The sequence below is a fragment of the Monomorium pharaonis genome, unplaced genomic scaffold (genome assembly GCF_013373865.1).
Source record: "Monomorium pharaonis isolate MP-MQ-018 unplaced genomic scaffold, ASM1337386v2 scaffold_128, whole genome shotgun sequence".
Lineage (NCBI taxonomy): Eukaryota > Metazoa > Arthropoda > Insecta > Hymenoptera > Formicidae > Monomorium > Monomorium pharaonis.
The window spans coordinates 1-50,854 of record NW_023415393.1 but is presented as its reverse complement, the minus strand read 5'-3'; the positions used below and the strand labels follow the sequence as shown (position 1 = coordinate 50,854).

The following is a 50,854-nucleotide window of genomic DNA, read 5'->3' as shown; positions in this document are numbered from 1 at the left end:
ATATATGATTATATAATTAACATTATATACAATCAGATTGTATGTAACCATATACAGATATATAATATTTATATAAATAACCATATATAGATATTTCTAATGAGTAAATCATAAAAATAGTGGCAGTCCTCTTCCACATCAGACAGGAACAAGAAGCTAATTTTTGCTTGCCTTAACCACGCTACGAGTGATCTTTATGTAGCCGATCGACTGCACTTGCTCCTGAGAGAGTACGCCGCCTATCGACGGCGCCGCGCTCTAACTAGCGGGCAAGTCTGCATATCTAATTGTATATGGCGCCATATATAATGCTATATATAATTATATATAGGATGCTCACATAGCATTATATCTGGCGTCACATACAATTATATAAAATTAGATATGGTGCTATATCTGATTATATATGGACCCAGATTAGCCACATTAATATATATGGCTATATATGACTATATAGTTTGTATATAATTCTATATATAATTATATACAAAATGCACTACTAACACAGCATTATATATGGCGCCACATACAATTATATACAATTAGATATGGTATTCAGTTAAACGTACCTGCAATTAAAATATACATTTACATACGATATATTAATTTTTTAATTAATACAAATAAAAAAAAGAATTATAATTATATTTAATGTATTGGCAAAAAAGATAATTCAGATAATTAAAAATACTGATAAATATGTGTTACTGTCGTGGGGTTCAACGTCTCTTCTCTATCCTTCTAACAGCGATGGGAGTAACAATATAGTACTGGCACCCGTAATAGTTCTAGAGTTTCCGGATAGATTTCCAGCAATAGTTCTGTCATTAATATATTTAAACAGTTTTTTTAATTTGGCTGTTGGCATTGCACTACAAGAGTAAGTAACCACTTTTTGGCGAGTTTCACTAACTTTATGGCATTTTCTAACAGTAACCACCGCAATAGTTTCAAAGCTTTTTAATATGTTTTCGTCGACAGTTCCGGTCTTTAAGCATTTTTAAACAATTTTTTTATTAGACGGCTGGCACCGCACTACAAGAGTAAACTACCATTTTATAGCGAGTTCCAGACGAGTACATAGCATTTTCAATAATTCTGTAATAGTTTCCGAAGCTATTGCAAGTTTCGTCGACATATCAGGTTTTTAAAGCATTTTTAAGCAATTTTTTTATTAGACGGCTGGCACCGCACTACAAGAGTAAACTACAATTTTATAGCGAGTTTCAGACAACCACACAGCATTCTCCAATATATTTCTGCAATAGTTTCAAAGCTTTTGTAGGTTTTATCGACAGTTCGTTTGACAAACAATGGTATTTATAAGTAACCTCTTTTAAACCTCTAAGGATAAGTATTTATACATGTCATGAATTACTGGTTAACAATAGAGCGACATTGTAAGTTGATTTACAAATAAAATATTATATTAAAAATTAAATATATTGACAAATAATATGTAATTATGTTGGTAATTTAACTTAAACAAATCATATGACTTTTTAATATTATATAAAAAAGTTTCTCAAAATTAACTTTTACTTGAACTAGAAACAAATTAATCTTAACGTAATTTAATAGAATTAGTATTTATTTACGTAACTTTTAACATAATAAAATTCATTTTATAATCAATTAAATTTCATTAACTTAGTTAAAAATTAGATTAACTAACCCAACTCTAAAATTTAAAAAATGTCAATTACATTACTAACACATATTCATATCTGATAGTGCGAGACAGGATCAAATAAAAAATTGTTTAAAAATGTTTAAAGACCGGAACTGTCGACAAAATCTACAAAAAGCTTTAGAACTATTGCAGAACTATTGAAAAATGCTATGTACTCGTCTGGAATTTGCTATAAAATAGTAGTTTACTCTTGTAGTGCGGTGCCAACCGTCTAATAAAAAAAATGTTTAAAACATGCTTAAAGACCGGAATTGTCGACGAAACCTGCAAAAAGCTTTGGAACTATTGCTGAACTATTGAAAAATGCTATGTAATCGTCTGGAACTCGCTATAAAATGGTAGTTTACTTTTTTAGTGCGGTGCCAGCCGTATAATTAAAAAATTGTTTAAATATATTTAATGTAGAATACAGAACTATTGTTAAAATCTATCAAAACTCTAGAACTATTACGGGTGCAAGTATAACTGCTGTTAAAACGTTCAATTTTTATTAATGAGGTTACATAGCATTTTTCAATAGTTCTGCAATAGTTTCAAAGCTTTTTGCAGGTTTCGTCGACAGTTTCCGGTCTTTAAGCATTTTTAAGCAATTTCTTTATTAGACGGCTGGCACCGCACTACAAGAGTAAACTACCATTTTATAGCGAGTTCCAGACGAGTACATAACATATTTAATAGTTTCTGCAATAGTTCCAAAGCTTTTTGCAGGTTTCGTCGACAGTTCCGGTCTTTAAGTATTTTTAAACAATTTTTTAGTAGACCGCTGGCACCGTACTACAAGAGTAAACTACCATTTTATAGCGAATTCCAGAAGAGTACATAGCATATTTTAATAGTTCTGCAATAGTGTTAAAGTTTTTTGTAGGTTTCGTCGACAGTTTCAGTCTTTAAGCATTTAAAAAAATTTTTTTATTAGACGGCTGGCAAACCGCACTACAAGAGTAACCTACAATTTTATAGCGAGTTTCAGACGAGTACTTAGCATTTCTCAATAAGTTCTGCAATAGTTCCAAAGCTTTTGGCAGGTTTCGTCGACAGTTTCCGGTCTTTAAGTATTTTAAAAACAATTTTTTAGTAGACCTCTGGCACCGCACTACAAGAGTAAACTACCATTTATAGCGAGTTCCAGACAAGTACATAGCATTTTTCAATAGTTCTTCAATAGTTTCAAAGCTTTTTGCAGGTTTCGTCGACAGTTCCGGTCTTTAAAGCATTTTTAAGCAATTTCTTTATTAGACGGCTGGCAACCGCACTACAAGAGTAAACTACCATTTTATAGCAAGTTCCAGACGAGTACATAACATATTTTAATAGTTCTGCAATAGTTCCAAAGCTTTTTGCAGGTTTTCGTCGACAGTTCCGGTCTTTAAGTATTTTTAAACAATTTTTTAGTAGACCGCTGGCACCGTACTACAAGAGTAAACTACCATTGTTATAGCGAATTCCAGAAGAGTACATAGCATATTTTAATAGTTCTGCAATAGTGTTAAAGTTTTTGTAGGTTTCGTCGACAGTTTCATTCTTTAAAGCATTTTTAAAAAAATTTTTTTATTAGACGGCTGGCACCGCACTACAGAAGTAACCTACAATTTTATAGCGAGTTTCAGACGAGTACTTAGCATTTCTCAATAGTTCTGCAATAGTTCCAAAGCTTTTGGCAGGTTTCGTCGACAGTTCCGGTCTTTAAAGTATTTTTAAAACAATTTTTTAGTAGACCTCTGGCACCGCACTAACAAGAGTAAACTACCATTTTATAGCGAGTTTCCAGACGAGTACATAGCATATTTTAATAGTTCTGCAATAGTTCCAAAGCTTTTTGCAGGTTTCGTCGACAGTTCCGGTCTTTAAGTATTTAAAAAAAATTTTTTTATTAGACGGCTGGCACCGCACTACAAAAGTAAACTACAATTTTATAGCGAGTTTCAGACGAGTACATAGCATTTCTCAATAGTTCTGCAATAGTTCCAAAGCTTTTTGCAGGTTTCGTCGACAGTTCCGGTCTTTAAGTATTTTTAGGTAATTTGTTTATTAGAACGGCTGGCAACCGCACTACAGGAGTAAACTACCATTTTATAGTGAGTTCCAGACGAGTACATAACATTTTTCAATAGTTTCTGCAATAGTGACAAAGCTTTTTGTAGGTTTCGTCGACATTTTCGATCTTTAAGTATTTTTAAACAATTTTTTTTATTAGACTGCTGGCACTCCACTACAAGAGTAAACTACCATTTTATAGCAAGTTCCAGACGAGTACATAGCATTTTTTAATAGTTTTGCAATAGTTCCAAATCTTTATGCAGGTTTTGTCGACAGTTCCGGTTTTTAGCATTTTTAAACAATTTTTTTATTAGACGGCTAACACCGCACTACAAGAGTAAATTACCATTTTATAGCGAGATCCAGACGAATACATAACATATTTTAATAGTTCTGCAATAGTGACAAAGCTTTCTGTAGGTTTCGTCGACAGTTCCGGTCTTTGAGCATTTTTAAGAATTTTTTAATTAGACGGCTGGCACCGCACTACAAGAGTAAACTACCATTTTATAGCGAGTTCCATACGAATACATAAAATATTTAAAAAAATAAAATTTAAAAAAATGAGGTGCTAACTTCCAGTGGCACCTCATTAATGAAAATTGAACATTTTAACAGCAGTTCTACTTGCACCCGTAATAGTTCTAAAGTTCCTGATAGATTTTAGCAATAGTTCTGTACATTAAATATATTTAAACAGTTTTTTAATTTGGCTGTTGGCATTGCACCACAAGAGTAAAGTACCACTGTTTGGCGAGTTTCAGTCAACTTTATGACATTTTCTAAAAGTTCTGCAATAATGTCAAAGCTTTTGTAGATTTCGTCGACAGTTCCGGTCTTTAAGCATTTTTAAGCAATTTTTTTATTAGACGGCTGGCACCGCACTACAAGAGTAAACTACCATTTTATAGCGAGTGCCAGACGAGTACATAGCATATTTTAATAGTTCTGCAATAGTTTCAAAGCTTTTTGCAGGTTTTGTCGACAGTTCCGGTTTTTAAGCATTTTTAAACAATTTTTTATTAGACGGCTAACACCGCACTACAAGAGTAAATTACCATTTTATAGCGAGATCCAGACGAATACATAACATATTTTAATAGTTCTGCAATAGTGACAAAGCTTTCTGTAGGTTTCGTCGACAGTTCCGGTCTTTGAGCATTTTTAAGAATTTTTTAATTAGACGGCTGGCACCGCACTACAAGAGTAAACTACCATTTTATAGCGAATTTCAGAAGAGTACATAGCATGTTTTAATAGTTCTGCAATAGGTCCAAAGCTTTTTGCAGATTTCGTCGACAGTTCCGGTTTTTAAGCATTTTTAAACAATTTTTTTATTAGACGGCTAACACCGCACTACAAGAGTAAATTACCATTTTATAGCGAGATCCAGACGAATACATAACATATTTTAATAGTTCTGCAATAGTGACAAAGCTTTCTGTAGGTTTCGTCGACAGTTCCGGTCTTTGAGCAATTTTAAGAATTTTTTAATTAGACGGCTGGCACCGCACTACAAGAATAAATTACAATTTTATAGCGAGTTCCAGACAAGTACATATTTTAATAGTTCTGCAATAGTGACAAAGTTTTTTGTAGGTTTCGTCGACAGTTTCGGTCTTTAAGCATTTTTAAAGAATTTTTTTATTAGACGGCTGGCACCGCACTACAAGAGTAAACTACAATTTTATAGCGAGTTCCAGACAAGTACATAGCATTTTTCAATAGTTCTGCAATAGTTTCAAAGTTTTTTGTAGGTTTCGTCGACAGTTTCAGTCTTTAAGCATTTTAAAAAAATTTTTTTATTAGACGGCTGGCAACCGCACTACAAGAGTAACCTACAATTTTATAGCGAGTTTCAGACGAGTACTTAGCATTTCTCAATAGTTCTGCAATAGTTCCAAAGCTTTTGGCAGGTTTCGTCGACAGTTCCGGTCTTTAAGTATTTTTAAACAATTTTTTAGTAGACCTCTGGCAACCGCACTACAAGAGTAAACTACCATTTTATAGCGAGTTCCAGACAAGTACATAGCATTTTTCAATAGTTCTGCAATAGTTTCAAAGCTTTTTGCAGGTTTCGTCGACAGTTCCGGTCTTTAAGCATTTTAAGCAATTTCTTTATTAGACGGCTGGCACCCGCACTACAAGAGTAAACTACCATTTTATAGCAAGTTCCAGACGAGTACATAACATATTTTAATAGTTCTGCAATAGTTCCAAAGCTTTTTGCAGGTTTCGTCGACAGTTCCGGTCTTTAGTATTTTTAAACAATTTTTTAGTAGACCGCTGGCACCGTACTACAAGAGTAAACTACCATTTTATAGCGAATTCCAGAAGAGTACATAGCATATTTTAATAGTTCTGCAATAGTGTTAAAGTTTTTTGTAGGTTTCGTCGACAGTTTCAGTCTTTAAGCATTTTTAAAAAATTTTTTTATTAGACGGCTGGCACCGCACTACAAGAGTAACCTACAATTTTATAGCGAGTTTCAGACGAGTACTTAGCATTTCTCAATAGTTCTGCAATAGTTCCAAAGCTTTTGGCAGGTTTCGTCGACAGTTCCGGTCTTAAGTATTTTTAAAACAATTTTTTAGTAGACCTCTGGCACCGCACTACAAGAGTAAACTACCATTTTATAGCGAGTTCCAGACGAGTACATAGCATATTTTAATAGTTCTGCAATAGTTCCAAAGCTTTTTGCAGGTTTCGTCGACAGTTCCGGTCTTTAAGCATTTTTAAGCAATTTCTTTATTAGACGGCTGGCACCGCACTACAGGAGTAAACTACCATTTTATAGTGAGTTCCAGACGAGTACATAACATTTTTCAATAGTTCTGCAATAGTGACAAAGCTTTTGTAGGTTTCGTCGACATTTTCGATCTTTAAGTATTTTTAAACAATTTTTTTATTAGACTGCTGGCACTCCACTACAAGAGTAAACTACCATTTTATAGCAAGTTCCAGACGAGTACATAGCATTTTTTAATAGTTTTGCAATAGTTCCAAATCTTTATGCAGGTTTTGTCGACAGTTCCGGTTTTTAGCATTTTTAGGCGATTTGTTTATTAGACGGCTGGCACCGCACTACAAGAGTAAACTACAATTTTATAGCGAGTTCCAGACAACCACACAGCATTCTCCAATATATTTCTGCAATAGTTTCAAAGCTTTTTGTAGGTTTTATCGACAGTTCGTTTGACAAACAATGGTATTTATAAGTAACCTCTTTCTAAACCTCTAAGGATAAGTATTTATACATGTCATGAATTACTGGTTAACAATAGAGCGACATTGTAAGTTGATTTACAAATAAAATATTATATTAAAATTAAATATATTTGACAAATAATATTGTAATTATGTTGGTAATTTAACTTAAACAAATCATATGACTTTTTAATTTAATATAAAAAAGTTTCTCAAAATTAACTTTTACTTTAACTAGAAACAAATTAATCTTAACGTAAATTTAATAGAATTAGTATTTATTTACGTAACTTTTAACATAATAGAATTCATTTCATAATCAATTAAATTTCATTAACTTAGTTAAAAATTAGATTAACTAACCCAACTCTAAAATTTAAAAAATGTCAATTACATTACTAACACATACCTATCAGATACCATAAAATTGGCTGAAGTTTAAATACCATAGCGTAGTATTCATATCTGATAGTGCAAGACAGGATCAAATAAAAAATTGTTTAAAAATGTTTAAAGACCGGAACTGTCGACAAAATCTACAAAAAGCTTTAGAACTATTGCAGAACTATTGAAAAATGCTATGTACTCGTCTGGAATTTGCTATAAAATAGTAGTTTACTCTTGTAGTGCGGTGCCAACCGTCTAATAAAAAAATTGTTTAAACATGCTTAAAGACCGGAATTGTCGACGAAACCTGCAAAAAGCTTTGGAACTATTGCTGAACTATTGAAAAGTGCTATGTAATCGTCTGGAACTCGCTATAAAATGGTAGTTTACTTTTTTAGTGCGGTGCCAGCCGTATAATTAAAAAATTGTTTAAATATATTTAATGTAGAATACAGAACTATTGTTAAAATCTATCAAAAACTCTAGAACTATTACGGGTGCAAGTATAACTGCTGTTAAAACGTTCAATTTTTATTAATGAGGTGCCAGGGGAAAATAGCACCTCATATTTTCAAATATCAATTTTTTTTAAATAAATCAACGGAACTATTTCTGAAACTTATCAGGAATTCTATGAAAAAACTTTATGTATATACATAACTTAGTTAGAAAAATAACCCATCAAATTGATATCAAATTAAGGGAGAATTGATATAAATTGCATTGATCAAATCAAATTGATGTCGATTTGATGGTTATTTCTCACTGGAAGGGTTAGAAAGATAAACAGAAATAAAATAAAAGTAGGGAGTTAGTCCATGATAGCGAGATTTAAGTGCGGAAACGAGGCATTAGGGAATAGATATTGGAAAAAGGAAAAAGTGTAGGCTATACAATTTAAAAGTAGAGACTTTAGAACCAATATTAGAAGAATTTACAGAATTGCGAAGACAAAATTTCTCTGTTAGGAAATGTTATCAGAGGTAAATATAGGTACAAAATGGATGAAAAATGTATTAAAGACGAGAAATGACAAAGAAAAGCGTAAATAGTCATTAAGAGTCCTATGTTATTATGTAATTAAGCTATGTAACCTTTTTTCAAAGGCCGAAATGTTTAAGAAATAAACGAGTTGTATATATGTTATATGCAATAGTAATTTTATGCAGGGTGTAATAACAAATAAAAAAATAACAGTTGGCGCGCGCGAAGCGCGTGCATGTTCTAGTCCTTTTCTAAAAAAGATATGTTATTTATTTATCGAATGTATCGAAGTCATCTCGAAAGTCTCGAAGAATTGTTGCCTTTAATCCGCGATGCTGATTGGTTCTTTCGCTGATCATTGAGCCGCATGCTTCGTAGTGTTTGACAGTTGTGTTTTCAAATCAAAATTGGTTATATCAAAAGTGTGTAAGTAATAAGGTAAGTAATAAAGAGATATATTAAGTAATAATATAATCTCTCTCTCTCGGAAATAACAATAATATCTTTAAAATTTTATAATCTTTTAGAAAAAAAGAAGGAAAGGAAATAGATTGGTAGGAGAAAGAGAGAGTTTCGACTTTTGTAGAAAGAAGAAGCAGAAAAGAAAACAGAAGGTGAAACAGCGACTTCTATAGAAAGAAGGAGCGGAAAAAGAGAGAGAGAGAAAGAGAGTGTAAGAAAGAAGAAAAAGAAAAGTGTTAGAGCATTAACAGTAAATATTATTGTATTGAGTATTTTATGTAGTTAGCAGCTCGCAATTACATATATTATTGGCTAATTTTTTTTCTGTGTGTGTATATTTGTGTATGCGCGCGCGCGTGTGTGTGTGTAAAATTATGTAAATTTATAAATAATTACATAATATTATATAAAAATATATTTTATTAAAAATTATTATTTACTTAATTCTTTTAACTTTTTTAAATAAATACATACATATGTGTGTGTGTGTATTTATAAAAAAAAAGTTTAAAAAAAATAAGTAAATAATTTTTATTAAAATATGTTTTTATATAATATTAAGATATATTAAGTAATAATGTAATATATATAGGAAATAACAATAATATCTTTAAAATTTTATAATCTTTTAGAAAAAAAGAAGGAAAGGAAATAGATTGGTAGGAGAAAGAGAGTTTCGACTTTTGTTGAAAAAAGAAGCAGAAAAGAAAACAGAAGGAGAACAGCGACTTCTATAGAAAGAAGGAGCAGAAAGAGAGAGAGAGAGAGAAAGAGAGTGTAAGAAAGAAGAAAAAGAAGAGTGTTAGAGCATTAACAGTAAATATTATTGTAAGTTAGCAGCTCGCAATTACATATATTATTGACTATATTTTTTTCTGTGTGTGTATATTTGTGCGTGCGCGCGCGTGTGTGTGTGTGTGTAAAATTATGTAAATTTATAAATAATTACATAATATTATATAAAAATATATTTTATTAAAAATTATTATTTACTTAATTCTTTTAACTTTTTTTAAATAAATACATACATATATGTGTGTGTGTGTATTTATAAAAAAAAGTTTAAAAAAAATATGTAAATAATTTTTATTAAAATATGTTTTTATATAATATTATGTAATTATTTATAAACTTACACTTACACGTTTTTTATTCAAAATTGCAAAAGATAGAGGATAGATATAGACAACATAAAAATATGATTAATAATTTGTGTTGAGAGAGAAAGAGAGAAAGAGAGAGAGGGAGAAAAGGAGAGTGAGAGAGCGTGAGATAAAAAAAAAATAAAAAATAAAATTTAAAATAATTAAGTAAATAATAATTTTTTATAAAAATGTTTTTATATAATATTATGTAATTATTTATAAAATTATACTTACACGTTTTTTATTCAAAATTGCAGAAGATAAAGGATAGAGGATTAAAGAAAGAGAAAAAGATAAAGAAAGGAGAGAAAAAAGAAAAGAGAGAAAAGATTCAAAAAGCATAATTCTTTTAAATTAATAAACATTAAGACATTTCATAAAAAAGCGGAGAGAAAAAATAAGAAAGACGAGATAGGTATTTAATAATTGTTTAAAAAGCTGTAAAGCTTGTTTTGTCAAAATTTTGAATTTTTAATGACTTAATTGCGTTTTTATTTTTAACATATATAAATGTTTTATTTAAGGTTAAAGAAAATAAACATTATATTAAAAAAAGAAAAAAGAAATAGAGGAAGCAGAGAGTAAGAAAAGAAAAAAAGAAATATTAAAGAGGTATATACAGAAAATAGAAATAAAAATTTACATAATATTAATGAATGTCAGAGGTAGAAAATCAATATCTCATTTGGTTGTAATTAACATTGACTCCAAACTGGTAGATATATTGATTTTCTTATAGCTGTTTCAAAATCAATTAATATAGCTGATACGGACGTAAAACCATATATACACTGCAAAAAAATGTAATGTATCCAATGAGATATGTAGTTGAGGACTGCCTACTCAATGCAATACTATATGTTATATTAGCACTTAACAAATCAAACTTTCACCTAGGGATTCTCAAAGTAGAGTCTTTGCCCTTTAATTTAAAAAAAGTACATGTAATTTAGATGATTTTTCGCAAAGTTGCATCACTTTGAAGATTGCCTAAAAATCGGTCAAAACTTTTGTCTCGTTTTCTTTTGCGCCAGTGTTTATATAGATATTTATAAAAAATAAAAAGTTTAAAAAAATTGCAAGAATTAAGTGATAGGTAGAAGAAGAAGAGAAAGAGAGAGAGAGAGAAGGAAAGAGAGAGAGAGAGAGAGAGAGAGAGAGAGAGAGAGAGAGAAGGAAAGAGAGAGAGAGAGAGAGAGAAAAGTAAATTTGAAGATCTTATTAAGAGAGAAAAAGAGAGAGAGAGTGCGAGATTTCGGGAAGGTAACATTTGCGTTTTAAATATTTTGAAAAAAAGGAATCTTAAACTCTTAATTCTCATTTCTTATTAATTATCATTCTCAATAATTATCAATTTTTATTAAATATTATTATTCTCATTAAATATCATTTGCGTTTTAATTATTTTGACATTTTGTGTATTTTAATAGAAGAAAAAGAATGAGATTAAAGAGAAAGAATTGAGATCGAGAGAGTTTAAAAAAAAAATCCAGAAAGTGAAAGTGTTGAAATTTGATTGAAAATTATCAGGTAACATTACGTATAATATTATAAATTTTAATTTATTTAAAAATTTAAATTTAATGTTGTATTATTAAGGCATAAGATTTAAAAAATTTAATTTTAAAGTTGTTGGATGCTTGTTGTCAGAAGTTGTTGAAATGGTCAGAGAGCGATAGTGAGTTTTATCGAAAGAGATTAGAAAAGGAAAGAGATTAGATGAAAGGAAATTATAATTGAGAGAGATTAAACAAGAAAGCCAGAAAGTGAAAGTTTTGAAATTTTATTGAAAATTAACAGGTAACGTTACATATAATATATTATAATTTTTAATTTATTTAAAGGGGATTAAGTATGGAGGTAAAGTGTGTAAGAGTGATATTAAGAAACATGCAAATATAATATAATTAATAATTTGTGTTTAGAGAGAGAGAGAGAGAGAGAAAGAGAGAGAGAGAGAGAGAGAGAGAGAGAGAGAGAGAGAGAGAGAGAGAGAGAGAGAGAGAGAGAGAGAGGTGGGGAGGAGGGGGGAGAATGAGAGAGCGTGAGAGATATAGAAGAGGATTAAATAAGAAAGTAAAGTGTGTAAGAGTAATATTGAACAATATGAAAATAATATAATTAATATAATTAATAATTTAGAGAGGGGGAAAGGGAGAATGAGGGAGCGTGAGATAGAGAAGGGCATTAAATATGATAAAGTATGTGAGAGTAATATTACAGAAGAAGAATAAGTGCAATGTTCAATATAAAAATGCTAAGTGGCGCGCGCGAAGCGCGCGCAATGTTGTGTTCTAGTGTTATATAAACTTAAGATAGATATAATAAGAAAAAAAACATTATATTTATTCATCTTAAGTTTATACAACAAGTTATATTATAAAATAATTACTATTTTTTTGCGGGCATAAAATTATAGTAAGCCTTATATTTTTGTTCTATTTTAATAATTTGAATAAATGTTTTATTTTTTGTTTAAATATTATAAAGATTATGAGACATTAAAAGTGTAATATTAGTTATTTTATGCCTAATTTTACCAAAATTATTAGTGAATTCTAATATGTAAAAAAAATAGAAAAGAGATATGCAATATAAAGTACAAAGATTTATTGTTACAAAACACAACACAGTATTATAGTCCCGGGAAAAACTAGCCATGTGTGATCCTACATGATTATACATGAACGGTCCATATCTGATTAGGCATCATCATGTACGAAAAATGTCTGTATAATCATACATAATGACGTATAAATATGTAACGACCTGTTCTTCCCCTACGGTCGTGCGGGTGGACGGGGTTAGGGGAAATAGGTCAGAGACACATTCGAATACTTTCGTTAGTCTGTTTTAACTGTATTTATTGAGATAATGATGGTTTATTATATTAACAAAGGTAAAATGTCCGCGTCGTGTTCTTGTCGCAGATTGCCGAAAACGTGTTTACTTGTTGTTAAAGAGATCGTTGTTTTCGCGCTCGGAGAAAAGAATCCCGTGCCTCGCTTGGCGTGACGTGTACGGGGTCTGCGGCGCGTCTCGCGATTGTCGGCAGTCTCGTGTACGTGCGTCTGATGGTGGGGGAACGCGCGCGTCTGTTATTCGGGGAGGAATATCGGTTCCTTGGCGGCGGCTAGCCGGAAATGTCCGGCCGGGGCAGGATGCTCCCTTACCTCGGTAGCCTTGTGCTAGGAATCGACGGGAGGGTAGGATTTCGGCGGGCCGGTAATGTCCGGCGGAGGCGGGATAGCCCTAACCCCTTGCTTAAGCCGTGTGGGAAAAGGAATTTGGAGTTTTCCAGATTTCTGTGAGAACGCCGGTAATATCCGGCCGGGGCCACTGTACGTAGACCTCTGGTTTCTCTAAGATCTGGTCGACGGAGGCGAGCTCGGCTCGCCGGAGGAGATCTGCCTGTTCCTCCGTTTCGGCCGTCTTTTTATACCCCGGTGGAGGCCTCCCCCTGTCTTGTCGTGGGGGTGTCGTATCGGGGGGAATCGTCTCGTCATTTGCGGGTGCGAATTCGAACGTTTCTAACGGCCGGGTATCGTTTTTAATCCGGAGGTCGTCGGCCTTCCTTGCTTCGCGCGGTTCGTCATCGGCACAAGGCGCCTGCGCGAGCTGTCAGCCGATGCGCGGCCTGTGTGCTGTCGTTCGTCGGAGTGAACGGCCGCGGTAGTGGGGAGTCTTAGGCGGGCGCGGGGCGCCCTGGTCGTCTCTCGGACGACGATTTCGGCGGTTGCACGGCCGAATGCGATGGCTTATAGAGCCAGCGTTACAAATACATACAATTTTATGTTATCACATGAACTCATATGCAATCATTCATGTAAAGATGTATTCATGTAGGACCACATATATTTACATACAATCATGTATGGACGCGTATATTTAAATATAATTAAACATGATAATGCACGCACTCTAAGAACAGTCTACCTATTTGCCGCAAGTGGATTCCACTTCCCGCAAATAAAAAATTTACTTTATATGTGGACAAACCACTTGGGGCAAGTGGACAGTTTATTGAAGCAAACAGATGCAAACTTTGATTCAAAAGGAATATTCTTGATACAAATGGAAATTTCTTTGCGGGAAGTGGATGCCCGCGAAGTGGACAATCCTTTTGCGGCAATGATATTATTTCTTAGAATGCGGTAATATATGATTGCATATAAATTTGTTGTACATTACATAGACTTAAAGATTGAGGCGCAGTTATACACTTACAATTATAAATCCATTTATTTTTTATACACATGCAATATAAACTTTTCGTATCAATTTTTTGTACGATTGTTTTTAATATAAAAAAAAAGATTTTGCTTTTTAATGCGTTTTAGTATTAAAATAAAAAGAAATAATAAAAATGGATTTTGGCAATTCCAAAATACATATCTTGCAGTTTAAATCGTAAACAACGTTTCTAAACTTTAGTTTGGGCTTTTGCATTACGGAACTCTCGTTTGGTTTCGCCAAGTTTTTGGCTCATCGCAAATTGTATTTCTTTGCGACTTTGAATCGTCCAGCCTTTTTTTTCAGCGACAGCGATTGAATAATCTGTGGAAAAAGTTGTCAAAGAAAATATTGTTGTAAGTACTTGTGAAATTTTTTTTATATAAAATGATTTGTCTTTTAATAACAATGAGATGCATAAAATTACGTTAATAAATGTTTACCTATAATAGTATCACGTGCATAAACATCTAAACAATTCACATTTTTCATTTTTCCTCGTGACGACTTGACAGTAAACGTACATTTTACGAGGGTTTCCGGACGAAATACCCCTGTCAGGAGGCGTCTAGCCATGTTGCCTTGTGCGACGCACTAATTGCGCATTCGTGTACCCGTTTGGTACAGTACACCTCGTCTTGCAGTAAGATCATCTGTAAAAAATAACAATAATTGATATGCATATATACAAATAGAGTAAGTCCCAGATGCGCGCAGTGTAAAACGGACACCACCAATCAAATTCTATAAATTTTTCTAAATTTTAACTAAGGCAGTAATTTAATTGGTGGTGTCCGTTTTACACTGTGCGCATCTGGAACGCTCCCTACAAACACATATTTCATTACATATAGCGGTCTAAAATCAATTTTTATTATAATAACAGTTATAATAATAACTTCAAAGTAGGAGCATTATTAATAGTAAGATTAGAAGTATATTTTGTCATGTGGCCATTTTTTCCCGAAGAGTTGATTTTCACTGTCCTGGACATTAGTTTCATCTTTTGATGATGTGTTATTCTCTGAAGTATTGCCATCCGTTGTTTTATCATCCTGATTTAAGAATTGTTTGAGCTTTGTCGATTTTGATACATCTCTTATTTCGTTTGAAGTTACTTCTGAAATTGAAGAAAGCATCACATTCAGGTCCTCTTTCGATGGGCTTTTGGAAACTGCGGTTGTCAATTCTAAGATTGACTTCAAAGCTAATACATCAGCTTTCCTTTTTTTCAGTTGGGCCTACAATAATGCATTTAAAATAAATTATTACACAATAATGTAATGTATAAATTATAACTATATAATAGTATATATATATATATATGTTAATTGTAGCTTTCGGGGACATTTACTAACACACTGTTTTTTTTGTATACAAACATTCTATACCACTCCCTGAGGTATACATTATGCATTTTTTTCATTTGTATATATTTGTATTAAATGTATATCGAAATGTTACTTTCAGGGACTATGTACATTTGTACATTTGCGAATGTATATTGTTTATTTTAGGGACATCTGCAAATATGTTCCAAGACACAACGCAGTGTCCAAAAATATATTTTAAAGACGTGCATTGTCCAAAAAACATCTTTAAAATATATTTTTTATGTCTTTAATTTTTTGCGGAATAGTAGTTATACTCAATATATATATCGATTACCTATCTTGAAGTCGTTTTTTTAATTTTTCGAACACCAAATAGTGCATTTTATTATTTTTTCTTGTAATTTTATTTCAGTAAGAGTTAGCAGTATTTAGTAGGGTGTAATTTTCCTTTATTATTAGTTAATTTTGTTATATAAATAAATATAAGTGTAAAAGAGTGTTTTTTGCAAAAAAATATTTTTTACATATGTATATATATTTTTTTTACATATGTATTTCATAATAAAGGAAGAATCATGAAGCTGCGAAAGTCAGTTGGGGTTTTTGGGGTCACTGATTACGAATTCGCTATCAGATTTTGACGATATCTGTTCGTAACAATCATTTTACATTAAAAGAGATGAGAATGTATTGATTATTTCAAAATTCTGCACAAGACATATAGGCTGCGTTCCGATATTCGGGGTACCATCACATAGGCCGGTATTCGTAGTCGAATCTTATTTCAAGATCGTCTCAAGCAATGTCTTAAGATGCTAATACGACTCTGTGTCGACCAATCACATCGTCGTAGAGCACGCTACAGCCATCTTTAACATGCCCTACAACGATGTGATTGATCAACAAAAGTTACGCATTACGCAAGTTACGCCTCATGTAACGGCGCCCTCAGTGTCAGTACTGAAAATCTATAGTTTATGTCAAATACACTGTAGATTTTCAGTATTGACAGTAAGGCTGGTATTTATAATCGGATCTTATATTTAAGATCATCTTAAGTGCTGTTTTAAGATGCTATCAGCCAATCACAGAGCCGTATTAGCATCTTAAGACATTGCTTGAGACGATCTTGAAATAAAGCCTTCGGCACACGATACAATTTTTCATGCTAGATCGCATACAAGGAGTCTTAATACGTGTCCTGATTGGCCTAGATGATTATGCCACCAATCGTAAGCCAATGAGGATACGTAGTAAGACGCCTCGTATGCGATCTAGCATGAAAAATCGTATCGTGGCCGCTGGCTTGAGACTCGACTATGAATACCGGTCTAAATATCGTAACATAGCCATTACATGTGTAGGCATGGCAGATTTCTTAACCTTACAAAATTCAACTTTTAAGGTTAATATTACGTTTACCGTACGGTTTTTAATGCACAAAAAATCGATTGTATATCACAACTCGATAGAGTTTTCAACATATAGTAAATAAAGTTTAATTATCGCTTGAAGAAGAAACTTTTTCATAATGTCAAATTCAGTAACAATGTCAGAATAACATATTGTGTTTCACTAAACTCCGTTCAGATGTACTATTTTCTGTCAAGTATATGTTGCTAACGCCAAAATTATAAGAGACACATATTGCATGAGTAATTGGCATTAGGATAAAAGCTTCCCTAGACACTTGATAATTTCTATATCCAAGAATCCAAGGGATCAATCGTGTATCATATAATTTGGGTGAAAATTGCAAAAATAAATGCATTTACCAGAGGTTGACTAATTAATATATTTTGAATATAAATTTGTTCTTTTTTTTTCATTTTTACATGTTGTGTGATATAAGATTGATCTCTTATGCATAAAAAAATTGTACGATAAATATAACATTAATCTTAAAAGTCAAATTTTGTAAAGTTAAAAACCTGTCATTTTTATCACACATGCAGTGTCTTGTGCGAGCAAAATATTGTAATAACTAATACATTATCTCTCATAATGAAAAATTGTTATGAACAGATTGTCTATATTAATACTTGAGAATATTACAGACTGTTGTTAGAAAAATTTTTTATCTTACAAGAATGGGTCTCTTCTGTTCTAACAGATGCATTATTTTTATAGTATATTTTATAGTATAGACTTATCACTTTATTGTGTAAGAAATAAGCTGTTAGAAGGAATAATTTTTCATTAAACAAAATTACGTGTTGATGGTGCTATTTGACATGTGACATATTGTACGTGATGTAGATTTCCTTTGCAGGACTTTTAAAGTTTTATTGTTTTCTGAAGTTCTAGAGTAAAAAGCGATTTTTACTCTAACGTTCTTTCATAATGCAAAATATATTTGTAATATTAATGTTTATAATTATAAGTTATCTTTTGCCTAAAAAAGATAGATATGTAAAAGTGAAAATTTTTTAATAAGCAATGGGCAATAGTTTGATACGAATTAAAAAAGTGAACAAATGAATTCTACTTAAACATATTAATTGCTCAATATCTAGTGAACATATTCACTTTTGATGTTTTCACCCAGATATGTGATATAACATAAGCAACACTTGTTACACTTCATAGAAAATAGTACATCTAAACAGATGTGTTACACAGAGTGTTTTTATGACACTTACAGAATTTGACATTATGTGTTTGTTCTTAAACAAATAAAATTTTATTATTCTTTGCTTGTTAAAAAAACAATTTTCACTTTGGTATCGGAGCTCCTAGCCCTGGGTATCGATCATGTAATTTTTCCCCTAGAACGGAAACGTGTGAAAAGTGAAGTTTCAAGTTATTGTCTCTTTTTATTTAACACTAATAGAAAGAGATAGTTACATGAAACTTTTCACTTTTTACATTTCCGCCTTAAGGAAAAAGTTACATGATTGCTGCCCAGATGATGCAAACTGCAATGTTTGCGTCGGCGCAACGCTGTACCAGGGCGCGGCAAGCATCCGGAAGCCTTTTCTACTAGAAGCAACGACAACAGCCGTGAAAACTTTAAGACTAAAATTTTCACTTTTACAAGTGCTTTTTTCAAGCAGAAGAATACTTATAACTTATAAACGTTACTATTACAAATATATTTTGCATTATAAAAGAATGTTAGAATAAAGATTACTTTTTACTGTGCAAAAGACAATAAGACATTAAGTTCTACAAAGTTAGAAAATCTACAGTCGCACGTACAATATGTCACATTCCAAATTTTAGCACAATTAACATTTTGTTAAATTATTTAGTAAAAAATATTTTTTTTAACAGGTTTACTTTTTATTAATGTTTCCTTAACATAAAAATTGTAGAAATTTTTTTATTAAAATGAGTCTCTTACATAACGGTTGGATTAATTATTGCAACATACATGTATTTTATCAATAAACGGTGATGTTCATCAGATATTATAACAATTAGTGCATCCATTAGTACAGAAGAGATCGGTTTTAATAACATGAATTATTTTCCAAGTCACGAAGTCTGTGATACTATTAAATATTAATATAGGCAATTATCTGTTCGTAATAATCATTTTATGTTAAAAGGGATGATAATGCATTGAATATTGTAAAATTCTGCTCAAGACATTCTGCAAGTGTAATAGACATGACAAATTTTTTAACCTTACAAAGTTCAATTTTTGAGGATAATATATATATCGCATGACAATTTTTAATGCATAAGAGATCGATTGTATATCACACAACTTGCTAAAATTTTGAACATGTAGGAATAGAACTTTAATTGTCGCTTTGAGAAGAAGCATTTTTATTAAATTTTGTAATAGTGTCATAAGGCGATTTTTGGCGATCGTTTGGTACATGTATCAAACTGTACCAGAACCAATGAGCGCATTCAGCAGACTCAACAGTTGAGCAACATTACTAGATTTTCCGTTGAATACTGCCGTTGATTTGTTGGTTTTATAAGTCAGAACCAATCATGTTCGATTGCTACCTAGCTGCTGAGTCTGCTGAATGCGCCCAATAAGATAAAAGTTTACTTATATCTCATTGGGCGCATTCAGCAGACACAACAGTTGAGCAACATTACTAGATTTTCCATTGAATACTGCCGTTGATTTGTTGGTTCTATAAGTCAGACCCAATCATGTTCGATTGCTATCTAGCTGCTGAATCTGCTGAATGCGCCCATTGGTTCTGGTATAGTTTGGTACGCTTTGGTACATGTACCAAACGATCGCCAAAAATCGCCTATAATGACACATTCTGTGTCACTAAGGCCCATTTCTACCAACGTAGATTAACTTTAATCTCGGTTTAATTTACTTGTTATCTCATTCTAGTTCCAAAAATTAGAAAGAGATAAACAGTAAGGCCCGGTTCCACAACTTAATTTAACCGGAGTTTAACTAGCCGTGTCCAATAGGAGACTTTGTTTTATATAAAACAAATTCATCTATTGGGCACGGCTAGTTAAAATCCGGTTAAATTAAGTTGTGGAACCGGGCCTTAGTTAATCCGAGATTAAAGTTAATCTACGTTGGTAGAAATAGGCCTAAGGATCACTTTCACCAAGCTCTGGTTAACTTAACCAGTCCAGTAACTTTGCAGGATTCCAACTGAAACTGATGTCAGAGACAGTAATGTTACTGATGTCTGTTATTGTTTCAGTTGGAATCCTGCAAAGTTACTACATTGATTAAGGCCATTTCTACCAACATAGATTAACTTTAATTTTCTGATTAACTTAGGGTCTGTTCGCGTCACATGCCCCGACATGCTCCTACCCTAAGAGCAAAAAGTCGACTTTATGTTGACTTAAAGTCGACTACCACGTAATTATGACTTGAAGTCGACTTTTTTAAGGACGAAAGTCGACTTGAAGTCGGCGAATGTTCCAAGAAACGCCGACTAAAAGTCGGCTTCCCGTCGTGACAAAAAGTTGACTTTCCGTCAACTTTGAATGTCAGATTTCAGTCAACTTTCTACGCAGGGCTGCTATTCCGTAACCACTTATACCGACAACTATCGATGTCGTTAAGTTTCTTTGCACACGTATTTTTTGATATACGAAAAAATATGCGCAACGATACTTAACGACATCGATAGTTGTTGATAAGTGATGGTTACGAAATAGCAACCCAGGTCGAAAACACGGGAATGGATGGAAGTATATTTTTAAGGTTGTGAGTAGATGCAACTAGTATAGCGCGAGCCTTTTTACAATTATAATCAATAAATACTTTTATTACATAATATTATTCGGAACAGAGCGACTACATCCTTTCTCGTCGACTCCCAGGCACGAAGTCTTGTTTTACATCTACTGAATGATGCACGATATTACAGCGACGCAATAACACTGATAGCATAAATTAAGGGACGATATATGCGCTCGCCAAACGCAACTCTAGTCGACTTTCTGTCAATTTCTAGAAGTCGACATTTAGTCGACTTTCTTTCAACTTCTAGAAGTCGACTATTTAGAAGTAGACATTTAGTCGACTTTCTGCCAACTTCTAGAAGTCGACTGTTTAAAAATCGACATTTAATTAGTAGACTTTCTGTCAACTGTGCTCTTAGGGTATTCACCCCAACGCACTTCAATACGTTGATTCCGATAACGCCAGCCTATTAGAGTGCGTTGAAGTAAGTAGGAGCACGTCGGGGCATGGTGACGCGAACAAACCATTATTCTTTATCTCTTTCAAATTTTTGCAACTAGAATGAGATAACAAGTAAGTTAAACTGAGATTAAAGTTAATCTACGTTGGTAGAAACGGCAGTATGTTAACCAGAGCTTGGTGAAAGTGGCCCTAAACTCTGTTTAGAGGCTTGTTCTTTTTCGCTGCACTGGTGCAATAAGGCCAGTATTCAAGTCAAATCTTATTTTAAGATCGTCTCAAGCAATGTCTTAAGATGCTAATACGGCTCTGTGATTGGCTAATGGCATCTTAAGAGAGTACTTAAGATGATCTTAAATATAAGACCCGACTATGAATACCGGCCTTTGACTTGTTCTTTTTCGCTACACTGCTGCACTAGTGCAATTAGATGCACCCAGTAATTCTTTATTGTGATTGGTTTTCACAATTAGTTCTATTAAATAACTAAAACTAAGAACCAATTGAATTAAAAAATCACTGCGCGGCAAGCTGCAGATTAATTATGGCAAAAGTTACTTGGGCCCGTTTCTACCAACGTAGATTAACTTTAACTTTAATCTCGGTTTAAGTTACTTGTTATCTCATTCTAGTTCCAAAAATTAGAAAGAGATAAAGAGTGAGTTAATCCGAGATTAAAGTTAATCTACATTGATAGAAATAAACCTTACTAAGCGAAATTCAGAGAAGTGGATTGTTTATTGCTTTTGCGCATTTTACGGTAAAAATATCCATTATGATAACATTTTACATTAGGATTTATGAGAGTCCAAGATATGCACAGTGTAAAACGGTCACCACCAATCAAATTCTGTAAATTCATCCTAACTCTAACTAATTCAGTAACCTGATTGATGGTGTCCGTGCGCATCTGACACGCTCCCGAATTTTAATTATTTTATTTACAAAAAGATTGTAAAAATAAATTTTTTAAGACTAATGTTTCAATTGCTCCTTAACGTATTTCTATAGAAAAAACACGTCATGAAATTACTTTACAAAATTACGTAACAAATCACGTAATTAATGACGTAATTAATCACGCGCGCGCGCGTAATTAATTAAAACCCGTAACAATATATTTTAAATTTTACCCGATTTTTAAATATCATATGATTTGAAAAATTACACGATTTTGAAGAAAATTATGTAATTTTGAAGTTCGTTGATTGAAAAATTATTATTTGGAAAAGTCACCTAATTTTTGGGGAAGGTATGATTTTGTCCATAAAAAATTGTAAGTAAATTCTTTATTATTTTTTTATGGACAAAATCATAATTCCCAAAACATTATGTGACTTTTCGAAATAACATATTTTTAATTTTGAATAACATACTTCTTCAAAATTATATAATTTTTCATGTAACTTTTCAAATCACATGATTTTTAAAACTCAGGTAACAATTTGAAACATTTTGTTATGTGTTTGGTCGTCATTAACTACGTGATTTGTTATTTCGTTGTGATTTCGTAACGTAATTTTTTTCAGTATTACGTGTGTTCATTAAATGATTTATGCTAAAAAGGGTAATAATTGCATATTAAGAAATCTACAGTTAAGGACATGCATAATGGTTGTTAACGTATGTTTTTATAATACTAATGCTATTGTTGCTGTAAGGATTAACAGTAATTTTGACTTTTACTCTATTGCTGTGCCATGAGAAACACATGTCCCTCACATATGTTAACGTAATTTTTTAAACCATTGTACCTTTTTGTTATATCTTTATGGTATCACTTTTCTTCTCGTAGATGCACTGATGGATTAATCATTATTTGTAAAAACTCCTATAAGAGTACATCTCTGTCTTATCAATGCAGCTTAAGCAAAAAATAAATTAATACAAATATCAACATCATGTCGTCAAAATTAATTTTTACAATATAGTAAACAACTGATGTTGTTTGGCCAACATTTGATTCTGAAATAATGAAATAATATAGATTTTATAACTTATTTTTATAATGAAAAATGTGGCAGTACACATTTATACCTTTATGTAAAAGTTGTTTTAATATTTATTTTAGAAATAATTTATTGAAAAGTATTACATTTAGCCTTTAATGTCTTTAAGACTTTGTGAGAAAAAATACGGATAGATTTAAAATATTTGTTATAAATATTTGTAGGAAATATGGAACATCTTTCTAAAACGGAAACAAATTTTTAATCGTAATATTCCTAGAATAAAATTACAATCTATAAATCTTTGCAAATATAAAACACTTAGACGATGAATGTTTTAAATAACTAAATCTGAGGTTTAGAGTTAAAAAAATAAAACTAATTAGTAGGCGCTCGCAAATTAAAAAAAAAACTGAAGACTACATCTGAAGAATACAATCACTCTGGTAAGAAAATTTAAATTTAATATAAAGAAGCTATTTCGTCAGTGTACGTAAGTTTACTTTTAATTAAATTAATTGCTTATGAATGTTATAATCATATAATGCCATTATTATTATTACATAAGTGAACTAAATGAAGAAATAAATACTATTTAACAGCGATATTATATTTAATAGTGATATTATGAAGAAATAAATACTTAATAAGTAATAAATAAATAATAAATAAGTTTTCAACATATAGTAATAGTTTAATTATCTCTTTTTAAGAAGAAACATTTTTATGTCAAGTTCTGTAATAGTGTCATAATAACACATTATGTGTTATCAAATTCCGTTCAGATGTGACACTATTTTCTGTTAAGTGTCATATATTGTTAACGCTAAAATTCTAAAAGGGACACATAGGGTGCGTTCAGAGAGACGCTATTAGCGCTACCAGTATCAGTCTATCTTTATTACTCATTAAAGGTAGAACAAGGATAAATTAATGCTGATAGCGCTAATAGCGTCTCCCTGAACGCACTCATATTGGATGAGTAATTGGTATTAGGATAGAAACGGGTTAGGTTAGGTTAGGTTCCTAGAAATGTGATAAAAATGACAGATTTTTTAACCTTACAAAATATGACTTTTAGGATTAATATTATATTTATCGTTCAATTTTTTATGGATAAAGAGATCAATTTTATATCACACAACTTGATGAAAATTTAAAAAGTGAACAAACATTATTTAAAACATATTGATCAACATCTAATGAACATATCGACTTTTGTAATTTTAATTTCAAATTATGTGATACGCTAATTGATCGCTTGGCTACAGAAGTTATCAAGTTTTTAGGAATCCTCTATTTTAATACCAATTACTTATTCAATGTGTCTCACGTAGAATTTTAGCGTAACCTATGTTACACTTAATGGAAAATGATACATCTAAATGGAGTTTAATGTTACATAATGTGCTTTTACGATACTGTTACAGAAATTGATATTATAAATATTTCTTCTAAACAACAATTATAACTTCATTGCTATAAGTTTAAAACTTTATTACTTTACTCATTAAAAAATGGTTTTTATTTTTACATGTTTCTTTTTTTAGGCAAAAGAATACTTATAATCATAAACATTAATATTAAAAATATATTTTGCATTATAAAAGATCATTATTAGAGTAGAAATCGTTTTTTTTTTTAAGTGCAAAAGACAAAAACTTTAAAATCCTGCAAAGTTAAAATATCTGCACCAATCACACGCACAATATATTACAAAATTTTAGCGCTATTAATGTAGTTATCTTATTTAATAAAAAATAATTTTTTTGGCAGTTTTTTCTTTATATTTCCTTAACATAATTAGAAATTTTGAAATCTTTATTTCAAAATTATAAACAGTCTCGTTATAAACAGTCTCTTTTATCGCTTATAAAATAAATATAATTATAAGTTTCCAAATTACATCACAATGTAGCATATTTTTCATAAAAACAAAAATATTTGACATATCGTTAATAACTGCCTGTTTTTAAAGTTATAAGAATTATGTATGAAAAACTGTAAGAATAACCGTACCATTTACAATCATAAATGTAGAGATGCGTCCCATTTCATACATTATACACGTGATGCATCATGCATCATACGCACGTGTGAAATACATCCTAAATCTCTGAATTAAATCACGAGATATCTTTTATAAAAACATTTTTATCGTTAATAACATTAGTTTGTTTTTAAATATTATACGAAATAAGTACTTGAAAAATATATATTTTTTTTTAAATTATAATCATTACAAAAGAAAATAAAAGCCTGTATAAATTACATCACAATATAAAAGATATCTTTGTGAAGACAAAATTATTTGACATATTAATGACATGCTTTAAAAGTTATATTAGGTACTTATAAACCAAAAATCGCAAGACTAATTTGCGATAAAAATAAACATTAAATTTGCATTAAATTGCGTTGTAACAGGTACTATTTATAAAAATAATAAAAGTATACGGATAATTATTAATCTCATTAGATAAACATCTCAACTAAACTTATTTATTTTGCATTCGAGATTTTCGTTGATTATGCAGCCATGTTTTTATTTGCGGTGCTGTACGACTTTTTAAACATGGAGAGTTTTCTATAACCTTGTTAATCTCTTGCAAAGAAGGCAATTTCGTAGAGTCAATATATGTTCCAAATGCAGATGTAACAGCATTTTTTTCCTCTTCATTCCAACGAATTCGTTTTGTAGGACCATAGGGAGATGCTACAAAATAAAATTGAAAAATAATTAAACCTTTTTACAGTTATTTTATCACCGCTTTAATGTTGTATTTAGAAAAAGACATAACGGCAGCTATAAAAGGGATAATTACAAAGGGATAATTAAGTTTTTGTGAAATTAATATACATGAATGTTGGTGTTTATTTGTAACTTTTGACCAGATTTCACGATTCGCTCATTATCTCCCTCTTATTATTCATTTGTATGGCGTTTTTGACCCGTACTTGGGTTCTTTTCCTCTAGAACTGGCCAATCATAGTTATTCCCTTCTTCAGAAGAATGGCTGCGATTGGCCTTATGACGTCATTAATCGCTCCCGGAGCGATTAAACCGGACCGGTCGAAAACGCTATTAGTAAGAGACATCGCCAGACATACGTCTACGGAGCGATATATTTAATTTCAGGAACGTGTGTATCATAAATGTAAGGATATGAACAATATTCCTCAACATCACAAAAAAAAACCTTATTAAAAAATTTCACATAATTAACCTATTTTTAATATATTGTTTTATTAAAAATTGAAAATGTTTTTTCTATTTTTTAACTTAATGACATGCATATTTTCTGGTATAATTAAAAAATTCTTATATTATTTTACTAAAAGCTTTTTACCCACTATTGCAAACTTATTATGATTTATAAAATGTACACTTGATAAATGAGTAGTTTTTATTAAAGAGCCTAAAATAAAAGAGCCGCAAATTGATTCTGCGCTTCTGATTGGTTACATGGCATAACGTCATTATTTACGATTAAAACTCTCGGGTATCATTCTATCCTTGTTTTACATTGAACAAACGCCATGTTTATGATTAAAAATATCTCCTGTCTAACAGACAGTTTGTGGCTCTTTCATTATAGGCTCTTTTATAGTTTTTATAGTTGAAATAATGTAGTTGATGACAAAAAAACAAACCTCTACTACATAATTGTACCATTAATTATACTATTGTTAAATTTTAATATATATCATATTTATATCATTAATTATATCATTATTTAATATAAATTTTAATATATGATTATGTAATAGAGTTCTTTTATCCTAATCGACTGTATTATTATTCACATCATTACATTTTTGGATGCTCACATTCCCAAGATTCAATATCGCTCTCGTTAATATCATGCGTCCGGCGACTCGTTGCTAATAAACGAGCTAAGAGAAGGATAGTAGACGTGAACTGTGAAATCTGACTAAAAATTACAAGTGAATATTAGCACTGATGTACATATAGTAGAATGAACATAGTACATATAGTCGAACTATGTAAACTAAAGTTTTAGTTGTAATAATTAAAAAATAGTATCAATTAAAATTAAATAACTAAAAAAAAATAATGTCAATTATATTACATTATTTCTTTATACTGAAACTTGTATAGCTGTCACTTTCATAGTTGCAATAACTACTTTTTTCTGTGAGTGTAGAAATAATAATATATAATATATAATGTTTAATTACGCTCGCAAACAGTAGTTGCAATTACCATAATTTACATATAATTAATACTGTTTTTAGTATTACAATTATAATTTATAGTTTATTATAGCTTTTTATACTAGTGATATACTGATTACATAAAATTAATTAAAATTTTAAATTTTATTTAAATCTTTAGATTTTTAAAAATAATTTTTGTACAATACTCACTCGAACGGCGTTTTATTTTTATAGGTTTATCCTTTGTTGAATGTCTGCCTACACTCTCTAAACATAGTACAAAAAGTATATTTAAATAACTTTAAAACTATTAATTTGTTCTTATATTCTATATATAACAGCATTTACATTTCTCATTCTCAAGTCTTCTTCTAAAACCAGTATTCAAGCATTAGATACACATTCCGATTTTTAATAGATGAGGTCTGTCTCTCCCGTTACTTAAAACTAGACGGTCGTGTCACCGACCGTGTAATACTGTATGTCGATAGTGTTCCATCCATATCAAAAATATACTGAGATCATATCTTTCGTCAAACCGTCATTAATCACACATTAAAAGAAAATTATTTAATTACTTAAAAAGTAAAAATTATGTATAAAGAGTTGTTTTTGATAACGTTTAGCAAAAAGTATGATTCCAGCGTATTATTAATATTAAGATATTTATGAGCACAATGTCGGCAGTTTGATAAATCATAGAATTTCGAACAAGAATAGTATGCATAGCCTCAAAAATCAGGCTGAAATGTTGCTTACATTGCAGGCACTTAATGCTGAGCACTGTTTTAAATTATATGATACTAATAGTAATCCTTATAGTTTTGGTAATTTAATAATCTTGTATTATACTTTTTTTTTACTTACTGCAGTGTTTTTCTTTTAGATTATCTTCACAATCCTTAAATAAATTTTGATTTTTACTGGATAATGGTATGTTCATCTGATATTCATCTAGAACAAATCAACGTATTGCTATTACCAAAGATTTCATTGCAGTCAATTTGCAGCTGAAAATAAACGATTTGTCTTTCTGACATCTTAACAACTAAATTGTTCATTGCAAAAGTAATGAAACGCTGTCTTCTTAAGAATACAGCTAACGTGTAATACACTCTAATTTTCCCAAAATTTGGGAATGCTGACTCTCATTAAAATCTTTGTGTCTTAAGCATTCAGCACAGGATACGATTTTCCATGCTAGGTCGCATATGAGATGTCTTGTGTCCTAATTGATTCAGATGATTATCAGCAATCGTAAGCCAAAAAGGATACGTAGTAAGATATCTCATATGCGACCTAGCATGGCAAATTGTATTGTGTGCCAAAGGCTTTAAACAACTTCAAAAAATACTATTTATTTCTCACATATTTATTGTATAGTAAAACATTTTGTATAATAATAATGCAAAAATAATGCATAGAATTATACGTAGAAAATTTATATTAATTATTATAAAAACATAATGGAGAATATTACGTCCTAAATAATTACTACAAGATTAAGATTACTGCAGAAGATGTGCACAATTAATAACAGTTTAATTATAATTATTAATAAAATGGAAATTATTTAAAGATAAACATTTTAATGAGGACAACACTCAAAAAAATACAATTGCAATAAACTTTAAGTATAACATTTTTTAACCCAAGCACATAAGCGTCTTAGTTATAGCAGTTCAGGGTTGCGTTCAGAAACATCACCCGGGTGTGCTAGCTATCATATTATTTCTGTTTAACATTCGATGACAAACAAGGGTAAAATGATAGCTAGAACACCCGGATGATGTTTCTAAACGCAGCCCAGTTATTAAAACGCCAACGATAAGAGGGAAAAATAAAAAATATCTTCGAAAATCGTTAAAAAATTGTTATACTCTATGTTGTAACGTATGCGTTGGTATAATGATTTGAATTATATTCGATGAATATTTGAAAATATATTTTGTTATCTCAAACATAATTCAAACGTTGTATTGTTTATGTATATTTTTTAAAAATCGTGCAAATAATAAAAGATAATGATATAATTTATACATGTAATTATTTAAAAGATCACAATATGTATTTCAAATTACAATATAATTCCATTTATCTGAACATATCTAATCAATTGAAATAACTGAGTGTTTCAGATAAAAGAATACATCCTTTTTCTTATAAAAAATTGTTTGTTCGTTTATTTAGAGCTGACATTTAAGAAATTAACATTGAATATATCAACAAATTCAATATATAAGGTAGGAAACATGCAATCTCATAAATAAAATTTATATAGTGTTTTTTAATTTATTTATTTTTTGATTTACTTTTATACTTTTATACTTACCAGAAGAGAATGATCGGTTTTCATCATTACATGAATCTCTTTTGAGCAATACATCAGATTCATCTAGAATATATAGATATAATCCTGTGATTTATATAGTAAAACAAAACAGTATTAAATAGCAAAACAAGGAATACTAATATAAATTACATAAACAATAATTTATTAAACTAATTTATATTATTGCAGAAAACGTTAATAATAATTTTTTAATTTAATTTAAGACAAATATTTTTATAAAAAGAATTTAAAGCATTAATAATTTCTGAAATACGATCAAATAAAGCTCAATATTAATAACATATTAATATTTTAACATGCAAATAAATAAAACACATTTTTAATTTAAAGTGAATTTTTGTCTCTTTAAATGATAAGTTTATCCTTAATGTTTTTATAGATTAATTATAAATCATCTTATATATTAAATTTAACGATGTAAATTTCTAAATATTTTTCATTATTTCCAAGTCTATATAAAAATTGTAATATTTAGCATTCTTAAAAAATTACTAAAGTTAGAAAAAAGAACAGTAATAATAATAAAATTAGAAAAATAGTTTGTCGTATTTTTCAATGTTAAATTATATAAATATATTGTGCAATAAATTTGATATACATTTGATAATTTAATATGTAAAAATTAATAATAAATTATTTTCAATTGTATTACTGTACATTATATTTGTTTATATAGCTGTGTTCGGACTCGAGTGCTTTCGGATATAATTCTATCTTCGTTTCACATTGAACGAACAACAAAAATAGAATAATACCCAAGAGCACTCGGGTGACGTTTTCGAACCCAACGTGTGTGTGTGTGTGTGTGTGTGTGTGTGTGTGTGTGTGTGTGTGTGTGTGTGTGTGTGTGTGTGCGCGCGCGCGCGCGCGCGCGCGCGCGCGCGTGCGTGCGTTTATATACATACCATCGTCATCAGTACTTTCGTCCTCATTGTTATTTTTTTCTTCACCTTGCGCATATTCCAAAAGTTTTGATACTTGTAAAATGTCTCGACTAGCAATAGGTAATCTGTAATGCTCTTTGTGTATTTTATCTGAATGTCCCAAATGATTTGATAAATCATTCACCTGATACTCTAATAAATTTAGAGAAATACATTTAGTTGCTATGTGTTTTCTCAATTGTGTTCCACGTAATGTATGTGACATGGTTGCTCCGCATGCTACTGAAAAAGACCGCATTAAATTGCAAGCCCTTAAATATTTATATCTCTTCTTATCGTAACTTGGTATTCCAAAGAGATATGGATTTTCACGAGGTACTTTTGCATGTGAACGGTAATCCAATATAAGATTAATGCATTTTAGTAGTTCGGAATGAATTAAAACAGGAACAGTACGACCAAGTTTACCACGTATTACAAAACGGACATATTTCTTTGCTAATCTTCGTGCTTCCATTGATAATGATTTATACATATCTTTATTCGTTTCTTCATCAATACTGTGATAATTTTGAAATTCTGATATTTGTATTCTTTCAGTCTCTCCAGCTCGTCGACGATTAAACAATTGCACCGATATGAGAGTTGTTTCCAGCAAAGATAGCCACTCTTTATATGAATATTCTTTCGTCAAATTGTTATAAGCTTCTTGTCGTTTTTCTGTTAAATAATTATCCAGTTTTCTAATATCCTCTGTCGATGGAAGTATAATCTTCTTTTGTCGTTTTTGTTGCATCTGTGTTTCTAATACTGTTCTATTAACACTTGTTCCATAGTCTTGTTTCAATAGTTTTAAGAAATTTTCGGCCAGTTCCATTTTCATAGGATCATGATTTTTTATACATTCATTAATAAGAATTTCTCCGACATGTTTTATATACGTCCCAAGATTAAATGCTACAGATGGTACTTTGTAAACATTTTTATATTCATCAAAACCCGCAACAGAATTAACAGCAGCAATTGCGACATCATAAAATTTCGGATCATATAATGAGGCAAAATCAGTTATATTTTTATCTTTTGTTTTTAGTGCTATGAGATAACGTCCTAATAACCGTAATCGAGATCTTATCATGTCGTGTTGGTGTTGCAATCTATATTTCAAACAAAGTTTATTTCCATATAGAATTATTAACCGATCGTACCTTATTACACGAGTCACATCGTCGTCTCGTAATACGGGAAAGACAATTGTTCTAAGAATTTTATTAGCTAGTTCGTGAGTTCTTCCAACAATAGTACGACCCAATACAGTTATTGATTTATTATGTTTGCTATTACGTCCAGTGCAACGACGAAAATGATGTCGAAGAGATGTTTTTGAAAAAAATCCTTTGCACTTACCACAAGGTAAAAAATCAGTAGCCGTTCTATGCCATTCTTTGTTTGGTCGCCTACATACGATAAGTTCTCCATTGTTTATCTCTTTTTTAGTATTAAACTGAAAATTGCCATTTCGTCGAAGAGTTTCTATTATTTTCTTTCTTTCGTAGTTTCCTTTAGGTAATACACTAAATTTCTTAACTTCTTTTTCATTAGAATGCACAGTTTCTAAGTGACGTGCTATCTTACTTTGTAGCTTTTTGCAGTAATAACAACAATTTTTTTTGGAATGTGTTTGTTTTCCTGACGATTCTGTGACATACATTTCAGCATCATCACACATTTTTGTTCCTGACAAATGTAGATTAGATATGTCTAAACCACTAGACGTATTAGTTTTATTTACAGAGACATTTTTCCTATTATTCTTTGTATTATCATTTTCTGTATCTGAGTAAATTGATGACTCGCTTGTAGACGAAGGAATATATTCAGAAGCTTAAATATAAAAATACAATTGCAAAAATTACAAAAAACCCTTATACTTTTATCTACTAAATATATACTAAGTATATACTAGAAGTATATACTGATATATTCTCATGTGTAGAAAATACGATGCATAAGTAATTTACAAGTAATACTAGTGATTCGGTCTCGCCGAAACGAGGCGATATTAGCTCGAGTCTCATCTCAGTCTCGAAATTTTTGGTTTCATCCCGATTTCGGTCTCGAATCAAGACTCTCGGTCTCAATAATCATAAAAAGCATTTTTTCTAACCTTTTTGGTTTATGCGATTAAACTTAAATTATTCACTATTTTTACTGTGAGCCTAAAGTGCTCCCCAGTGATAAAGAATTACATTTTAAAATGTAAGGGAGCGTCCGAAATGACCACGTTCGAAACGGCCAAGTTTGGAACGGCCACGTTCGGAACAGCCACATTTAAAATGGCCACGTCGCAAAGCTGTGTGGTGCAGAGAATGCTTCGCACATGCGCACACACACGCACACACACACACACACGCGCGCGCGCGCGCGCGCACACACACACACACACACGACCCTCGTCCCCCCTCCTGCAGCCACCCCGTCCAAGTCGTTAACCCATATTTCAGTAAGCTAACGGGGCCAACCATAATCAATTAATTGCAATTAAACTACTTATCTGAAAAATTAATTTATTTGCCTTTTAATTTTTTCGAAGATAACGCTACACGACTTTTTTCAAAAACTTAACGATAAAATTATAATACCAAGACGGGATTCAATAAGAACAAAAGTAATGCAAAAGTTTGCAAAACTACAATACTTGAAAAAAATTTTAATGGAAAATAAATCAAAAATTTCTTTTACTATCGACGGATGGAATTCCTTGGCAAATATATCATTCTATGGAATTACAGTCCATTTTGTAGACAGTAATTGGGAACTACAGTCCGTAGCTTTAGATTTTATTCCTTCTAACAAAAATCATGCAAGAAGATATTGCTACAGTTTTTTATAAATTGTTAAAATCTTTTCACATTGAAAATAGGTGTGGAGGAATAACAGTAGATAACGCATCTGCAAATACCAGGTTTATGAAAGAATTACAAATTCTTATGGAAGAAAATAATATTCGCTTTGATGCAAAACAGCAACATTTTCGTTGCTTTGCTCATATATTAAATTTAGGTATTCAAGATACTTTGAAATTGATAAAGCTGCAAGATATGACGTACGATAACGAAGATGCCGAAGATGAAGAAATAGAAAATGATATGAATGACGAACAATGCATAACAAAATTGCGAAAAATGTTTAAAAAAATATGTTCGTCAACAATGGCAAATTAAATTACGTAGTTGCTGCGAAACTACAAATGTTAAATATGTATCGCCTAATATTGACGTTTCGACACGTTTGAACAGTACATATGACGTGATAAAAACCGGACTGCATTTAAAAAGTCCCCTAAATACGCTTTGCGAGAATAACATCATTTTTTCTCATTTAAAACTTAATCAAGATGAATGGTAACTTCTTGAAAAATTTTATAAGTACTTTAAAGTATTTAAAACTTTGTCGACTTTGTTAGGTGATAAATATGTAACATTACCGATGGTAATAATTGTAGAATTTAATATGCTTTTAGATTCTATCAAGAAAAAAATTTTTGAATTAGACAGAAAGATCGACTAACTGCATTTCAAGCAGGATGTAACAAAATGCTTAAGCATTATTCACATAATAGACTAATTGGATCTACTGTGTCGCATTGATTTTAGATCCACGCTATAAAATTGAAACTTTTGATTTGACTTCGTGGGGCAAAGAAATGAAAGCAGAGTCTATAAAACAGTTTTTAGAATTTTATAAAAATTATTACAATGAAGAACAAAATGATGGTAATAATTATATAGAACACAATTGAAACAGATGAAGATAATATACATATTGACTCTCTGTACATGGAATGAATAATACAAACGCCAATTCAAGAATTTGAAACATATGTAAATGCACCAAGAGCATCAAAGGAATCTTTAGTATTAATTTGGTGAAAACAAAGTGAAGCAATGTATCCTACTCTATCAATAATGGCTAAGGATATTTTTGGTATTACCGCCACTTCTGTTCCAGCGGAAAGTTTATTTTCCAAGGTGTCATTAGAAAACACAAGAATAGATTACATGAAACATAGGTACGCATTATTTTATGTATAAATTCTTGGTTGAATTGTAGTCTTAAAGATAAAATTGAAATATTGTAGTGACAGCCTCATCAGTAAAGTTTTTAAATTAAAGGTTTTAATTTTTAAAGATTTAATGTTGGTTTTTTTAAGCTCTATGTTGTTGGCTTGAAAAATTTTCTTCTAATGGTATTACACACACACGCACACGCACACACACACACACATACACACACAGTACACATTCTACTAAGTAGAATCTACTTCAATAAATAAACTAATAATCTATTTAAAGCCTCGTTAATGTTCCCTCTGTCACCCGTTCTGTGTTTTTCGCGTTGGGTTACTCGTAATTCGGAAAAATGATTTTTTTTAAACGACTTCTGACATTGACGTAATAAGAATAAGAGGTGGATTATTTAATTTATAAATCATTATTTAAATCATTATTAAATCATTATTTAATGATTTATAAATTAAATAATGATTAATGAAACAATAATAAATATATCCGCATGTAATTAAATTTTCCATTCTTATTAAAAAAATGACTGATTAATAAAGTTATATCTCATATATAAAAATTCTCGACGAGACTCTCGATATCGTCAAGACTCTCAGCATAAAAAGTCTCGTCTTTGTCTCGAATTCAAACTTTGAGTCTCGTCTAGATCTCGACACCGAGACCGAGACTAGTCTCGGTATCGTCCAAAACACTAAGTAATACTTGCAAATAAAACGTAAAATGACTTAATAAAATATAAAATGTTTAAAAATATTTTTTAATGTTTTAAAAAGTATTTAAAAAAATATTATTAGCGATAATAATTGGGATTTTAAGAATATTAACAAAGGTAAAAGATTATAGAAAATATTGTCAAAATAGCCGAAAAATGAATATATCAAATTTGCAGGATTGGGTAAGTTAATATATTTTTTAACTAAATTAAATTAAAGTTAATGGATTATAAAATTAATTTAATTAAGTTAAAAGTTACATAAATAAAAAACTAACTTAGTTAAAGTTACGTTGAGATTACTTTAACTCAAGTTAAAGTAAAAGTTAATTTTGAAAAGCTTTATTTATATTAAATGAAAAAGCCATATAATTTATTTAAATCAGATTACCAACATAATTACAATATCATCAAATATATTTATTACTTTATTTGTAAATAAAATTATAATATAAATCATATGAAATAACAAAAAAATTGTTTTTATGCAAAAATAAATTTTATAATTTTTTCTTTTGCCCAGATAAAATTTTTAATTTAGCAAAAAAGTTAATAAGTTAAAGTTTATACGTTTAAAAAATAATTAGTTAAAATTAAAAATTAAATTATTTAAAATTAACTAAATTAAATTAAGTTATTAACTTTTTAACTTTATTAATAACTTTCAACTATTTAACTAGTTACCACCCAATCCTGCAAATTTGAAATGTACAGAATCAGGGACCTGGACCGGTTCCAATCGGTTCTTTTCTTTTTGTAGTGCAATGATTTTATGGGGACAATTCAACTCAGCTTTTGTTTCCGCTACACTCTACAATTATTTAAAGTATTATTAAATATTATTAATTATTATTATTTATTAAGAATCGAAAAATTAAGTGCCTGGATCAGAATCGAAAAAAGACAAATTAAACGGTTTTTGATTTTCTTTATTTATCAAGAAATTTGAACCTATTATACTGAAATTGAATCGGTACAGTTTTCAAATATTTTATTAAACCGTAACTGAAACCGAATCATAATTTGATTTCGGTCTAAGTCCCTGTACAAAATAATTTAAATTAAGATAAGGAATACAATTGTTGGAAGATACGAAACATACATTCTGTTATTTTAGTTCAATTTACTTAAAGTAAAATGAGATAATGTAATAAGAAAGACAATTGAATATGTTTAACATTTATAATATTAGTATATTAAATGTAACTTACAATTATCTCCATCAGTATTTTTTCTTGATTTCTCAACCAACATATTTAATGTTTCTTGAGTATCAGATTTTTCCAATATTATTGTTTCAGTATCTTCAACACATAAATCAGTGGACGAGCTATTGTTTTTCATAGTGCCTATTTGTAGTGTGCTTTTTGAGAAGTCATTTGTAAGAATCATATCTAAATAGATACAAAATAGTTAAATGAGTTATTAAAGTTTCTCATAAAAATTTAATATTAGCATTAAATTGAGCAGTGATTAATTATGTACCTTGAATATTTAAAGCACTAATAATAGTACTTTTAGAAGTAATAATATATAATGAATCAAAGATCAATTTAATACTAAAATTTATGAAATATTAATATCATTATAAAATAAATATATTAATATAGTTAAATTAATAAAATAAATAAATTAATATAGTTGTTAGAAAATTTGAGGAACATTATCAATATTGACAATAGATAATAAAAAAAAAATACTTTTAAAATAGCTGCAAAATGGATATCAAATTTGAAACATATAAAATAACTTAAATTAAGTTGAAGTGAAAAAATGTAATAAGACAATTTAATACAACGTTTAACATTTATAACAATGTTAGTATAGTTAATGTAACTTACAATTATCTTCATCAGTATTTTTTCTTGATTTCTCAACCAACATATTTAATGTTTCTTGAGTATCAGATTTCTCCAATATTATTGCTTCAATATCTTCAACACATAAATCAGTGGACGAGCTATTGTTTTTCATTATGCCTATTTGTAGTGTACTTTTTGAGAAGTCATTTGTAAGAATCATATCTAAATAGATACAAAATAGTTAAATAAGTTATTAAAGTTTCTCATAAAAATTTAATATTAGCATTAAATTGAGCAGTGATTAATTATTTACCTTGAATATTAAAAGCACTAATAACAGTACTTTTAATAGTAATAATATATAATGAATCAAAGATCAATTTAATACTAAAATTTATGAAATATTAATATCATTATAAAATAAATAAATATAGTTAAATTAATAAAATAAATAAATATAGTTGTAAGAAAATTTGAAGAACGTTATCAATATTGACAATAGATAATAAAAAAAATACTTTTAAAATAGCTGCAAAATGGATATCAAATTTGAGATATATAAAATAACTTAAATTAAGTTGAAGTGAAAGAATGTAATAAGACAATTTAATACGATGTAACATTTATAACAATGTTAGTATATTTAATGTAACTTACAATTATCTTCATCAGTATTGGTTCTTGATTTCTCAACCGACATGTTTAATGTTTCTTGATTATCAGATCTTTCCAATACTCTTGTTTCAATATTTTCAAAACATAAATCAGTGGACCAGATATCATTATTTACAGTGTCTGTTTGTAATGCGGCATTTGAAAAGTCATTTGTAAGAATCTTATCTAAACACATGTAAAATAGTTAAAGAAGATATTAATGTTTCTTACAAAAATTTAATATTAGCATTAATATTGAGCAGTGATTAATTATTTACCTTGAATATTAAAAGAACTAATAACAGTATTTTTAATAGTAATAATATATAATAAATCAAAGATCAATTTAATACTAAAATTTATGAAATATTATTTACAACGTTAACAATATTAACAATAGATAATAAAAAAAGAATATTTATGGATATCAAATTTGAGATGTATAAAATAAATTAAGTTGAAGTGAAAGATTGTAATAAGAAAGACAATGAATATGACGTTTAATATTTATAACAGTATTAATATATTAAATATAACTTACAATTGTCTTCATCAGTGTTGGTTTTTGATCTCTCAACCAATGTATCTAATGTTTCTCGAGTATTAGATTTTTCCAATATTCTTGTTTGAATATTCAAACATAAATCAGTGGACGAGCTATCATTATTCACAGTGTCTATTTGTAGTATAGCATTTGAAAAATCATTTGTAAGAATCATATCTAAATATATATAAAATAGTCAAAGAAGATATTAATGTTTCTTATAAAAATTTAATATTAGCATTAAATTGAGTAGTGATTAATTATTTATTTTGCGTATTAGAAGCACTAACCCAATAGTACTGTTAATATGAAAAATAATTAATCACAAGCCAATTTAATGCTGTCAATATTAAATTTCTGTAAGAGACATTTGATACATTAATGTCTAAAAAACTTATATACTATGAAATAATAAATTAATGAAGTTATTATTGTTATTATTGTTACCATATACATTTGACATCATACATATTTGAAAAATTTTAAAAATTATTTGTAAGAACTATATTTATATATATGAAATAACAAAAGAGCAAAGTTTAAAGAAACTTAATACTGGCAATATAAAATGTTAGTGATTATTTATTTTAAATTAATTTTAACAATTGTTTTTATTAATACTCAATAAATAATTAATTATTGACCAACTTATTACCAATATTAAATTTTTGTAAGATGTACAGTGTATTAATATCACTATTAGATATTAATGTTAAATAGTATCTATTTCTTCATTTAATTCATTTATGTTATAATGGCATTTTAATAAGATGATAACATCAATAAGCAATAAATTAAATTTGAAGTAAACTTATATACTCTGAAAAAATAGTTTCTTTATATTCAATTTCAATTTTCTTACCAGAGAGATTGTATTCTTCAGATGTAGTCTTTAGTTTTTCTTGCGCCTGCTGATTAGTTTTACTTTTATTTTTTATTTTTATTTTTGGCCTTTTTTAAGTACCTCAGATTTAATTATTCGAGGCTTTTGTCGGCTAAGTGTTTTATACTTGCAAAGATTTATAGATTGTAATTTTACTCGAGGAATATTATGGTTTAAATTTTTTTAATTTTAGAAAGATGCTCGATATTTGCTACAAATATATAAAAAATATTTTTAATTTGTCCCCATTTTTCTTACAAACTTTTAAAGACATTATAGGCAAAATGTAATACTTTTTAATAAATTATTTTAAATAAATGTGGAAACAATTTTTACATAAAAATATAAATGTGTCACGTCACATTTTTCATAAAAATAATACAAAAGTCACATTTTTCATAAAAATAATACTAAAGTTATTAAATCAATATTATATTATTTCAGAATTGATTGCTGGCCAACATCAATTATTTGCAATATAATTATCAATTATTATATTGTAAAAATTAATTTTGACGACATAATATTTGTATTAATTTTTTACTTTCTTAATTTATTTTCTGCTTCTCTGTATTGATGAGACAGAGATGTACTCTTATAGAAGTTTTCAAAAATAATGATTAATAATTATTATAATACAACAGTGCATCTATGATAAGGAAAATGATTCCATAAAGGTACAATAATTTAAAAAACGACATTAAACATATTATGCGAGGAACGTGTTTCTTATGGCACAGCGATAAAGTAAAAGTAAAAATTACCGTTAATTCTAGCAACAATAGCGTTATTGTGAAAACATACGTACCGTTAACAGCCATTATGCATGCCTTTGTTCTTAACTGCGCATTTTTCAACATGCAATTATTACCTTTTCTTGCGTAAATATCATTTAATGGACATACGTAATATGTACCATTGGTGAGCATTACTAAAGCAAACATTATTAGAATTTTTACAACTTCCTTGTAAATTTTAATATAAATTTTCATCACGACAGATATCTTTACCGTAAAATGCGCAGATACAATAAAAAATCCACATCTTCGAACATCGCATATTAACCTTTGTCTCAATTGGTCTGCATCTACAGTTTGCCGCGCAGTGATTTTTTAATTCAATTGGTTCTTGGTCTTAGTTATTTAATAGAACTAGAGCAAAAACTAATCGCAATAAAGACTCATTGGCCGCATTCAGCAGACTCAGTAGTTGAGCAACATTACTAGATTTTCCGTTGAATAATGCCGTTGATTTGTTGGTTCTATAAGTCAGAACCAATCATGTTCGATTGCTACTTAGCTGCTGAGTTTGCTGAATGCGGCCATTGCAACCAGCAGCGCAACCACTCGGGTTGCGGTCCTATGAAGCGGATTAGGGCGGATCTACAATGGGTGCGTTCCACTTAACGCTCGCAACGCTTGCGAGCGTCATTTATCTTTGTTTAATATTTGATAAACAACAAGGATAAAATGATTCCACGGTCGTTGCAAGCTTTAAGTGGAACGCACCCAATAAGAGTCTGTCGCGTCCATAGACATAAGGTGAGTTTTTTAACTCATCGATTACTCAATCGCACGATGCGCAAAAAAAGTTTTTACAGAGAAAAGCATCTGTGCATAATGCAATTGATCGATAAATTAAAAAACTCGCCTATAATATATCTAGACTGAGCATTGTGGGAGTAGGGGTAAGATTCAGAGGGAAAAGGCTAGCATGCTTTGGGTAATACCTTTCTCTCTCGTTCACGCATGCGTACAAGTGCAAAAGATGGTCTCGTGCATGCGCATAAGTGCAAAAGGTGGATTTTGCACTTGTACACATGTGCGAACGAGATCACAGGACCGTTTCGACGGAATCTTTAAAAGAGTTCTATCAGAATAATCCCGTGATTGGTGATCCGCTCGTTCCGCTTCCGCATAATCCGCTCCATGGGACTGCACCCTCATTCCGCTCCGCATAATCCGCTCCAGGGGACATCAGCCTCAGGGTGCAGTCCCATGGAACGTATTACGCATAAGCAGAACGAGCGGAACACCAACACGAGATTATTCTGATAGAACTCTTTCAAAAATTCCGTCGAAACGGTCCCGTAATTTGTGATACGCTCGTTCCGCTTAGGCGTAATACGCTCTATGGGACTGCACCCTCAGAGTGGCTTTACATACGGTGTAAACGTAATTTGCGTCAACCAACCACATCATCTTTAACGTGCTCTGAATGTCCCTAAAATCGTCTTAGGGTACGGTCCCATGGAGCGGAATATGCGGAAGCGGAACGAGCGGATCACCAATCACAGGACCGTTTCGACGGAATCTTTGAAAGAGTTCTATCAGAATAATCCCGTGATTGGTGATCCGCTCGTTTCGCTTCTGCATAATCCGCTCCATGGGACCGCACCCTTAAGGGCCATCTACAATGGAATGTTTTAGCCGTAACAGCACTAAAACTACGGCAATGCTGTCTAAAATAAAAACGACGTAGCAATAACATACAAGCCGGCCATCAAAGAAAGGCGACCAAAAACTAATCCCGAATGCCCCAACGCTCATCGTAAGCACGCAATGAATTGGCTCAATGTCTGCTGTAGGCTGAAAACAGTAAAGCAATACGAAGTGGAGACATTTTCTACGACTACTGCTACGGCCTACGACTCTCCATTGTAGATGGCCCTTAATGGCTCTGGCAGCCAGCGCGATTTTGTCGCGCGTGACGTGCGATGTCCAATGGGTATACAGCTATGAGCGGAAAGACAGTCGCTCATTGAACATCGCGCGACAAAATCGCGCTGGTGTGCCAGAGCCCTTAGGGCACATAAAAGACGATGTGATTGGTTGACGCAAGTTAAGCTTACGCAAATACGTCACATGTAGGCCCGGTCTACAATAAGTAGTCGTTAGTCGTTGGTCGTAAGAAATTTAACCAATCATATTCGTTTATTCTTCTCTAAGATCAACTGTGATTGGCTAGATTTCTTACGACCAACGACTAATGACTTATCGTAGACCGAGCTTAAAACCACTCTCACTGAAGGCCACTTACACTAAACTCTAATTAACTTAATCGTTCATTATTTCATTGGAATTGATCAATCGCATTTGTTAGTTTTGCTTAATAACAAATACGATTGGTCAATTTCAATGGAATAATCAACTATTATATTTTTATGGTGCTTGGAAAACGGAATCAGAAAGGCGGATTGGACGGAAACCTAACCTAACCTAACGGGAAAGAAGAAGAAGAAAAAAGGTGGATCACCAATCACGGGAACCATTTCAACGGAATTTTTAAAAAGGTTCTATCAGAATGATCTTGTGATTGGCGATCTGCGTTTCCGATTTCGTTTTCAGAGCACCATGGGACAGCACCCTTATGCTTTATATGCGCTAAGGATGTTTAATCCTTTAATAAATATCATTGCACACACTTTTGCGTAACGCATAAGAAAACCAATCAATCAAACTCGTTTCTATTTCCTTCCCAGGATAGAAATTAAGAGCTCTGATTGGATAATTCTCTTAAGCGTTATGCAAAAGTCTATGCCCGGGGCCTAAAAATTAAATTTCGTAAGATTAAAAAATCATGCCTATTACAATGCAGTACGTCTTAAGCAAAATTAAACAGCAATTAATACGTTGTTATTCTTAATAAAAATGATTGCTATAAATAGATTATAGACTATATTAATATTTGATAACAGAATATTACAGACTTTGTGACTTGGAAAATGATTCGTGTTATTAAAACGGATCTCTTCTGTATTAACGTACTGATGCATTAATTATTGTAATATTATCTGATAAATATTACAATTCACTCATAAAATACACGTATTATGCAATAATTAATACAATCATTATGTAAGAAACTCATTTTAATAAAAAAAATTCCTACAATTTTTATGTTAAAGAAACATTAATAAAAAGTAAGCTTGTCAAAAGAAATATATTTTCACTAAATAACTTAACAAAATGTTAGTTGTGCTAAAATTTATCATGTGACATATTGTACCTGTAACTAGTGTAGGATTTCCTAACTTTACAGAACTTTTAATTTTATTGTCCACTTTATTGTCCTTTCCAAAATAAAAAGTAATGTTTATTCCAACATTGTATTCTAACATTTTATAATGCAAAATATATTTGTAATAGTAATATTTATAAGTTATAAGTGTTCTGCCTGAAAAAGAGGACATGTAAAAGTGAAAATCTTTTATTAACGAGCAAAGAATAATAAAGTTTCATTTGTCGCTTTAAGAAAAAACACGCATAATATCAAATTCTATAACAATGTCATAAAAACACTCTTGATAACACTCTATTTAGATGTATTATTTTCTACCAAGTGTAACATGTTACTTATGTTATATCATATAATTTGGGAGAAAAATGTCAAAAGTGAAAATGTTTTCTAGATGTTGAGCAATTAATATGTTTCAAATAGTATAAATTTGCTGACATTTTTAATTTTTATTAAATTATTATCCTGTGCTCATTAAAAAATGTTCTCACTTTTACATTTTTCATAGGCAAAAGGACACTTGTAACTATAGACATTATTATTACAAATATATTTTGAATAAAAAAACAATAAAAATCACTTTACTTCGCAGGACAATAAAACTTTAAGTCCTGCAATGTTAGAAAGTCTGCACCAATCCCACGTACAATATGTCATATGCCAAATAGCACCATCAACGTATTGTCATTTTCTTTCGTGAAGAATCATTCCTACGAACAGGCTTACTTATTATAATAAAGATGAGTTTATCATACATTGCAATACTAATGCATCCGATAGCACAGAAGAGACTCGTTTTATAAAATAAAAAATTTTTATAATGACAGTCTGTAAAACAATTTTCAAATATTAATATAGAAAATAATCAGAACATAATTATTTTTCATTATGGGAGATAACGTATTGATTATTACCAAATTGTGCTCAAGCATACTGCATGTGTGATAGAAATGACAGATTTTTTAACCTTACAAAATTTGACTTTTGAGGTTAATATTATATTTATCATTTTTTATGCATATGAGATCGATTAATCATGCAATATGCGTCTCACTTAGAATTTTAGCGTCAGCAACTTATATTACATTTAACAGAAAATAATGCTTCTGAACAGAGTTTAGTGCTAATAACACATAATGTGTTATGATGACATTATTACAGAATTTGGCATTATAAAAATGTTTCTTTTTAAAGCGACAATTAAACTCTATTACTACATGTTGAAAACTTTATCGAGTTGTATGATATACAATCTATCTCTTACGCATTAAAAATTATCGTACCGTAAACATAATATTAACCTTAAAAGTCGAATTTTGTAAGATTAAGAAATCTGTCATGCCTATCACACATGTAGTATGTCTTGAGCAGAATATTGCAATAATCACATCCCTTTTAACACGAAATGATTGTTACGAACAGATATTATAGATATTAATATTTGATAAGAGTATTACAAATACAAATTTTGACAATATGAAAATTTTTCAACTTTTTAAAACGAGTTTTTTGTGCATTAACGGATGCATTAGTTGTTGTTGCAATATTTTATAAACTTGTTACATTATTGTTTATTGACCCAATACATTTAACATATGCAATAATTAATGGAACCATTTTTACATAAGACTCATTTGAGCAAAAAAACTTTTGACAATTTTTGTGATGGCAAGGAAGCATGAATAAGAAATAAGCCTGTTAAAAGAAATAATTTTTCATTAAATAAAATGACAATAAGTTGATTAGGTTAAACTTTTGCATGTGTCATGTTCTACGTGTGATTTACGTAAATTTCTTAACTTTGCAGGACTTTTCACATTTTATTATCCTTTGTACAATAAGAAGCGATCTTTGCTCTAACATCGTTTCATAATGCAAAATTTATTTGTAATATTAACATTCGTAGTTATAAATATTCTTCTACCTGAAAGGACATGTGAAAGTGAAAACCATTTTTTAATGAGCAAAGAGTAATAATGTTGCAAACTTACAGTTACAAAGATTTAATTGTCGCTTTAAGAAAAAACATGTAGTGTCAAATTCTGTAATAGTGTCGTAAACACTCTATGTAACACTAATCTCTGTTCAGATGTACTATTTTCCATCAAATGTGACGTGTTGCTTATGCTAAAATTCTATACGAGACACATATTACACGAGTAATTGACATTATGTTAGAAGATTCCTTGTATCACATAATTAGGGTGAAAATATCAAAAGTAATAATGTTCTCTAGATGTTGAACAATTAATATATTTCTAATAGTATAAAATTTTTCACGTTTTTAATTTTTATCAAATTCTTAGTTTATGCTCATTAAAAAATTTTTTCATACAATAAAGTGTACACGAGTTTATTATATCCTACAATACTAATGCATCTGTTAGTGTAAAAGAGAACCGTTTTCATAAGATAAAAAAATTTTATTATGATAATATAGTACCGTTTTCAAATGTTAATATAGGTTATTAATTATTTCATAACAATCATTTTTAATGATGAGAGATAACCTATTGGTTACTACAAAATTTTGTTCCAGACATACTGCATGTGTGATAGAAATGACAGATTTTTTTAATTTTACAAAATTTGACTTGAAGTTAATATTATATTTATCGTACAATTTTTTATGCATCTGAGATCGATCAATTATGCAATACATGTCTCGCTTAAAATTTTAGCGTTAGCAACATATATTACATTTAACAAAAAATAATGCATCTGAACAAAGTTTAGTGTTAATAACACATAATGTGTTATGATGACATTATTACAGAATTTGGCACTATAAAAAAGTTTTTTCTTAAAGCGACAATTAAACTCTATTACTATATGTTGAAAACTTTATCGAGTTGTATGATAAACAATTGATTTCTTACGCATTAAAAATTGTACAGTAAACATAATATGTTTAAAAGTCGAATTTTGTAAAGTTAAGAAATTTGTAATACTGTTATCATTGTGTCAATAAACAATGTTGTTTATTGTGTCAATAAATAATAATGTAACTAGTTTATCAAATATTGCAACAACTAATGCATCCATTAATACACAAGAGACTCGTTTTAAAAAGTTGAAAAATTTTCAGTGTCAAAGTTTGTAATACTTAATTAACTAAATAATAAACTAAATTAAATAAAATGACAATAAGTTGATTGGGCTAAAATTTGGCATGTGACATGCTCTACGTGTGATTATTGTAGATTTCCTAATTTTGCTGGATTTTTCAGGTTTTATTTCCTTTGTAAAATAAAAAGCGAACTTTATTTTAACATTGTTTCATAATTTAAAATATATTTGTAATATTGTTTGTTGTTGTAGATTCTTCTGTCTGAAAAAAGGACATATAAATGTGAAAACCATTTTCTAATGAGCAAAAAGTATTAAAGTTTTAAACTCATAATAATAAAGTTTTCATTGTCGCTTTAAGAAGAAATGTACATAATGCCAAATTCTGTAATAGTGTCATAAAAATACTCTATGTAACTTTGAACTCTGTCTAGATATACTATTTTCCATCAAGTGTAACATGTTGCTTACATTAAAATTCTATGCAAGATACATTGCATTTTAATGAGTAATTGACATTATGATAAAGATTCTTAGGCCCGGTTCCACAACTCACGGTTAAATTAACTGGCCGATTATTCCATTGGAATTGATCAATCGTATTTGTTAATTTTGCTTAACGACAAATACGATTGGTCAATTCCAATGGAACAATCAGCCAGTTAATTTAACCGTGAGTTGTGGAACCGGGCCTTAGAGACTTGAAAACTTCTATATTCACATAATTTGAGTGAAAATGTCAAAAGTGGACATATTCACCAGATGTTAAGCAATTAATATATTTCAAAAATAAATTTGCTCACTTTTTAAATTTTTTATCAAATTATTACCCTGTACCTATTAAAAAATGGTTTTCACTTTTACATGTCTATTGTTTGTCATAGTAATATTTCTAACTGTAAATGTTAAGATTATATATTTTGCATCGAGTAAGTACAATTTTAAAAACTGCTTGAGTAAAAGTCACTTACTATTTAAAAGACAATAAACCCTTAAAAGTCTTGTAAAGTTAGGAAATCTATACCAGTCACACGTACGATATATCATATGCCAAATTTTAGCACAATCAACTAATTGTCATTTTATTTAATAAAAAATTATTTCTTTTAACAGGCTCAATTCTTATTAATGTTTCCTTATTATAACAAAAATTGCAGAAAGCTTTTTTATTAAAATGAGTCCCTTACATTAAAACGGTTGTATTAATTATTACATTTATAGTAAATATATTTGGTCAATAAGCAATAAAATAATGAGTTTATTACATAATACAAAACTTGTGCATCCGTTAGTACAGTAAAGACCAGTTTTAATAAGCTAAAGCATTTTTATAATGACAAAGTCTGTGATACTGTTATTAAATATTAACATATGCAATAATCTGTTTATAACTAAAAATTCTTTTCAAAAGGTATAACAACGTACTGATTATTGTAAAATTTTGTTCAAGACATTGCATGTGTGATGAGTAAGACAGATTTCTTAACAAAATTAGATTTTTAAGGTTAATGTTTTATTTATTGTACCCATGCCTTAGGCCCGGTCTACAATAGGTAGACCTTATAATAAGCCTTAAGCTCTAAGAAACTGACCAATTATAATTGAATGTGAGAAAAATAATCGAATATAATTGGTTAATTCTTTAAGACTTAAGGCCAAAGCACACACTTTTGCATAACGCATAACGTATGTACATAAGCAAATTGATTGGTCCATAAGCAAAGTGCATAAGAAATTCAACCAATCGAATTTCTTATGCAGTTATGTTATGCGTTATGCAAGAGTGTGTGCTTTTCGCTTTACTACACCTATTGTAGATCCGGTCTTAGGGCCCAGACTTTTGCATAACGCATAACATATGTACATAAGCAAATTGATTGGTCCATATGCAAAGTGCATAAGAAATTTAACCAATTGGATTTCTTATGCATTTATGTTATGCGTTGAGCCCATTCTACATTAATCGCAAGTCGCAAGTTGCGTTTTTTAGTAAGTAGAAAATAATAAAGTTTTGTATGTATGTCAAATTTTGCAATGTTGCAAATGAGCGGATCACCAATCATGGGATCATTCTGATAGAACTCTTTTAAATATTCCGTTGAAATGGTCCTGTGATTGGTGATCCGCTTCTTCCGCTTCTGCGTAATCCGCTCCATGGGACATCAGCCTTAGAAAATCTGTGATGTTCATTTTGACTTATTATATTTCGTCTCGCGCGAAATTTCAGCGTAAATGATGAAATGTCCTCAAAATAGCCAATATGTCTTGTAAAACTTTGGGGACGGTCCCCAATGTACCCAAAGAAAACGTGTCCCCAAAATGTACAATTCCAATAAAATTGTAATTTTGGGGACGTCCCCAAAACATACAATTGATATATAAAACTTTGAGGACAGTCCCCAAAAGAACCAGAAGTCTCCAAAACAGCCAATGCATATCAAAAATTGTCCCCGAAGGCTACAATTGACATATATATATATATATATATATATATATATAGGACAGGAATAATGAAAGGAATATAAAAGAATATTTAAAAAATTTAAAGTATTTTTTATATCATTTTATATTTATTATGAAAAATTGTAATATTTATTTATTACAAATGGGGGGCCACCACCCCGGGCACCACCTCGGCTGCCGCCTCGGCCGCCACCTCGGCTGCCACGCCAGCCGTCACCTCGGCCGCCACCTCGGCTGCCACGCCAGCCGTCACCTCGGCCGCCACCTCGGCCGCCACCTCGGCGAGGTGGAATCCCCCTCTGGGCACGCCAACGGGCCCTCGAGCGACCGCCCCCTCTTCTTTTTTCTAAAAATAAATAAATAAACACGTTATTGGAATAAAATAATTTTTTATATTAATAACGAATAATGTAAAATACTTTACGTTTTGGCTGCTGTGGCTGCTCTGGTGGCTGCTCTGGCTGCTCTGGTTGCACCAGCTCCAGCTGCTGCTGCTGCTCCTTCTGCTTTTGCAGCTCTCCATAAAGGAAGTCCAACTTCTGTTGGACTTCCTCTTGGTGCTGCTGCTGCTGTTGTTGTTGCTGCAATAGCTGTTGCAGCATTTGCTGCATAGATGCAGCTTCCTCAGATTCTGTAATATAAAAGAAATATACAATATGATATAAAAGAAAACATTATGATAATTTAAGAAAGAGAATAATAAATTGATTTATTACTCACGGGACAAACTGTGCGCCATGGCGGTTGCTTGCGAAATGTGCGAAACGGCAGAGCTATGTAAACAATTGAAAATCGCGAATGCACGTGTTGCGCCGCGCGCCGGGCGCCGCTCGCCGGGCCCACGCGGCTGATTCTTCATTGTGTGAGTGCGAGCCGCGTTTGTCGTTTGACTGTGTGCGGAGAGCACGATATCACGATTTGTTTATTACTTGATTTCACGGTGTTAATGTATTATTTTTATGCGATTGAGTGTTAACGTTTTGAACGTAAGTGCATTTTACAAACAACGTTACATTGAGAAAGTTGAAAGTTTCGATTGTGAATCAGTAAGAAACTTTTATATATTTTTCTCTTATTTATTCTCCTTTTTTTCATTTTTTCTTTTCTTTGATTCTTCGTTTGATTTCTTTCTTGTTGTCAATAAAAATGGGCGAGCCATTAGAGAAGAAAAATAAGCAAAGCTTTCAAGAAGCTTGGCTTAGCGATACTCAATATAAATTTTGGATACGCAAAGTACCATTGAATGACGAGCTTTATCATTGCACTGTATGTAAGAAAAATTTGTCTTGTAATACACGTATTTCAAGACATGCAAATTCTACGCCTCACAAAGAAAATCTGCAAAAAGCTACATTTTCTTTAACAAAAAATGACGATATAAATGAAACTATTTCTCAGACAAAACAAAAATTTCGACAAGAATGGTTAGATATTGAATTGTTTAAACCATGGTTACGTGAAGCATCACATGATAAAACATTATTTTTTTGCGAATTTTGTGAAAAATACATGGATGCTAGGTTGTCACACATTTATCGTCATGCAGATTCCGCAGTGCACTTAAAAATTGCTGCAGATAGAAATAAAGAAAGAAAGGAAACAGACGAAGATATTAATATTACGGACGAATCGCTTTTGTCGTTTGATGAGCGAAAGAAAACAGCAGAAATTAAATACGCTGCATTTATTGCCGAAAAAAATATTTCTCATCAAACGGCAAAAGATATTCTCTCATTTTTCCAAGAGATAGGAAAAGATTCTAAAGTATTAGAAGCCATGAGCATGAGTCGGACTAAGTGTAACAAAATTATTTCAAACGTACTATGTCCAGTTGAAACCGATCGTGTTGTTGACATTCTGCAAAATAATAAATTTACGATTTTTATTGATGAAACGTCTGATATTACAAATCAAAAATGGATGACGTTTCATAGTCGGTATGTTGATCCTGAAACATTAGATGTTCGCTCGCAATTAATTAAATTGATCGATATTGATGCAAGAAATTGCAACGCAGAAAAGTTATTTGAGGCGTTTAGAAATGTTATGTATAAATTACAAATTCCATTTTTAAACATTGTTGCCTTATCATGTGATAATGCATCCGTAATGACAGGCAAAAATTCATCTTTTAAAACAAAGCTTGGGAACATTTGTAAAAATGTTTTAACATTGTCTT

At 30.5% G+C, this 50,854-nt stretch overlaps 3 protein-coding genes and 1 long non-coding RNA gene across 6 annotated transcripts; 1 reads left to right on the top strand and 3 right to left on the bottom strand.

The window, feature by feature from the left end:
* Positions 1–24,659: 24,659 nt before the first annotated feature.
* On the bottom strand, positions 24,660–41,448 carry LOC118648017. Of its 3 annotated transcripts, XM_036294210.1 has the most exons (12): positions 40,137–41,444; positions 39,935–40,057; positions 39,106–39,337; positions 38,241–38,420; positions 37,703–37,885; positions 37,085–37,267; positions 36,455–36,637; positions 30,468–32,330; positions 29,542–29,604; positions 28,077–28,163; positions 27,420–27,476; positions 24,660–25,743 (listed from the first exon to the last, which is right to left on the bottom strand). In XM_036294210.1, the coding sequence occupies exons 4-12, from the start codon at positions 38,416–38,418 to the stop codon at positions 25,526–25,528; spliced, it is 3,015 nt and encodes a 1,004-aa protein (XP_036150103.1). In that variant the 5' UTR covers positions 38,419–38,420; positions 39,106–39,337; positions 39,935–40,057; positions 40,137–41,444; the 3' UTR covers positions 24,660–25,525. The 3 variants fall into 3 exon arrangements, with proteins under 3 accessions (XP_036150103.1, XP_036150106.1, XP_036150104.1); XM_036294213.1 differs by lacking the exon at positions 37,085–37,267 and having other exon boundaries at positions 39,935–41,448; XM_036294211.1 differs by lacking the exons at positions 39,106–39,337; positions 39,935–40,057; positions 40,137–41,444 and having other exon boundaries at positions 38,241–39,099.
* Positions 41,449–44,687: 3,239 nt separating this feature from the next.
* Positions 44,688–46,803, bottom strand: LOC118648016. The gene is made up of 2 exons (XR_004965146.1): positions 45,135–46,803; positions 44,688–45,067 (listed from the first exon to the last, which is right to left on the bottom strand). It is a non-coding gene; the product is annotated as an uncharacterized LOC118648016 (long non-coding RNA).
* A 2,008-nt stretch (positions 46,804–48,811) lies between these two features.
* On the bottom strand, positions 48,812–49,414 carry LOC118648019 (probable serine/threonine-protein kinase mps1). Its single transcript, XM_036294215.1, has 3 exons — positions 49,396–49,414; positions 49,095–49,306; positions 48,812–49,021 (listed from the first exon to the last, which is right to left on the bottom strand). Exons 1-3 carry the CDS (start codon positions 49,412–49,414, stop codon positions 48,812–48,814), a joined length of 441 nt encoding a protein of 146 aa, XP_036150108.1.
* Positions 49,415–49,795: 381 nt separating this feature from the next.
* On the top strand, positions 49,796–50,847 carry LOC118648018. Its single transcript, XM_036294214.1, has 2 exons — positions 49,796–50,310; positions 50,363–50,847. Exons 1-2 carry the CDS (start codon positions 49,822–49,824, stop codon positions 50,423–50,425), a joined length of 552 nt encoding a protein of 183 aa, XP_036150107.1. The 5' UTR covers positions 49,796–49,821; the 3' UTR covers positions 50,426–50,847.
* The last annotated feature ends 7 nt before the right edge of the window (positions 50,848–50,854 follow it).

Excerpts from the sequence above, each read along its gene's own strand:
- LOC118648017 (XM_036294210.1), bottom strand. The coding sequence starts at position 38,418 with ATGATTCTTACAAATGATTTTTCAAATGCTATACTACAAATAGACACT. Across the intron at positions 32,331-36,454 it reads AAATACTGATGGAGATAATT|CTTCTGAATATATTCCTTCG; the intron begins GTAAGTTACATT and ends TTTATATTTAAG. Across the intron at positions 29,605-30,467 it reads CGAAAGTACTGATGACGATG|ATGAATCTGATGTATTGCTC; the intron begins GTATGTATATAA and ends TATATATTCTAG.
- LOC118648019 (XM_036294215.1), bottom strand. Across the intron at positions 49,022-49,094 it reads CACAGCAGCCAAAACGTAAA|AAAAAAGAAGAGGGGGCGGT; the intron begins GTATTTTACATT and ends ATTTATTTTTAG.
- LOC118648018 (XM_036294214.1), top strand. The coding sequence starts at position 49,822 with ATGGGCGAGCCATTAGAGAAGAAAAATAAGCAAAGCTTTCAAGAAGCT. Across the intron at positions 50,311-50,362 it reads ATATTACGGACGAATCGCTT|TTGCCGAAAAAAATATTTCT; the intron begins TTGTCGTTTGAT and ends ACGCTGCATTTA.